At 41.3% G+C, this 71,543-nt stretch overlaps 4 protein-coding genes and 1 long non-coding RNA gene across 5 annotated transcripts; 3 read left to right on the top strand and 2 right to left on the bottom strand.

Annotated features, from left to right (window-relative positions):
* Positions 1–15,565: 15,565 nt before the first annotated feature.
* Positions 15,566–21,954, bottom strand: LOC105936568 (oocyte zinc finger protein XlCOF6). Its single transcript, XM_021324039.2, has 5 exons — positions 21,674–21,954; positions 19,785–19,899; positions 19,624–19,704; positions 19,450–19,512; positions 15,566–17,723 (listed from the first exon to the last, which is right to left on the bottom strand). The coding sequence occupies exons 1-5, from the start codon at positions 21,857–21,859 to the stop codon at positions 16,417–16,419; spliced, it is 1,752 nt and encodes a 583-aa protein (XP_021179714.2). The 5' UTR covers positions 21,860–21,954; the 3' UTR covers positions 15,566–16,416.
* An 11,273-nt stretch (positions 21,955–33,227) lies between these two features.
* LOC118563851 (heat shock protein 30-like) lies at positions 33,228–34,044 on the top strand. Its single transcript, XM_036139776.1, has one exon. The coding sequence runs from the start codon at positions 33,311–33,313 to the stop codon at positions 33,923–33,925; it is 615 nt and encodes a 204-aa protein (XP_035995669.1). The 5' UTR covers positions 33,228–33,310; the 3' UTR covers positions 33,926–34,044.
* A 2,134-nt stretch (positions 34,045–36,178) lies between these two features.
* Positions 36,179–37,030, top strand: LOC118563850 (heat shock protein 30-like). The gene has a single exon (XM_036139775.1). The coding sequence runs from the start codon at positions 36,262–36,264 to the stop codon at positions 36,874–36,876; it is 615 nt and encodes a 204-aa protein (XP_035995668.1). The 5' UTR covers positions 36,179–36,261; the 3' UTR covers positions 36,877–37,030.
* A 6,195-nt stretch (positions 37,031–43,225) lies between these two features.
* LOC118564009 (leukemia inhibitory factor receptor-like) lies at positions 43,226–65,749 on the top strand. The gene is made up of 17 exons (XM_036140699.1): positions 43,226–43,523; positions 46,565–46,716; positions 46,796–46,949; positions 47,031–47,324; positions 47,397–47,523; positions 49,821–49,957; positions 50,036–50,175; positions 50,260–50,419; positions 58,524–58,585; positions 59,483–59,705; positions 60,352–60,531; positions 60,633–60,734; positions 60,821–60,982; positions 63,586–63,714; positions 64,708–64,801; positions 64,901–64,964; positions 65,330–65,749. Exons 1-17 carry the CDS (start codon positions 43,397–43,399, stop codon positions 65,747–65,749), a joined length of 2,727 nt encoding a protein of 908 aa, XP_035996592.1. The 5' UTR covers positions 43,226–43,396.
* On the bottom strand, positions 54,489–55,508 carry LOC110368753. Its single transcript, XR_002428371.2, has 2 exons — positions 55,260–55,508; positions 54,489–54,887 (listed from the first exon to the last, which is right to left on the bottom strand). It is a non-coding gene; the product is annotated as an uncharacterized LOC110368753 (long non-coding RNA).
* Positions 65,750–71,543: the final 5,794 nt, after the last annotated feature.

Raw genomic sequence — 71,543 nt, 5'->3', positions numbered from 1 at the left:
AGAGTTTAGGTTCTGCTCTCACCCTCCTCTGGACCTCAGGTTTCAGGGACCTCATTTATTGGTTGTCCCACATGCCAATCATTCTAACGCGCTCACGTAACGCCAGTATGTGTGCTCGTTCCTTCTTAGTTTCCGTGTCCTGGCTGCGCATGCACACTCCTAGCGTTTATGTATCCGGTTAGCTTCAGTTAGCTTTGGTGTTAGCCGTTCATTGTAGCCTCGCTGTTCTCGCCATTTATTTTGAACATGGCTGAGAGTCGCAAGAAGCAAACCGCGTTCAAGTTTATGAGAAGAAGAGGAAGGCCTCAGTAGAAAGAAATAAGACCAGAGTGGATTCGGGAGATTTTTTTCATGTGGTTCCCCTGAGGAGCGGAAGAGTAGGTAAGACGGTCTTGCCCATTCACAGTTATTCAAAAACGGACTTGGGGAGACGTCTGGAAAAATTGCAGACTTTACCTTTAAATTAGTCTGAATGTAGCCTGATCGTTGATGCCACACAGTCTGGTCCGAGTCTCTGAGAAATTGAAGCTCTTCTGGGAGTTTCATGCCCAACCCCCAATCCGGTTTACAGAGAATGATCCGGAAGAGAGAACATTACCAGTGAGCGGCAGTTGGGAGGTCAGACGGCAAACAAGGGATGAATTGATGGTGCTTTGGCCTGCTAATAGAATATCTCTTTACTTCCATTAGGAAAGCAAGTGCAAATGAATGCATGTGCTGATTTCCTCTACTATTCTGCTCTGCCATCTAATCACTTCCTGGATGGACGGTTTCACAAAGAGGCGAACATGTATTCTTCATAAAGGAGACATTTCCTCCTATGACAATACAGTTGTGTTAGCTCTATTTTAAAATGTCTGTGCTTGTTTAAAAACTTACTAACATGCTAAATATCTGTTCCCTGGGCTAGAATAAAAACAACAAAAAGTAAGGTTGATTTCTCTAGTTCATCGAAAACAAAACTAGATTGTGTTTCACCACATGATGCGATTCTCAGGAACATTTCCAAGAGATGGAGACATAAAAAGAGAAATTGGAGTGGTGAAACTGAGAGACGTCCTCGCCCATGAAAAGCAGTTTTAATTGTTTCCTTGGAGACGATTGGGTGCTCTCCATTAGCTCCGGTGCTGAAATCCATACTTTTCTTAATAAAGCTGTACCCTACATCCTGACAAAATAAGATAAAGGAAGCAACAGAGTCTCCTTTACAGAAACGTCTCGTCATCATGTCAGCAGTGTTAATGTCTTCTTAGCATATTAATTGTCTATGGAAGACGACTTTAAACTACAGCTATGTGACTTTAATTGTATTCACAAAACATGTTAGAAGTGAAACTATTAAATTATTTTGGAGAAAGACCACACACAGTAATGAACCACATCACTGTAGATAAACAACTCGTTCCAGCACAGCTACATGTTGAATACTTACACCCCTTTACCTTCATTAAATCATCGTCTTTCAGTTTTCTCTCAGGGGGTCCAGGCTTGCTCAGTTATACAGAAAGACACCCTGAACTCCAGCCAAACATCTAACGCATTCTTCTCTGGTCTTCAACATCCTACCTTTCACTTTTTGCATTGTTTGAATTTAGTTTTCTGAGCAAATGAAGATTTGCTCAGGAGACACAGGATGGAAATGGTGAAGGTTTTATTTAAAAACAACATTATGGATAGTTTATAGAGTTATATTATAGAGTTATAGAGTAACTGTAACCAAGATCCTGGTGGTGGGTTGTGGATGGAGAAGGTGTCAAGTTGAGACTTTGGGTTCTAGGAGGGATCTTGTTAATGTTCATCTGCACCAGAAGAGATAGAGAGCGATGCAGGGGGAGACTTAAGATGCTGGAGCAGACTGAACTGGTCATAGGAGAGCAGACAGACAAAAACCTGAAATCCAAGGAGCTGAAGAAGACCGCCTAGAAGGTGAGTTGTCCGGAAAAGATCTGTCACAGAGGCAACGACTTAAGGGACCCGTAGTTGTTGTGGAAACCAACATTAGCTTCTAACTGGGATGTACAATGGACATGAGGAGTGAGCTGAGGTCAGCAAGAATACCTCCAATATGTTTTCCACAAAGGAAGAGTTGAGAAATCCCAGGGAGGCTTGACTCTACCAGAAAGGCTGCTGGTGAAGATTCTCAAGTCATCCAGGTCATGGTATTACAAAAAGAGTAAAAAACTAAGGAGGTGGACCTGTTTCTGTTGGATTTGCATGTTATCTAAGCCATTACAAGGCCTTTGTTGGGCAGTGGTATAAAGCTTGATGCTCCACATTACTCCAGAGTTTTTGAATTGAGAAAGCTTCCTGGATAGGAAGAGAGACGTCTTCAAACTACGGAAAACAAGTCCAGTTGCTTTGTTTTTTACTCTTTTTGGAATACCATGACCAAGGAGGATTGACTCTACCAGTAAGGCTGATCATGGGGTAACGTCTGGTCCTCCAAGAGCTCCTTAGATCCCCAGGAGTCTGATGACGACGACTGCAGGCAGGTGTGAATGATGCAGGACGCCGGCGACACTTTCCATTAGAGATCCTCTGCTCAGGAGAGTCTCACACAAACACATAAAATGACACTCGCACTCCAGGATCCCAACTCTATGTATGCACTTGGAAAATTAGTAAATGCAGAAAAATCGACACATCAGCAATAACTGTAGAAAAATAATCGGGTTACTGTGGGAACAAAACTCAGCGGCTGTCTTCTTTGTCACCTCCCTGAGGAGCAAAAGACACTTAAAGTTATTTTTGCTTCAATCGAAACTCACTTGAAAGCATCAATTTTCACCATTTTAGGTCGGATTGCAACAGTTTTGCCGTCTGAAAGCTGTTATGACCTGGTGGCGACAAACTTCAGGTCAAGGAACATTTTAAGTTGCTCTTGCACCTGATGGGAGACGGGTGAAGATTTGATTTCTGTCAGCATTTCCCACATAAACGATGTTCTTTCCACTCTTAGGTTGGCAATTCTTCTCCTTCACCAGATAAAACAGTGCAAACAGTCAGCCTCGTTACTCGGGCGCAGGATCGGTGGCGCCGCTTCACTCTCACCGGTGAACTTCCTGGTGTCCATGGCAACATCTCAGTATAATATTGATTTTACCATCCGAACACTTTGCAGATCTTGTTATGCCTTATTATTGCCAGAGCAAAATGTCTTTCTGCATTCACCGGACTGTGATTTCAGCTTAGAGCCGCGCAGTCTCCATTAAGACCAGGCCTCAACCTATTTGGACCCCCAATGAAACTCCCTAATGGTACCATTAAGGCAGCTAGATGAGTCGCACATGCGGGCCCGCTCGTATTCACACACCCTAAGCTCCTCGTTCGCACCGCGAATGGAGCGAGAAAGAGAGAGATGGAAGAAAAAGGTCTTGACTTTGAGATCCAGAGGAGAAAAACGACCTCTGCCTGTTGCAGAGCCACAGCAACAACAACAAAAAAACCAGACGTGATTAAGAAAAGGTATTTTCTATTAACTGAGTCTGTAGTCACCCAACTGTAGAGGCAGAGGGAACAACAAGTTGAACAAAGACAAAGAGAAGGAGAAACCTTATTAACAGCCGCGGAGATGGAAACATAATTAAAAACATGGAGACAAGGCTTAGGAAGTAATTTAGCAGAGGAGAGGGAAGCTGTAAAGCCTCTGCTGCTCTGAGAGAGCCGTTCAGAGGAGGATCACCCAAGACCACAAGAAAAATCTGCTTTCAGGTTTTTATTTCTGCTGTTAAACTGCACTTTCCTGCCAGTGTGCAGCAGGCTTTCTTCTGCATGTATGAGTCACAGAGAGTAGAAAAACCAGAGGTCAATCAGCATAAAAACGACCTCCCAGCACTGAATACCTTCTTTTTTATTGTATAATTGCTCCGCTTTCATTAAAGTACTTTCTTGAGCTAAAATTTAATTGATTGCCCTTTGCCCGCTGACACCATTTAAGAACAAAATATTTTTTTTACTCCTCACAGCTTAAGAAATCTCAGTCCAGCCTGAATTTATGTTGCTTAACCAGAGCTCATTTTAATTAATCCACTCGAGCTGGCTGCACTGATGGAGATACCAACAAGTGCAGGCTGAAGATTGATGATGCTCAAATGAGCAAAAGTCTGATGTCAATCATTATTTTCTTTTTAAGATTTACAAGCCAAATGGTGGAAAATCGGGTTTGTTTTGTTTCCAAACTGACGCTTCTTATAAATTGTTTTATGTTTTGAAAGATGGCCGTCTCATATCCGATCAGAAGTAAACTTTTTGGTTGAAGGAAGATAATTTTAAGACTGTCTTGTTGTGCCATTACGCATGTTTTAAGTCATTTAATGTGTAATAAATAACTCTCTGTCTGTTAAGTACTGTCTGGTGGATATCAGCACAAACAGCTGATATCAGGACAATAGTTGAAAGCAGTGATTCGAGCACTGGCGATCTTTTACCAGCAAACTCCGCACACACATGGAGTTCTACATTGGCTCGCCTGCATAAACAAGCCAGTGTGTAGCCGCTTATGTAGATAGGGGTGTCCATGTCAGGCTGTTTCTAACATCCCACTCTGAGGGAATGTTGTCAGAGGTTGTCGGTTTTGCGGCCGCAAAACTACCTCAACAAGAACACTGCAAAAAGAGAACTAAAAATAAGTAACATTTTCTTGAAATGAATGTAATTTCCCTTGATTTGAGCAGGTAAATTAGACTATTTGCCAATGAAATGAGTATTTATACTCCTAAAATAAGATAATTAGATATACAGCACTTGAAATAAGATGATGAAGATGAATTTTTCCTATTTTAAGTGCAAAAAATCTTATTCCATTGGCAAATAGTCTCATTTACTTGCTCAAATCAAGGGCAATTACATTCATTTCAAGAAAATTTTACGTATTTTTAGTTCTATTTATGCAGTGAAGTTTGTCAGATCCAGCCAAACCCGTCTTTGTGTGGACAGGGCCATCATAAGGTTCATAACAAATTATGATGCAAACTTTTAAACTCAGCTGTAACACATTTGCCCAAAGAGATTAGTTATGTGTCCCACCAGGTTAGTGAAATACAAACCATAGAACGTGCAAATAAAGAACAATACTGGATTATCACCCAGCAGCCATCTTGAATTTTAAGACCAGGGCTGGAGATAAATCTCCAAATATCCATTTCAGAAGTCAGATTTCAAATTAAATGTAAAAACTTTAAGTTGAAAATTCCAACATCTGAGTAAAGATTTAGGATGCCAGGTTGAGAAAATTCCTAAAACAGACCAAAATACTTTTTTACTTATTCTACAATTTGTAGCATTTTGAGTTGGATTTCCTTTAAACGGATGCCGTTTGGTGTAAACGTAAGTTGCTCCAGAGGAAGCTCCAGATTTTTTTTTTTTTTTGAACTGAGATCACTCTGACTGCAGTGTACAGCAAGCAACACAATGACGGCATAAAGCTACCACAAAAACCACCAATTCATACAAAATACATATGCAAATAAAGGGTAAAACTTCTAAAATATTCCTTTTAATTTTGTGAAACATTGTGAACTATATTTAAACATTTTTGCATTTACTTCAAATGCACCTGTGTGGTAGAACAAATGGATTTTAGGAAGCCTATACTTTTCCATTATATTCTTGACTTTTCAGGCAGTATGGGCTAAATTTTGTGTGACAGTGGGGTTTCAGAGTTGCTCAGTGGTTTACTATGCAGTGTTACTGTGTCTATTAAAGCTTTTCATTATCCTGGAATTAGGTTTAGCACGCTATACCCTGTGGACAGTGTATTTGTTCCTCTTTAATATTTCAAGAATCATGTTGAGAGAGTCCATTTCAATTTTTACCTGTAATATGGCCTTCCTTTAATCATTAATAATGTTTTGCTAGTTGCATGCAGAGCAGATGAAATGCCTTCCACACGATGGAGGAAATGAAAGTCAGTCGGGAATTAAGCTAAATGACAACCAGAATGTCAAACTTGATCCTTGTCCGGCTCTCATCGCTGAGCGAGCGCCTTCCTTTTCTTTCCCTTTTTCTTCTCTTCTCCTCATGTCAGTGGTGCAGCTGGGTCTTCGTTCCCCACAGGATCCATTTAGAGGCCTTGTTTTGATTTCTTCACATGAAATATCACTCCATCTTCCGAGGCCCGAGGGTGGCGTTCCCCCACTCTGACCTTTCCTTGTCAGCCAATAAAATCAAGCCTCCTTTCATCAGAAGGACCAAGAGGAAACATTAAGGCATCGTTTACTGCAGCACATTTGCTCTAAAGTCATTAATCCCAAGCAACTCGATAACTTTATCTGTTTTTATTGGTTTTATTCTTTGTATAATTGTTTCAGAAAAAAAGGAAACATCCACGAACAATGATCCTTTGCTCCCATGAATTAGCTGACAGACTTGCATGTTTGAAATTTTGCCAAAATGAAGAACCATTTAGCTTGGATGTGGGTCAAAATGTTGTGCAACTTTTGCACAAACAATAATGCAACTGATGAGAAATACCATATTCTTTGGAGGTCAAAACATTCTGTCCCTCCAGGTGGTTAGGTTTAAAAACGTCCGGTGAAAAATAGTCTTTTTAGTAAGAATAACGTCAGAAATACCCTACACAGAACAAAGGTTTCAAGTTTTCAACATCTACAGCCCATTTTTCAACGCAAGCCCTGGTATTTAAATACCTGGGACATTTTTACCTGCGTAAAAGGAATCCAGGGTAATTTGTGGGCTTTCTGTTTCCACTGCTCTGTAAAACCACGAAAGATTTACTGAAATCAACCAAATTCCTAAGTAGTGAAGAAAACTGCACTACACCTCCTGTCCAGCAGGTGGTGGTAACAGAAAACTTTAAACCCTAAATATAAAGCTTTTGACATTGTCACCTTGCTACTGTGACAGTGTGACGCACAGAACTGTGAGAAATGGAGCACAAAATGTTGCTCCGTTTTTTTTGTTGTTGCTTTTTTTTTGTTTATTTAATCGTTGAGGAACTCCAGCAGTTGTATCGTCGTCACAGGCCTTTGCGAAAGATCAGCGGATTATTTATTTCCAAAATGTACTCTCCTGCTCTCTGCTAAATTTCAATGAAAATATACATATCCCATGTTGTAGCTCAACTTTGATCTCAGCAAAACCAATTTGTTCAAATTCTGCTCATCTTTGGTTGTTGTGTTTCTATATTTCTCACCAGTCAAACGAAAATTATTGCTCACCTGTGGTTTATTGCTCAACATGATTTTCATTTTCTTTTCTAAGTAAAACTGCAAGGATGAAAGTACTCATGAGTTTTGGGTGTGGGTTCAAAAAAGTTCCCTAGTTTCTAAAAGCAAAAAGCTCTTACTAGCCTCTAATATACGTTTAAGCTTACGAGCAAGCTGTCAAACAGCTTTTCATGTAGTTAGAAATTTGTTTATACAGATCTGTTCTGATAAATAATCAGTGACAATGGTCAGAGAGCACACCCTTTGAAGAATAGAAGATTTAACTTTTAAATGCTTTTATTTTTCAGTTAATCTATAACAATTAGTTTAATTTGGTAACTTGCTTGATAAAAATGATTGAGCTAAAGATATTACTAAGCAAGTTAGCTAATTTAAAAGCAAAATACCAACTCACTAAATAGCAATGTATAGCAAATATAGCAGAAGCTAACTAGTTAAATAGCAAAAATCATGTGGTTCTTTGTTGTAGCTTTTTTTTTTTTTTGAGTGAATCAGTTAACTAGAAGATTTGCTTAAAGAGCTAGCTAACTGTAGCTTGTTTGCACCTTTGCAACACAGCTGCTATTTAATATTAAATTTTATCTAGTCATAATGTTTGTATGTTCTCAGAAACAAGTTACAGGTCAATATCTTTTTTTTTTCAGAAGAACTAGCTGCATTTAGTCATGTGTAGTGAACAGTTTGCTTTTAGCTAGAACAACAAACAAAGTATGGCCTTAGATATAAATCTGCATCCACCGCCAACTCCTGAAATTGCTATCGTTGTCCATTAACTACATTTTGGACACCCCTGGTTAGGGTTGATGTGATATTTAGTATAAAATGGTTAGTTCCAACTATAAACACATCATAAAAATGTTTCATTTGTCTGTATTTTGGGTTTTCATGTGTTTCCAAGCTGAGGATCCACAGCCTCACTGACCTCGGTTTAAATCTTCAGCCGCACACGCGTTGCATAATGCAGAGATGTAAGATATATCAAGTTATCCCGCTCGTACCTGACAGGTGAAAGTGAGCGGTAAGTGATAAAGAGATCAGCTGACTTTTTAATTAACGGCGTCTGTCCAAGGTCAGAGTCATGATGTCGGCGAGCCGTGGCCCCACACCTGATTGATCGCATTCTGCTCCCACAAACCTCGTCCTCTGTCAGGTGACACAAATCGATCCGACTTCTGTCTTACACCACCTCAGCATTCATCCGTTACCCGGCACATCTAGTCCTTCACCTTTCCATCTTTCTCTTCATGCCAATCAGCAACACATCTACTTTCATAAGAGTTTGGTTTCATTTGTCTATAAACAGAAGATTAAAGTGGAAACACCAACTTCCTCCGTATCCATTTCCTGTAATTTCCCTCTGGGATTATTAAAGTATTTCTGATTTTGATTTACAGGAGAGTCTAGAAACTTCCCATTAGAGCATTTTTCACAGCATATTTGCAGTTTTCTAATGTTGTATGGTGCAACTTTGAAGTTTGAAGCCAAATTTCCACTGAAGCTGAACCCGAAACTTCTTCCAATGGCAGTAAATGATAGAACTCTTTCAGCTGATTGCATGTTCCCGAACAACTCATCAGAGGTTTGCCGCTGAATGTCAACAGCTGACCGTCAGGGCTATGATCCCTGAAAGCATCAGCCATTAATCACAGTCAGAAAATCTCCACGGTGGACGACACCAGGGGTCATTCTGTCCATGCTCACATTTTACTCACTCATTTCCCAGATCTTTCATTCATTTTACTCCATGTATCGATCTGCTTTGATGCAGAGATGCATGCTACACATCTGTCTTATCCCAACGCTGCATCTCGTTGAGTTTGGACTTCCAGCAGAGGTCAATACAAAGAAGTCATTGGGAAGTAAAAGTAAAATCAGGCATGTTTTTTTTTTTTTACAAATAAATCCCAAAACTATGACATGCAGCTGTGATCCCTCTGATACACCGTAATAAAATATAAGATCAGTTATCGAAGATATAGTCCTCGGCGCAGCCGTCGTGGGTTTGATTCCTCACCTTCAGACATTTGCTGCTTCTTCTCCAGTTCTCTCTCTGGATGCCTGTCAATAAAGGCCGCCAGTTCCAGCTAACTCTTGATCCCTCCTCCTTTGGTCCAAACATTATTTTGGACCAGTTGACGAAAATTATGCCGCATCCACGTATTGATTTCTTCTACGCATTTACCAAGCGCTTGAATGGGTTCGTAGACACCTGGTGACATTGTGATGTAGAGCTGAAAGCCGTTGGTGGAAGAAAAGCATAAAGAGTCCCGATTTTTGTTAGCCACAAGCGATGAAGGGGACTCAGCAAACATGTGAAAGTCAGAGATGTGTAGTAACTAGTTACATTTACTTGAGTAACTTTATGAACAAAATGTACTTTTAGGAGTAGTTTTACTGCACTGTACGATTTACTTTTACTTGCTACACTTGAGTAAAGTGTCTGGCTACTCTACCTACTGTGACTGACTTCTTGAATAAAGAAGAGACTTGTTTTAATTAAAAATGCACAAGAGAGGAAGACTTCTTATTTGTACATAAACTGTTATTTTAATGTTATTTTCTATCTGCTGAGCTCATTCAGCCATTTGGAGGTCAGATGAACGTCCAGTAAATAGTAGATATTGTCATTGGAAGTACTTTGCAATGTTCTAACATACTGTGTGTGTATATATATATATATATATATATATATATATATATATATATATATATATATATATATATATATATATACATACATACACACTCACCGGCCACTTTATTAGGTACACCTGTCCAACTGCTCGTTAACACTTAATTTCTAAGCAGCCAATCACATGGCGGGAACTCAGTGCATTTAGGCATGTAGACATGGTCAAGAGAATCTCCTGCAGTTCAAACCGAGCATCAGTATGGGGAAGAAAGGTGATTTGAGTGACTTTGAACGTGGCATGATTGTTGGTGCCAGAAGGGCTGGTCTGAGTATTTCAGAAACTGCTAATCTACTGGGATTTTCACGCACAACCATCTCTAGGGTTTACAGAGAATGGTCCGAAAAAGAAAAAACATCCAGTGAGCGGCAGTTCTGTGGGCGGAAATGCCTTGTTGATGCCAGAGGTCAGAGGAGAAAGGCCAGACTGGTTCGAGCTGATAGAAGGGCAACAGTGACTCAAATAACCACCCGTTACAACCAAGGTGGGCAGAAGAGCATCTCTGAACGCACAGTACGTCGAACTTTGAGGCAGATGGGCTACAGCAGCAGAAGACCACATCGGGTACCACTCCTTTCAGCTAAGAACAGGAAACTGAGGCTACAATTTGCACAAGCTCATCGAAATTGGACAATAGAAGATTGGAAAAACGTTGCCTGGTCTGATGAGTCTCGATTTCTGCTGCGACAGTCGGATGGTAGGGTCAGAATTTGGCGTCTACAACATGAAAGCATGGATCCATCCTGCCTTGTATCAACGGTTCAGGCTGCTGGTGGTGGTGTCATGGTGTGGGGAATATTTTCTTGGCACTCTTTGGGCCCCTTGGTACCAATTGAGCATTGTTGCAACGCCACAGCCTACCTGAGTATTGTTGCTGACCATGTCCATCCCTTTATGACCACAATGTACCCAACCCATGATGGCTACTTTCAGCAGGATAATGCGCCATGTCATAAAGCTGGAATCATCTCAGACTGGTTTCTTGAACATGACAATGAGTTCGCTGTACTCAAATGGCCTCCACAGTCACCAGATCTCAATCCAATAGAGCATCTTTGGGATGTGGTGGAACGGGAGATTCGCATCATGGATGTGCAGCCGACAAATCTGCGGCAACTGTGTGATGCCATCATGTCAATATGGACCAAACTCCCTGAGGAATCCTTCCAGCACCTTGTTGAATCTATGCCACGAAGAATTGAGGCAGTTCTGAAGGCAAAAGGGGGTCCAACCCGTTACTAGCATGGGGTACCTAATAAAGTGGCCGGTGAGTGTATATATTGCTGTATTGCTTTCAAGTTTAATGTTGAAAAACATGACTTAGAAAAGTGTTTCTTTTGTCTTTAGTGTTTATTTTTTGTCTTTAAAATACCATAATTTGCATGCAACATTATATGTTTGTCAGTCCGACTGCATACTTTTTAAATATTGAATCATCAACTGTTATGATTAGTTAGCCACCTCTGGTCGTAGTCAAATGAGACCAAAAGTGAACCCTTTGGCCTACATCCAGATCCCTACCATAAAGCCTGGTTTATGCTTGACGCATCCGGGATGTGCAAAAACAAAAGTTTTCACTCTGTGCACCTAGGAAAATTCTGAACTACACCGACAGTCCAGTGCAAAAAACATTGGGGGGCGAGAAGAGCTCCTTATCACAGAGGTTTGTAAATATAGACATCTTTAGGATTCACTGTGATCTATGAATTGTTAACAATTAATTGACAGAAATCACCGTCACTCTAGGAAGAAATGGAAACAACTGTGTTTTCCACTTTTACCTGTAGTGCAGGTGTAGTAGGCCTACGCTTGGCGTAAGAGCACAACGCTGCCCTCTAGAGTCTAGGAGAATAAATGCAGCAGACGTGTCTCATTAAGCCTGGATCACAACTAACACTGCACACCGGCCTGAACACACCAACCATGTTGCATCATGTGGGAAGGCTTTTCTTCCGCGGGGACAGACAATTATGGAGGAAGATAAAGGGAAGATAGACGGAGCTAAATACTGGACAATACAGGAGGAAAACCTGCCAGAGGCGGCAGAAGGTTCACCTTTCAGCAGGACAACACTAAACATACAACCAAAGCTTCACTCGGATAAGTAACGTCAAAGCATGTTCGGTTCTCAAAATGGCCTAGTCAAAGTCCTGACCGAAATCCAGTGGAGGATCTGTGACGAGACTTGTTGCCAGACCCACTCCATCCACTCAGAGCTATTTTGCAAAGAAGAAAGAGGAAATATTTGCTCTGTGAAGGTGCAAAAACATTGGAAACACAAGGAGGTCCTACAAAGTGTCTTTACTCAGGTGAGTACAATTGCTATCAACCCTTTTAAGATTTTTATTTGTAAAACACTGAATAACTTTAAATAATTTCTTCTGCTTTACTATTATGATCCATTGTGTGTTGGTCTGCATTAAAGCTTGTGGATGTGACGTAGAAACATGTTTTTTTTTTTGTATCTCGGTTTGAATGGATTTTTATCTCAAATCCGGTGGATGATTATTTACTGTCTGTTCATTTGATTTTAGGCCATTTCCCTGTACATTTAGGTATTTAACTGTTTTTATTTAATTTAAAATAAAAGCAAACACTATGGGAAATCACGTTATAAACATCCAGCTTTAGAACATGGAATAGATGAAATCCTCGATCATATTCAGGATTATTTGTTGTTTTTCTTGACACAATCAGGTCTGGTTTTAGCGGACATTTCAAACCCCATTTCACCGTCTTAGTCCTCACAGCTGACCTAAAGGTTGCTTTAATTAACTGCTATCAGGTTATTTTTCTACCATTCATTTATAGTTTCTACTGTGTAAAGATCTCTTGTATTTTCGCTCCAAAGCATTTTCCTTTCCCCAAAATGTTCAATTCCAGGCATTTAAGTGTTTCCCAGCCTTTTAACAGCAGAATATAGTCTGGATTCCCTGCAGTGTTTTTTATTAGTAATAATAACCGCGTTAAATTGGACGAATAATAAAAGTTTGATTTATTAGCTTCTCTTAATAAACCCAAACCGTACCTAAACAGCCTGGGGAGTAATTCTGTTTTCCCTTTATTCGATGCTGAAGCAAAGTCACAGCCAGGTTTCTCGCCAGCTTTTAGTTACAGTAATTAAAATCATCCCCACCTCTGACATTTTGGGGCTTCAGTGGTCCGCCCTCCTCCATTATCCTCCCCCACAGTTAAGCAGCACAGGCAGATGCAGCCTACAGAGGCGGCAAAAGGGCCATAACTGGGAGGGAAACCTCAATCTTCCACAGATGGGGAGCAAAGTTATTTATTCAAGATTATTATTAAGATGATGACAGCTGCTTGATCTGCTGTCAGTCCTGTGTATTAATATGTTATGCGTCTCCAGGGGACTCTGGCTCTCCTCCATCGGTATTCTAGCGCCATCTAGCGGAGGATAAAATACAACAGAGCAGTTGGTTTTAACGCCTCTGACTGGATTCTGTTTTGCATCCCTCATTTTTACATGTTTTCCATCAAGCACTCGATTTTTCGTTTATAAAAAGTTTACCGTCTGCAGTCTCAAGGTTTTCTGAAAGGTTGTCTTAGAACTTCGGTTTAATTTACTCCTAATGGGCATAAACTAAAACTGTTTAATTAGCAAGGACAATAAAAGTATGTTGTGGTTTTTACTATAACTATAGAATCCATGTCGCTCACGCCTTATAATACGGAAACCTTTAAGGACCACTGAAAAAAAATAAGTCAGGCTTTAAAGAAAAGTCAGAATGCTGAGAAAAATTTTCAAAATTCAGAAAAAAAGTCATAATTCTGAGGAAAAAACTGATTTCTTTTTTCTAGTGGCCCTATTGGTTCCCTTTAGGAAGTGCAATTAAATTTTGCCAATCATTGCTTGCAGCAAAAAAAAAATTGTTTCTCAGTAAATTAGAATATTAAGGTACCCAAAAGTGGTGGGAAAAAAATCTTCTTAAAAAAATTGTTACGTCATCTTCAACACAATCAGGAAGAAGACAGCATTCCAGAATAATGTCACTGACACACTGTCGACAAAGAGGCCAAGCCACAAAAGGCCACCAATCAAGAAGCTGGTTGTTCACAGAGAGCTGCAGCCAAGGATATTAAGGGGAAGTCTAGTGGAAGGAAAACGCGGTAGAAAAATATGCAAGCAACTTACCTCCAGTCGGGATTGTGATTCAAAGCCCATTCACACAGTTTTATTAAGGACCTGGGACCCAGTTAAGCCCCGCCTCCTGAACCTGAGACAAGGTCTGATGTGTCCTTCCTGGGCAAGATAAGGACCGGACCCTTTCTCGTTGGGCCAAATCGTTATTTATATTTTCAGACCAAAGCAAATCTTTTATTTCATTTGGAAATCCAGACCCCAGAGTCTGGGGGACGAGTGGAGAGGCTCGACGTCCAAGCTGCTCGAGGTCCAGTGTGAAGTTTCCAGTGTGAAGTCATCTTCTGCTGTTGGTCCACTGTGTTTTACTCCAAAGTCAGCCACGCCATCTACCAAGACTTATTAGAGCATTTGTGCCTTCATCTGCTGGCAAACTTAATGGAGATGCTGATTTCATTTTCCAGGACAATGGTACAGACCCACACTGTCGAAAGTAGCAATACCTGCATTGATCAGAATTGGCATCACTGAGCTGTCCTGATCTAAACCCATAAAGAGTCTATATAGAATGATCTATATCATTCTATATAGAATGATATAGAATGATCAAAAAGATAAAACACCACAGCCAACAGCAGAGAAGGTAAAGGTCACTATCAAAGCCATCTGGGCTTCATGAACCTCAGAAGACCCACAAGCTGATGGTCTCCATGCCACGATGCGTTGGGAATTCAAGCAAAAGGAGCCCCAGCCAAGCACTGAGTGCATGTAGTGTACAGTAAATGGACTTTCTTTTCAGCAGGCGCTTATTTCTGTGTTACAAATCCTTTTTAGTGGTTGGATGCAGCGTTGTTCTTTTCAGAGAAACTGGATTTTGGGTTCTCTCGTATATCCATCAGCTCAAACCCTTTCACCAGGGTCGCTGGGGTAACAGGTCCAGAAAGGGAACCTGGACATTCCTCTTTCCAACTCGTTTTAGACAACCCTGAGGCGTTCCCAGGCCAGAAGAGAAATAAGAGTCCTGGGGGTCTCCTTGGAAGTGTCAAAGGGAGGCACTCAGATACCAGAACCACCTCAACTGATGAGGAGCAGCATCGGCTCGACTCGGTGGCCTCACCCAATCTCTACGGTTGAGTCTGGGCACTCCTGAAACAGCTACTGGTATAGTCTGCAACTCCTGTGGCTGCAGAAGACAAACTTCAGGCGTGGGGGGAATTCAGAGGCCATGGTTAAAGGACTTTTTGGAGGCCCTAAGTTCTGGAAAACCATTTTAGAACTCAGAAAGGTCCATCCTTGGGGGAGGACCGAAGCTACCATTGGGGACAGGAAGAGGCACTTTGAGCACCTCCTAAAGAAGGACAGCCAATCTCTGGGCCATCTGTATCCGGTGTAATGGAGAAACATGTAAACCACTGCCTGGACCAGAATGAGACACTTTAACTTTTCAATGGAGCATTAATAATAACCATAAAGAATTTAAGGGACATTTAAATCTGTGATGAAGGAAATTTGTCTTTCCTGGTGGGTTTTTTAGTTGCATATCTTCTTGAATGGGAACCCGACGACACGAAAACACATCAAGCCAAAAATCTTTCCAAACGTAGGAGGAAATCTGTTTTTAATGAACACATTAAGACATTTTATTAAATGGACAGTTTCTGTTTTTAAGGTGTTCCAAAGGCCACCAGATCCTGGCTAAAGCTAACAGATGTCAGTTATTGTCTTCTGCTAAAAAAACTTACTTTAATTAGTGTTCCTTAATCTTAAGTGTAAAAACTTGTTTGTTTGTGACTGAGGCTCCCTGCCAAAACCTCATTATTCTGGAGCCTTTAAGTTTCCCTATTAGATTTCTTTTTTAATTGCTTTTCTTAAGAAACATCAGATACAGTAAGGTGTTAATTAGCTTCAATTTTCTGCCTCCTGTAATGGCTTAGGTACCCACATTTTCTCCTCTGCATTTGGTGAAAAGTAACCACAGGAGGCAAACAAGCAAAGCTGTTAAAAAGAAAAAAAATTATTTTGACCTTCACCTTCCTATTTGACCTTGGGACCGTCACTTTTAGGTTATGTTCAAACTGAGTGAATATTTCAAAACCTATTTTGGTTTAAAATCGTGTTGAATTTAGTAAAAACAAACCAAGCATTTGATTTTTTTCCCCCCTCACTGAACCAAACTTTAAACCAAAAACAAAATTCTAAACCCCGATTTTTCTAAACTCTGTGTAGAAAAACATTTGGTGTATAAAGCTTTTGCTGTTAAAATTATTAATGATGAAGTACGGCTAGTAATAGCGCAGAGGACTGATTAGCTGGTTAGCTCTCCCGCACTGCAGGGATTTATTCACTTACCAACAAGTAAGTGAATAAAACATCTAACGAGAAACATCTTTAACCTTTTTTAGGTGTAATCACCACAGATATGTAAAGGTTGTAGGTCTTTTCATGAATCAGTTGTAGTTTTAACGGTTTTCTCAGTCGGCTCATCGTGTCTTGCCTCCTCTGGCAGGTGGCCCCTCTCGTGTTTCCTCAGCTGGCTTTTCAGGACGAATCCTTTCCCGCAGACTTTGCATCCAAACGTCTTCCCCACGTGGAGTTGTCTGTGCTGCTTGAGGCCGGCGAGCTGAGCGAACTTCCTGCCGCAGACGTCGCACCCAAACGTCTTCGTGCTGCAGTGAATCAGGGTGTGATTCTTGAGGTTGCTGGGGCTGTTGAACGCCTTCCCGCAGTCGCTGCAGGTGTACGGTTTCTTCCCGGCGTGGATGTTCATGTGGAGTTTGAGTTTGCACGCCGAGGCGAAGGTTTTGCCGCACGTGCCGCAGACCGGCGTCTCTCTGGGCTTCTTCCCCGTGTGGACCCTCATGTGGTTCTGCAGCGCGCTGGCGTGCCCGCAGCGTTTGCCGCAGGTCTCGCAGACGTGGTCTTTCTCGCCCGTGTGCTTGAGCATGTGGTGCTTCAGCGCGCTCTGGTGGCTCAGCGCCTTCCCGCAGACGTCGCAGCTGAGGAGTTTCTTTCTGCCGTGGTTGTTCGGGGCGTTGGCGTTGCAACGGGCCGACTCGTCGCAGCAGTTTTCCCCCTGAAAGTGGATGACTCTGTGGGTGGCCAGAGACGAGAACGAGATGAACCTCTCGCCGCACATTTCACAAACAAAGTCCCTGTTCCCAGAGTGGAGTAACTCATGATCGGCCAAACTGCGTCGGCACTGAAACGTCTCTGGGCAGACGGGGCAGACAAACATCCTCTGCAGAGCGGCGCACTTGTGTCGCTGGAACAGAAACATAGTTGTGAACTGGGCCTCGCACAGCGGGCACGTGTGCGTGAATGTTTTCAGCTTCGTCTGGGTGTGGCTCCGCATGTGTCTGTCAAAGGTATACTTGTAGGCAAAGTGGATCCCGCAGTCCGCACAGCCGTAGAGCTTTTCCCCCGTGTGTTTCCTTGTGTGGGGGATGAGAGCGCGGAGGGTTGCGAAACGCTTCCCGCAGTGAGAACAACTGTGAGGTTTGGTGTGGTTCAGGTTGTGCCTCTCCATTAAGCACTTCTTCGCAAAGGTTTTCTCGCACGAAGGGCACTGAAACGATTTTGCTTTTTTTATGGAGGTTTCCGAGGGTTTGGGATCCGCCTGGACGCTGTTTACCTCTGCGACGCCGGAAGCCAACCCAGGAGTCGGGTTGAGCGGAACGGCATCAGGAGTAGGTGAAGGTTCAGATTTTACTTCCTCACATGACGCTTCAGGTGGCGAGCAGACCATGACTGAAACCAAACAAGTAAAACACAAAGATAAGCAACACCAGATACAGGATTTTTCAGACTGTAAGTCACATTAATTTTTCATTGTTTGGCCGATCCTGTGACTTATATATCAAATTTAAATGGTAATTCATACTGACTAACATGAACCAAGTAGTAAACATTACCATCTATAGCCACAAGAGGGAGCTCTAGGCCTGTGAAAACTATATGCTGCTCTTGCGCCACTTAAAAATTTATTTAAACGTTAACTTACAGACAACAAAGACAGAACACATGTACATATGTTGTTTTGCTGTTTCTGCATTCATACAGGGGAGCGTTGCATGGTGCAGCTTTAAGGACCCAGACCGCGACAGAGACCTGGTATTAGGCTGTCAAAGAAGCTAATAACGGCTAGCGCTAGCTTACAGGTCTGTTGTTACAACTTTGCTGATGGACGTCAACTTTATGTTGCTCTGAAACATCCGTGTTGTACGGTTAGCTTAGCACATAGCAACGTTAAGCTCACGATCCAATTTAGGCGTAATTAGACCAATTTGTACAAAAAAAAAAAAATTGCTCATTTGTAATTTTTATTTATTTGTATTACTCATAAAATAAGATGAAATAATTAAGTGAAAGTTCTACAGAATGTGTAATTTGTTTTTACCTAATTACTCGATTGATAAAATACTCATTTACTAAAACGAACGTTTTAGCCCTACAGTGTTTGTCTTTGATCTGGCTCCATTCATCTTCTCAGCAGCTCTGCCATAATTTACTGGCCTCCCCACATCATGATGCTGCCACCACTGTGTCATGATAGGCCTGCATATGCACACTAAGGCTGGGTGATAAAGCTTAAAAATAAAATCTCTAACTTTGTTTTCACCGATTAATCCATTTTCTTCCCTTTTGTTCATAAAAACAAATTGCTGAAATTATTTTTAAAAAGCTAACTTTTATTTAAATTATCTAATTGGGAGTTGACCTAAATTCAAAGTGCAACTTATTACGAGCTTTAAAATATGTTTATAAAACAAGATGGCTGGCCCTGCAACAGTAAATAATGAAAATATAAAGAAATGTTGGCTTCACACCAATTTAAGAAAACAAGTAAAAGAATTAATTAAAGTGTATTTTCTTTGGGTAAAAAAAGGTTTCATCTTTGGAGTATTCTGACAATATGATTTCCTAAACATATATTCAATATCGCATGCTATTACCAAAACAATTTGGGACTGATTTAGTGCAAAGTTTCATGGAAGCCAAGGAGAATGCATTGGCAAAAATAAATAATCCCAATTTCCCCAAGTTAAATCTTTAGGAGTTGCAAATTCAAATGAGCCGATCAAATCGATTCATCACCCAGTTCTAATGCATACCACAAATTTCTGAGTTTTATTCATGCACTTTATGCTAAATAGTATGGAATTTTTCTCCAACTTATTTTAATACACTTTGTTCTGTCAAATACAGAAAAGTCCAAACAGAATGCATAGAAGATGATTGTTGTAATGTGGCAAAATGTGAAAAGGTGTCATAATTTTAACTGATTGTCTCTTTGTGGAGAATCAACCTGCATTTGATCTTTCAGACGCAGAATGAACAAAATTACCAAAACTGAATCTGTAAAATACGTCTCAACATAAATAATTAAACATTCTCTCTTCGTTGAGATTTGCCGTTCTTCTTGAACTCACTGACAATTCTGGTCAGAACCAGAAGGAGAAAACGGATAAATTACCAGGTTCTGTCTCTGATTCAGACGCAGCCGCCGCTTCTCCTGGCTCCTCGCTCTGCGGCTCTTCTACAAAGAAAGGAGCCTTAATGAACGGGCACATCTGTAGGTTTAGACATCTGTTAACAGTTCTTTAAATGAGAGGAGGTTTGCTTCTAGGTAAATATCTCTAAGTGCTACCTCTGCAGTATAAATGGTCGATGTGGTTGGTCACCGCAGGCTGGAGTCCCTTCCTTACGCTGCGTTTCCTGGCTGCCGGTTCTGTCGTTTCACAACAGAAATCTGGTTTAATATCTGAACTCAAACAATCCAAAACCTGCTCCAGCTGTGGGACGACCGACTTGTTGCGTGCCGGGAGGTTTTCCCGTCCTCCGGACACATGGACGCTTTCACCATGGAGGTGGTTTTCTGCAGGACGTCGCTGATGCAAACTTTCATGAGCGACACGAACTGATCCTGGAAGTTAACAAACACACATCATTCATTATTTGACATTTCTTAGTTTTTATGTTTTTAATGTTGGCTCTTAGTTTCTATTCTCCCATGTTCTATTTTGTTTCTACATTTTATTCCTACTTGCTTTTATTCTGTTTTATTTTCTTATATTTTAATCATGTGAAGCACTTTGCATTGTCTCTGTACTGAAATATGCTGTAGAAATAAATTTGCCTTGGCTAGTTTTTATTCCACTGTTACTCAGAAACCTCAGACCCTCGAGTTAGCGGTCACTTTCTGAACAACTTCATCGTCTGTCGCATAGCTGGGGACATTACAGCACCTCAGTCAGTTTGGGGTGTGGACCTCCTGAGTTGTGGGCCACTGGAACACCTTGATTAATTTTCCTTTTTTCAGCCATTCTGTTTTAGGTTTGGCTGCAGTGTTTGGGTCCGGTCCGAGCTTCGGGTGCCGGACCGACACTGGCTTTAGAAGAGTCTTCTATCCATTAAGGTGATCACAACATCTCCTCTGCAAGCTAGGCATACAATTACCTTAACGACTCCCCATTACTAAGGGTTGGACCTGGTTCGGTTTAATCTGCATGTTATCTAAGCCACACAAGGCCATTGCAATAGTATAAAAACTTAGAACTCCAAACTACTCCAGACATTTTAACTGAGAAAGCTTTCTGGATGGGAAGCGAAACGTCTTCAAACTTCAGAAAAAAGTCCAGTTGTTTTGTTTTTTTACTTTTTTTGGAATTAGTGACACTTTGTTTCTATCTATCTATTGATCGATATTAATCGTTATTGAATTCTTGTCCAGTGCTACTCAGAGCCAGGCCTTCTTGTCCAACATCAGTGTCTGACCTTACAAACGAGCTCCTAGGAGGACACCCCAGAGCCTTGTGGACCACCTTCACTCAAGATTTGAAGTTGTTGTATGTGCAAATGAAGGCCCAGCATCGTATTGAACCCTATGGTTTAAGAATGGGATGTCTCTGTAGTCCATATTCGAGTCAAGGCAGGAAAGTGAATTAGGGCCGGACGATAGTTCAATAACGATATATATTGATTGAAAGACGTGTCGTGCAATATGGAAAAAAAGAGTCAATAAAAAGTTCAATAGAACAGTTTTTCTTCCTTTTGCGTTCTAGCCAATCATGTAAGTTAATAATAGCCATTACATCCTCCCAACCAATCACAAATGGAGACCCAGTAGCTCCGTCACTAAGCTCCGCCCCCTTTAAAGAGTCCAGAGAACACGTGTTCTTTTTACTTTTTTTTTAAAAAAAAACTTGCAGTTTTGGTTAAAAGTTGGTTGAATAAAGGGATGAGTTTGAATTCAGTGTTTTTGTGTTCTTTATCTAAAAATAAGTCGATAAGAAACAACATAAAATGGACAGGGCTGCACTTAATGTATATGTTTAGAATTTGTTGATCGATCAATATTATTTCTATTTTATCGATACGCTTTTTCCCCTATATTGTCCAGCCCTAAAGTGAATACATTTGGCAATATGGTTTATTATTTACAACTTTTTTTTATTTTCTCTCTTTTTCTTTTCTTGTTTAAAATAAATAAACGACCCAGGTTGCTTCTCAAAGCTCATTGCTGTTGTCTTTCCATCCCGGCGTTGGGATAACAAACGCATGTGTGCTCTGGAGCAGCTAAAAGCCACAGAAATCTACTTTAATAGCAGCGGAAACACTGACATTCGGCCAGTTATTATATTTGTTATAAAATTAAAAAATATAACGTGTTGTTGTCCTGCCGACGGCCGCCTCTTTACCGTTATGCGACCGACAGCTTGCCCCCCGTCCTCTCCGTTCTCCCCGCCGGCTGGGAGCTCCTGAGCGGACACCCCGGTCCTCCAGCAGTCGGTCAGGAGGAGCCTGCGGACCTCCGTCACCGCCGCCTCCACCAGAGCCTCCATGAGAGCGTGGACGTGCGTCTCAAACCTCTCCAGACTGAACATGCTCAGGAATTTCTAACAGTTTGATTTAAACACATCCAAAAAGTTTAGTTTGTTTGAGAAGGGGTTCTTCTTCTTCTTCTACTACTGCGTCTTCTTCTTCTGCTGCTGCTCGTCATAGACATCACAGACATGTATACGTAGACACCGCGTCGTCGGGTGAGAGGCGTGCCGACAGAGCGGCCATCTTAGGTCAGACCAAGCTGCGCTCAGACAGAATACATGTCAATTCAGGAAAATGTACTTTATGTTTTCAGACACTCTGGATCCGGTGAATTCTCAACCGATTTCCAGATAAATCAACTGACTGAAAACGTCACCCCTTTAGGGGCTACATGGGACCAATTGATTGAATGAAATGATTGTCTAACTTAATAAATTATTTCGATTTTGTATTGAAAGTAAGCAAACTTCCAGAGCTCCGTCCCAGGAAGCCCGACTTTTACTCCCCTTATGGGTGCGCAAATAAAAGGACACTAGGAACCAGATCCTGGGCAATTACCTTCCATAAGGAAGATTTTATGATAGATAATCCTCATGCTTTACAATTACAGTTTTACAGTTTTTTAAACACAGTATGTGCTAATGGGTAGCAGGGATGGAAGTAGAGAAAAGTACATTGAACACGAAAAACAAACAAAATGGTCCTAAATTACTGGATAGACATGATTTATTTCGGGGGGGGGGGGGGGGGGGGGGGGGGGGGGTATTATACAGTATTTTCGGTTTTGCTATGATTTTGTAATGTATTTGATTCTAAGATGCGTTATTAGGTTTTTTGTTGATTTTTTCCCCCCAGATCGCAGTTTGTATTATATAATTTTTAAATGCTGTTATGAGCACCTTTGCTTTCACTTGTCTGTATATAGTTTTGCTCCTATGTAGATAAGTGCTGTTGTCTGTAGATCGGTGTCTGTATATATATATATATATATATATATATATATATATATATTGGAAGAAAGAGAGAGAGATTTATGTGTGTATAATTTGTGTGTATATTAGATTAATATGTAACTGCAAAATATGTAAGTGCTTGTACATTTTTCACCCAGTTTGAATTCAGTTTAAATACTTTTGGTTCTGAATAAATATGTGTAATCTGTCTGAAAGGTCACGGGCATTGTGAACATCTGATTAAAATGAGATCTGAGCTGCCTCCTATTCATTTTGACAGCAGATGTCTGATCTGTGGTCTGACCCAAGATGGCCGCCCTGCAGGCACGTCAGCCTAGCGGCCGGCAGCGTCCAATGGGGCGTCTACGTATATGATGTCTATGATAGACATTACAAGAATAGAAGCCTCATTCCGTGCGGCTGGAGCGCTTTCTGCGTCGCCGCCATCTTGGATGGGTCTCCCCTACTCAAGGCTGGCATAGGAGTTGACGGGAATAAACGCATAGGGAGCTGCTTTGACCGGATTTTCTGAATCTTACGGTTACAATAACTGGGGATAACTACTGACAGAACATCAAATCACCATTTTAGACTGAGACTGGTTCTGAAGAGGGTTTTCTTGGCGAGAACGATGCAGAAAACCAACAGAGTGACCATAATTTTATGCTTTTTAACATTTTGATCGCCGTATATCACCAACCAAGGCTGAATGACGTTGCCAAATTAAGTACTCTGGAGTTACGGAGTGCCAACACATACAAGAAGCTGTGCAAAACAGTTATTTAAGGGTCTTAAGCTCCAGATCAGTTGCAAGCAGGGTAGTGTAAGACACTAAAATGACAAGGACATTTTAAACACTTTTCCAGGCCTTTACAAAACTATGTGTGCATGTGTGCATGCACAACACGCAGAAATATGAAGAATGTATTGTTGGTGTGTAGAGAAGGCTCAGGATTGTACGTGTGGGAGAGAGTGAAATAAATTTAAATGAACAATCCAAATTGTTTATTTATTAAAATATACAATACGTTTATTTATACATTTATCAATATGTAATATCACACGTCTCTTTGTTTAAGAGCATAAAGCAGTATTTCATTATGAATCGCAAATTTATTTACATTTTTAACAATATGCCATAACTTATGTCTCTCTCTGTAAATAGCATAAAACAAAGTATTTCAGTATGAAATCACATATTTATGTATGAATATGCAATATATATCCGTTAAAGACCATACATTTAATAAATACGTTGTTTAAACAACATATTTCACCATGAAAACATGTTTCATGTTTGACAGCGTCCTGTATCATAACCACATCTCTTTTGTTTGTAACAAACCAAGCCGTGAGAATATCGGGTAAAAATCCATGGTAGCTTCCTCAATACAAATAAATGCACTAGGGTCGCGTGAGAAACCCATCCAAGATGGCGGCCACGCTGAGACCTCCAGGAGGCAGCGTCGGCAGCGCCAGTCCATGGCGTCTACTTATCTAATGTCTATGTTGTTTGTGTCTTCAGCTGAATTGTTCACATGTGGACTGCTGCCATCTGCAGGACATAAGGGAGTACTGCTTGGCATCCCAGGAAAAAAAACTTTATTCCTTCAAAATATTAATTAGAGTGCAAATAATTGCAGAACGATATAATGAGTAATATCATAAAGACCATAGCAGACTTCTGTGTGGGTACTCCGCAGTTTTAAGTTCAGTTGGGCTGTAATAGGAAAATTATAGTTCTTCATTATTTAATTAGAAAACTAATAAAATAAAAATAATGCAATAAATAATAAAATACATGAGAAAGATTAAGATTAAGTGGAGAATGTTATCATTGGCAAGATATATTTTATTTTACTACAGTTATACATATAAGGAGTGACAACTGTTTAGATTTTGTACAAATTGTCGTAGGCTCTAGATACATCCATTGATTACATATTATAATAGATAAAAAAAAATAGACAAAACATGTGAAATTAAAATCTAAGTAAATATTTTTTTAAAGTACATTGTACCACTTTTGGCGCTCCACAGCTCATGTGTCTAAATAGGAAAAGGCTCTAAATGTTTGTCTGGTTGCAGTTCTTATCTTAAATTATAACTTCTACGGTTATTTTTTTACAAACATTATTTTTTTCATAAAGGAGGGATTTATTAACAATTTGTGTCACCCAAAGCATAAAATGAAGTCATAAGGTAAGTTTATTTATATAGAATTTCAACGTGCCATAGCAGAAATTATTTAATAGTGTGAATAAGGTAGAGGTAAAATAATAATATGGCGCTGGTCCTACCGTTCATACGCCAGCTTGGAAACTCCCCTTTGTTTCCATCTCCGCCCTTCCCCCACCGCTCTGTCCTTCAGCAGTCTGACTCTCAGACCTCGAGTAGATGAGGATACATCTAGAGCCAGATCTGCAGCTCCTGGATCCGGGGTTGAGGATCTGCACAGATCTCTGGACCCGCAGAGAGGGATTTAGATCCACGGCAGAATGAGAACGAGGCAAGTCCTGCAGCTGTCAGCCTTGTTGATGGGACTCCGCTGCCTCGCTGTTCCTGCGGCTAAAATTCCCACGTCCCAGTTGGAGATGCTCGCTCTGGGCCTGGCTCACCTTCTGGAGGGGGCGGAGGACGACGTCCGGTCTCTGGAACGACAAGGAGACCTGGTGGTTAAAGAGTTACATGTGGCCACAAAGAATCTGGAAAGCCTTCGGAGGCAGAGTTCACAGGCAGCACGGACTCACAGGCAGGTGAGGAAGAATCGTGTTTTTCAGTCCAAACTGTCCAAACTTTATGAGAACAACAATGAGAAAACTAAATATCTGTATCAGTCCTATCGACGCTGAGCAGTTTCCTTTCCCAGCTGAAGATTAACGTCCCCACAGCATGATTCTGCCACCACCATGTTTTCCCATGGGGATGCTGTGTTCAGGGTGTGGTAATTTTATAGCCTTTTACAAGCTAATTTCTGGTGTTCTTTCACCTCCTTCTTCCACCTGTTAGCCGTGCCTCCTACATGGTGGATGGCCAACTCTTCCAAAAAGGTCATGTGGAGTATACTGCTGACAGTAGTCCTGTCAACAGATCCACCCACCAGAGCTGTGGATCTCTGCAGCTCCTCCACAGTTTCCACTAGCATGTTCGCCAAACTTGTCAGTTTCCAAAGTCAATCCCGCATGTTTCAGGTGTTGTCCTGATTCAGCACAGCCGAAGTAAGCCTGTGCAGACCGTGATGACAGAGTGAGAAGGAGAATCATTCATTTGAATCGGATGTGTTCAGATCTACATGTAGGAGAGCGATCCGCAGAGGACTGGAATTGAACATGGCTGATTTAGGAGAATCAACATAGATTTGTGGTTTTGTTCTGGTCTTTCCAACAGGTCAGATTTGACTACAACTTTACATATGATCTATTCTGAACACTGCAAAAACGGAACTAAAAATAACAAAAATCTTCTTGAAATCAGTTAATTTATCCTTGATTTGAGCAGGTATATAAGATGATCTGCCAATGGAATAAGATTTATGCACTTAAAATAGGAACAACTCATCTCCATCACCTTATTTCAAGTGCAGTATATCTAATTATCTTATTTCAGGGGTCAAAATACTCTTAATCTTATTTACCTGCTCAAATCAAGGACAAACGCACTCATTTCAAGAAATTTTTACTTATTTGTAAATCTGTTTTTGCAGTGAAGGCAGCTGGTTTCGCTGGATTGCATTTAGGGTCATCAGAGTAAAGGCGACTGAATACGAATGCACACCTCCCAAAGGAAATGATGAAAGGCACGGTAAAAATGAGATGTTCTGCAGGTGAGGAAAGACCTGCAGATACAGACTGCCAGTGACGACAGGCTGTCGAGGGCCATCAGAGATCTGCAGAAGGAGGTAGAAGATCTGGACTCGGAGCAGGAATCCATACAGCTCCAGATGAACCGGATAATCCAGAGTTTAAGAAGTCTGAAAGAGCCAAGATCTAAACCAGATGCCACCGCTGTAAAGGTCAGCATGAAGCGATCACTTAGATTGTGTGGGAGACGTTTAAGCACACGAACACCATAAGGTGAAGAATAAACACCTTCATTGACAGTAGATTGTTGTGATTGTTGCCATGTTTTAGGTTCTGATTGATAACCAGGCCAGAAGGCTCGTCAGACTCACCGCTGAGGTTTCAGCACAAGACAGAATCATCAACAGGCGCCTGCGGCAGGTTGAGCACCTGGAGAAATCCCTGTCACCAGGTTAATGTCTTTACTCAAAGCACTGATTGGTCGGGTTGTGGTTTGGTGTTTTAAGTCCAGGGAACATAAGATTCAGTTTGATTTGTCCGGAAGTCTGAATCAAAACGAATTTCTCCTTGATGTTCTGTCGTGACTTTACCCACAATGCTTTATTGAGTAACTCCGTCTCTGTTTTATGTTAACCGACCGTCATATGTCAGCATCAACTTGTTAGTTTTATCTCCACACCTTCAAAATTTGACCTTTTTAACATGTTCTTGCATTTGTTTTACTGAAAATCACCACATCTGCCAGTTAAATTAAAATTCACGTTCTTACTAACAAGGTTAATCTAAACTGTGTTTGCACATTAGCATCCCATTCTGTTCTCGCTAGACTGGCATCTGCTTAATTTTGAACAAATTTTGACCTTGTTTCTATTTCCATCATATTATTATGGCGCCTCCTAGTGGTACTACTGCCAATTGCAGAAATACACCGCTCCCAGTCAGAAACAACCAATCAGAGCCAGGAGAAATGTCTGACTGAACCAGTCTTGTGTACACATTGCCTATTTAGCAATAGTGAGCAATAAGATCATGCTAAAGGAGTTAAGCACACTTCAAAGTTAATTGTTAACCTGGCGAAAAATAGTTTTTTTTTTGGTTTGTTATTTTAGAATTAGAAGTTTGACCAGTTTTCATTCTATTGTTCCAAAATTTTCTACGTCGCAAATCTCTCTTTTTGTGTTATTTCTCCATAAAAAGCAAACCTAGCATGCAATCACATAATTATCAAAAAAACATCTCTAAAAAGGCCCAAAAACCTGCTTATTTCTGATCTGTCTTTAAATGTTTGTCTCAGGTGCCTGAGCAGCAGCGAGCAACGACTACACCAGATGAGCCCAGCTGCATCAACAAAGTGACTGAAGCTCACCAGCTGCTGAAGGAACGATTTCTGAAATCAACCACAGGATGGCCGTCACAAAAAAAAGAAACAAGTCTCCAAATCTGAGAGGTTCACATGGACTTTACCCCGCACATCTGTGTAACTGAGCGTTCTTCTGAAGATTTCACATCAGAAAATAAACAATAAACATGAAAAACATAGCGAGTAGTTCTTACCGCACTGTTAAGTTTTAACCTTTTACATGTTTGGGTATGTCTTCAAGTATCCTCTCTGAACTAATGGACATAATTAGGATGTGAAAGGGAGAAATTCTTTTAATTTTAATCATTTTTACGTCAAAGTGTTGAAGCTTTCCCTGCAGTCTGGGATCTGAACACTTCCTCTGCTAATGCAAACAAACACATCTGCTCTTTGTCTTCCAAATATTTAGGTCAAAACTTATTAAAGCACCGAGTCCTTGGTGAGATGTGGCTCTGTGTGTGAAAGTTTAGAGAAGAAAAAAACAATCCATATCGTCACCTTCAGTCTTTATGTTTTGGCTCAAAGTTTCACAATATTGTGGTTAAAGATGGAGGTGAAACATCCAGAGAAGACTGTTGGAAAAAAGAAGTAAAGTGAACAGATTGTTAACACGTCCAGCTGAGGACGAGTTTCAGAAACTGTCAAGTTTTGTTGAGGAACCTGAACTAAAAACACTAGAGTCTAAAATCTAAACCATGGCTAATATAGGAGAGTTTTGAAGGGATTCAAGTTTTGTTTCATGATGTTTTTATATTTATGTTTAAAAAGAAGTAAAAAACTACAGTTATTTGAGGGGATTTTTGAATTTGATTTGAATAGCAAAATACTTCTGAAATCTAGCTTTACAATAAAATCATGAGCGAAAAAGCATGAAATCGGTTTTAATATGCAGATGACTTGTTATGTTGTGGTCATAATTTGCTCTGTAATGTTCTTCAACCTGCAACGCTGCAAAAAACAAAAGTGGGATTGTATTATCTATACAAAAAACACTTTAAAGCTCTTAAATACATTTTTGTTCTGTAATTGGAGGCTCTGAGTGCAGAAGATGTTAATGAAGTTTCTCCATAGACATCATTGTGTTCTGTTTGGGTCATGTTTTTCAAGCCGTTCAGTTTTCCCTATTGTCTGTTACGTTTGTTTGTCTTTAAATCTGTGATGTACCTAACTTCAGCTCATAGTGTCTGGTTCAGATTTACATAACTTATACTCTACCCAGAACGAGGCAACTCCCAAAAGTTGTGTAAATGCAAGAATATAATTTATTTAAAATGGTTTTGTTTAGATTTTATTTTAAATGGCAAGTTTTAAATAAAATGTATTAAATTATTTATACCCTTCTCAATAATCAGATGGAAAATCTGTCTTGGTGTTAAGATAAACAACCTGTTATTATGCTGTTGAGCTTTTACATGTTTCTATCTGTATTATGAACCTTTTTCTTTGGTGATGAGCTTTTAGTCTTTGAGGTTGAAGGCGCTGGTTGGCATCGCCCGAAATTTTAGCTCCCTCCACGGATTCTCTAACAGACATTACTCAATTTAGGACAAGTTTTTTGTAAAATTTAAATACATAAATTACACCATTAATGGTGCAACCAAGAACAAAACCTAAAGCTTTACAGGCCTTGTTTGCCTAATTTAAGTTCAGAGTTCATCATTAGAAACAGAAACTGGGTAAAAATGGCCTTCAGGAGAAACTTCTAAGTCCAAAACCACGGCTGACCAAACCCGACTCAGAGACCCATCTCACATTTGTAAAAAAATAAAATAAAAATAAAAATAAATTGTAATTATTCCCAAGACTTTTGGGAAGATCCAAAAATGATGGAGCTTTTCAGCTTTCCCACCAATCCTTTAAAGAAAGCTTGTTTTACTGTTAGATTTTTTTCTGGCCGCCACAATCCAGCCAACCGAGCAAAGCTTTGTTGAATGAACACAGAAAAAAAATATTGCCTTTCCATCTAAACAACATGAAACTGTGGTTGAAAGGTGAAATGTGAAAGTACGTCCACCTGTTGATGTTGAAATGTGGTCAAAGGGGTTGAACTTGATCAAACTGGCCAACAAAAGATAACTTCAAATGTTTACTTGGGCAAAATGTAGACAGGATCTATGAGTGAAAGAGATTTTTAAGAGACAAAAAGAGATTGTTTGTTTAACTCAGATATAATCTGGGTTAAAACAAAGAAAAGACGACATAAATAGCCATAAAAAAGATCCCTACAGATGTCTAATTTCTGGAATAGATAACCAGTGACCATTGGGGAGGGTTGAAACGGTGATGAACTGGTCAGGTTTACCATGACCTGGAGAAATGTCCTCATTACTGCAGATGAGGCCTGTGATCCATTTATCCATCTCCTGTGTCATTCTGCCATCACTCATAAAGAAGACAGGGGAAAACCGCTGAGCTTGAGTAGTCGACTTTAACCTGAGACTTTAAGGGTACCTTAAAGACATTGCTTTGCCGGTACCCTGCAAATCCTTGGAAATTACCTTCAAAAGGTGCCATGTAAGTTCCTGAAAATAGATTTTTTGAAATTGGTGCAAAGGTTCTTGAAAAGTAACCTGTAAAGTCCTGGAGGTATCTTCTAAGTTTCTGTTACGACCCTTGTAAGCTGCTAATTAGTGCCAATGAGGTTCTGCGAGCAAAGTAACCAGCTGTATTTTGATCTTATCTGAAACTGATACTTCCTGGATACTTTTCTGATGCATAAATGGTGACCGTAGTTAGACTGTACCTTGTAAACGTATAAAGAAGTTTCCAGAAAGTTCAGTGAAAATACCAGGTGAATCATTGCTAATAAACTTGTAAGTTCCTAGAAGTTACTTCACATATTCCAACGAATTGTTTTCTTTATTCACGCAATGTTGCTTGGGTTTTTCACCATTTCTTTACAGGAGTGCAACAAATTCATCGGTGACTAATTTCAACTCTTCTTTCTTCTGTGTGATTTTTGTCTGTTTTTCCCTGAACCTTGAACTAGAAGCTCTGTGTCCTCAAAACAGGCTCATAGCCACATTTCACAAAAGTTTTAGTCCCTCGAGGGTTGAGCTGATGGCTAAATGGCCTTTGCTCGTAGTTTTGACAGTCGAGCAGCAGGAAATCATCCCCATACAAACCTCCAACGAGCGGTCCTTTCGGCCTTAGTGTGCATGAAGGAGCGAGGTTGTATAAGGATATTTTTTGATAGTTACTATTTAGTTGTTTCAATTATGTAGCAGCAGTGCCCCCTGGAGGGTGAAGGAGAACACAGACAGGCTCAAAAGTTCCCTTTTACATTCACACTCAGACTTTTACATCATAGGAAGTAAATATGTACGTTTTATGAAGTTAATAGTAGTTAATCTACTTTTTTTATCTGAATTGTTTTTGGCTTGCCTTTTTTAAGGCAAAAGCTGTTTTGATGTTTGCCGTGAAGGACGAACAAGATCAATCTGAGCAGCTGTTGTCCACATTTCTGAGGACAGTTGTTGGATTCTCAGTGTCCAAGGTTTTAGCAATTTCCTGTTCTGGAGTACACAGGTGTTTGTGTTTTCCACAATATCAAGGCGGAGAGATGCCAGCAATGAACTTTACTGTGGCCGAGAAGTATAAAGCAGGCACAGAAATGCGCTGCAAACACAACACTGAGGCTACAACACAAAATGGAAGAAATTAGAAAGACAAAGTGCAAACACAAATTTTGCTGACACACAAACTACACGCAAAGGCAAAATGCTGCAAGTAGCAAAAACCGCTGCAAGTAAGGAAAAGCTGCAAAGTAATGCCGCATACCGGATATCTGGTTCGTTAACAGGATATTAACTTGGCTGGAAAAGTTTCAAATTCACCAAAAACAATAATTAGTTGATTCATTTTTTGAATTATTGAACAATTTTTCCTAATAATTGTTGGGATGAAACTTAAATGTTGAAAGAAAAAAAAAAAACATCCGATAAAATTTTACAACTAATAAATTTTAGGGAAAAATAAATAGATAAAAGTCTGTGGGTCAATAGGATTTTTGGTCCATTTACATCTGTGAAACTTTTTCTATTTTATTTATTTTTTTATTTTAAATCGGGATTTAATAATAAAAAAATAATAACTGCTCATGTGAAGCCTCTGTGTGGTCAACCAATCTCCCCTGGACCCCTGAAGGTTTGCTGGGGTTTCTGGTCCCGGGAGGACCGGGCTGGTTTCTGTCCAGAACATCCACCAGGGGCTGGGTTGAACCGAGACCTGGATCACCCTGTTAGATGCTGAAGGTAATCTACCTGACTGGTAATCTCGGTGTAATGAACAACAGAGAATTTTAACTGATCCACTTTTAGCTTCTGCATCCTTCAGCTTGGACCAAAAAGATTGCTCAGAGAAATATAAATGGTGGACTAGTGAGCAAAGCAGAATATTAAATCTGTCTTATTTTGAACTGAAACAAAGTTCCTGTTGATAAAAATCAAAACTTGTAAATTGTTAATATTGTGTTTTGTTTAATCAGCTTCAGCAAATTTACCATTTAGGTACAGGTACAAATTATATCACTAATATTACTTCATTATGATGAGGTAAAAAAAAAAAAAAAAACACTGAAATATGTTTGGTATTAGGTTTTAAATGTAATAAAAAAAAAGTATTAAATACTAACTATATGGCTGCTGAGGTCTGACTTGTAATCATTTGACCTGAATCACTTAACCTGCTCATATAACAAATAGCATAAAAACAACTGCTCAAACTTATGCGCATTTTGAACAATATATTTTATAAATTAGTTTCTGTTTGAAGGCTAAAGAAAAGCATAGATTCATTATTGTTAGCAGGCAATCTATAGCACTTATTATGAATATGCCCTATTTCCTTTAAAACACAGTGAAATAAGTCCTCAGACATTGTCTTATATAACTTGTCTTTTTAAGGAGGAAAAAGAAGTTTAACCCTTCAGATCAAACCGTCAAAGGTAAAGTTTAAATTAGCTGAGATACAATTAGTAGAAACATTCTGTTAAATATAGTGCATTAATAAAAAGTATATTTTCATTCATAAACTTGTTCGTAATAAACTTTAAACTAATATTTGTTTAACAGTGTCAAACATTGTGTTTTATACAACATAAAGTATTTTTTAGTTATTCACCAAAAAACGACATTAGAAAACTTGATGAAATAAATGACGTTGGCAAAGAGCAACATGTGGAAGAGCAGATAAATTGTGTGAAAGAGCTCCACCCAGTGGAGTTCTGTGGTAATTACCAGAACCTTCCTGAAGCCTCTGGAGCTCCGCCTGTTAGAATATAAAGCTGGGACGGTCCCACTGACTGACAGAAAGCTCTACAAGCAGCAGAGGAGTGAAGAGACGCCTGAACAGAGATTCATCTGAAGACAAGAAGACTCCAGACTAAACAGGAGGAACATGCTGTGCTCTCATGGATTCCCGTCTGCCCTCAGTCCATTCATGGACTTCTCCTGGCCTGTACGCAGTCTGTGGCCAGAGGTCAGGCCTCTGTTCTACCAGCAGGATCTCCTGCAAAGAAACCTGCAAGACCTGCGCAGCAGTCTTCAGCTGATGGACAAAGTTCAACGGCAGATCCTGGAGGACACGGAGCCTTTCAGGAGCAGCGTGGCTCTGCAGCCAGTCTCCTACCAGCTGGACAAAGAGGGAGAGCACTTTGGCCTAACCCTGGACACTCAAGGCTTTGCTCCAGAAGAGCTGTCAGTCAGGCAGGTGGGCAGGAAGCTGAGAGTCAGCGGCAAGACAGAGAAGAAACAAGAGGACGGCAAAGGCTCCTACTCTTACAGACTGCAGCAGTTCAGACAGGAGTTTGATCTGCCTGAAGGGGTGAAGCATGAAGACGTCAGCTGCAGCCTTTCTCCAGATGGAAAGCTCCACATCCAGGCAGCCAAAGTTGCTGCTGTTGAGGCGGCCGACAGAGAGCTGACTATCAGGAGGAGCTCAGAGGAGGAAACACATCAGAGTGTGTGTTCACAAGCAGAAGACAGCCGAGCAGAGACAGACCACAGATCATAGGACAGACCTGCAGACATGGACTCACATACATGTTGATGTGCCAATGGAGGATTTTGATCTTTCTAACAGTGGTTGTAAGGATCAATGGCAACTTTGTACTTTAATGTATCTATATATGGAAATATTTGTAAAATAAATGGATAATTGAAAGACAGTTTTCTACATGTGCTTTTATTCTGACATCTTGCTAAACACACCTTAAAGGTATTAAGTGTTTCACCATCAGAAAATTGGTTAAATACTTTGTTCCACCAAAAACTCGACACATGGAACCCCAATAATTGCATAGTTAAAAAAGTAAATGTCACATATTTGCAAATAGATTATAAATGATACCTAGAAACCACGAGTACTCAAGTATTTGCATTAATGGCTAACATGCTAGAATTTAAGTTTGTGTGCATCATGTTTTCACTGATCCTCCTTTGGATGTTGCAACAGCTTCATTGGAGTAAATCTGTGGTAAACTCAATTAATTAACCCGGATCTAGAAAGTCACACCCAGAGCATTTCAGAATGCAAACCAATCATGAAGTCCAAGGAATCATCTGCAGACCTCAGAGACAGGATTGTCTACAGATCAAACTCTGGAGGGAAATTAACCACAGATTCCTGCTTAGAAGCACCAGGTGGGCATAATAGCCTCTATCATCTCTAAGTGGAAGAAGCAGGGAACCCCCAGGACTCCTCCTAGAGCTGGCTGGCCTTCTTAACCGAGTGACTGGGAAAGAAGGGACTTAGTCAGGGATGTGACCAAGAATCTGACGGCCACTCTGTCAGAGCTCCAGTGTTGCTCTGTGGAGAGAGGAGAACCTTCTAAAAGGATATCGATCTCTGCAGCAATCCACCAATCAGGCCTGTAGGGTAGACTGACCTGATGGAAGCAACTCCTTAGTAACAGGGACATGACAGTCTGCCTTGAGTTTGAGCCAGAAATCACCCATAACACTTTCAGACTATAAGAAATTAAATGTCCCTAGTCTGATGGAATAGAGTAAACATTTTAGCATGGATTCAAAGCGTCATATTCTGAAGAAACCCAACATTGTTCATCACATGGAAAATACCATCCCTACAGTGAAGCATTGTAGTGGCAGTGTTATGCTGTAGAGATACTTTTCAAGTGGCAAGAATTAAAAAACTATTCAGAAAAGAGGGAAATATAAATTCCTCAATTTTCACAGAGATCCTGGATGAAAACATGCTCCAGAACGCTCTTGACCTCAGACAGACACAACGGTTCATCTTTCTGCAGGACAATGACAAACAGAAAATTACTACACATAATGTTTTATTTCTTGCTATAACAAAGAATATCAATAAACAATGGATAGATTTCATGGGGAAAAAGTCTTTAAGACAGCTCTAGCATAAAACTATAAGAGAACCGACTGTAAATATGGAAGTATTGGTCAAATGTCTGTGAAACATGCCTGAAACACATTAGCATTATATCAGCAATAATTGTTCATTATTATAAAAAAATTAATAAACATTTTCGCTAATCAAACCTTTGAGCCTTATTAACAGTATAATATCTTAATTAGTTTCTGGTATGGTTTGAATGCTAAACACAGGATATTATTTAGTGTTTTTCAGCAGGCAATGTACAAGCACCTATTATAAATATGCCCCATTTTCAATAAAAACCAAGAGAAATAAATCCTTAGATACTTTCTTATAAAGGTTGTCTTGCACTGGAAGAAAAAGAGGATTAACCGTTTGGTTTAAACTTTCATTTAAAAAGTTTATACTACACAAGATACATTTTTATTGGATTTTCAGCACGTCATATACTCTCCAGGTACCTTCCAATTAACTTTTATAAGACAAAACATCTCAAACAATATACCCCGACACAGAATCATGACAAGATACATTTACTAAAAACATTCTATGAAATCTACTACATTATAATAAGTATGATTTCATTCAGAAAGCTTTTTTAGATATATGTTTTTGCCATAATGTTCTCAAAAACCTTAAGCAATATTGGTTTAACAGGCTGAAACATTGTGTGTTTTATAAAACAAATTATTTTTAGCTCTCCACCAAAAAACGACATTAGAAAACTTGAAATAAATGATGTATAAACGATGTTGGCAATGAGCAACACGTGGAAGAGCAGATAAATTGTGTGAAACAGCTCCACCCAGTGGAGTTCTGTGGTAATTACCAGAACCTTCCTGAAGCCTCTGGAGCTCCGCCTGTTAGAATATAAAGCTGGGACGGTCCCACTGACTGACAGAAAGCTCTACAAGCAGCAGAGGAGTGAAGAGACGCCTGAACAGAGATTCATCTGAAGACAAGAAGACTCCAGACTAAACAGGAGGAACATGCTGTGCTCTCATGGATTCCCGTCTGCCCTCAGTCCATTCATGGACTTCTCCTGGCCTGTACGCAGTCTGTGGCCAGAGGTCAGGCCTCTGTTCTACCAGCAGGATCTCCTGCAAAGAAACCTGCAAGACCTGCGCAGCAGTCTTCAGCTGATGGACAAAGTTCAACGGCAGATCCTGGAGGACACGGAGCCTTTCAGGAGCAGCGTGGCTCTGCAGCCAGTCTCCTACCAGCTGGACAAAGAGGGAGAGCACTTTGGCCTAACCCTGGACACTCAAGGCTTTGCTCCAGAAGAGCTGTCAGTCAGGCAGGTGGGCAGGAAGCTGAGAGTCAGCGGCAAGACAGAGAAGAAACAAGAGGACGGCAAAGGCTCCTACTCTTACAGACTGCAGCAGTTCAGACAGGAGTTTGATCTGCCTGAAGGGGTGAAGCATGAAGACGTCAGCTGCAGCCTTTCTCCAGATGGAAAGCTCCACATCCAGGCAGCCAAAGTTGCTGCTGTTGAGGCGGCCGACAGAGAGCTGACTATCAGGAGGAGCTCAGAGGAGGAAACACATCAGAGTGTGTGTTCACAAGCAGAAGACAGCCGAGCAGAGACAGACCACAGATCATAGGACAGACCTGCAGACATGGACTCACATACATGTTGATGTGCCAATGGAGGATTTTGATCTTTCTAACAGTGGTTGTAAGGATCAATGGCAACTTTGTACTTTAATGTATTTGTATATGGAAATATTTGTACAATAAATGGATAATTGAAAGACAGTTTTCTACATGTGCTTTTATTTTGACATCTTGTTAAACACACCTTAAAGCTATTAAGTGTTTCACCATTAGAAAATTGGTTAAATACTTTGTTCCACAAAAAACTCGACACATGGAACCCCAATAATTGCATAGTTAAAAAAGTAAATTTCACATATTTGCAAATATATTATAAATGATACCTTGAAACCACGAGTACTCAAGTATTTGCATTAATGGCAAACATGCTCAAATTTAAGTTTGTGTGCATCATGTTTTCACTGATCCTCCTTTGGATGTTGCAACAGCTTCATTGGAGTAAATCTGTGGTAAATTCAATTAATTAACCTGAATTTGGAAAGTCACACCCAGAGCATTTCACAATGCAAACCAATCATGAAGTCAAAGGAATCATCTGCAGACCTCAGAGACAGGATTGTCTACAGATCAAACTCTGGGGGAAAATTAACCACAGATTCCTGCTTAGAAGCACCAGGTGGGCATAATGGCCTCTATCATCTCTAAGTGGAAGAAGCAGGGAACCCCCAGGACTCCTCCTAGAGCTGGCTGGCCTTCTTAACCGAGTGACTGGGAAAGAAGGGCCTTAGTCAGGGATGTGACCAAGAATCTGACGGCCACTCTGTCAGAGCTCTAGTGTTGCTCTGTGGAGAGAGGAGAACCTTCTAAAAGGATATCGATCTCTGCAGCAATCCACCAATCAGGCCTGTAGGGTAGACTGACCTGATGGAAGCAACTCCTTAGTAAGAGGGACATGACAGTCTGCCTTGAGTTTGAGCCAGAAATCACCCATAACACTTTCAGATTATGAGAAATTAAATGTCCCTAGTCTGATGGAACAGAACAAACATTTTGGCATGGATTCAAAGCGCCATATTCTGAAGAAACCAAACAGTGTTATGCTGTAGGGATACTTTTCAAGTGGCAAGAATTGAAAAACTATTCAAAAAAAGAGGGAAAGATAAATTCAGCAATTTTTACAGAGATCCTGGATGTAAACATGCTCCAGAATGCCCTTGACCTCAGACAGACTAAACGGTTTATCTTTCAGCAGGACAATGATAAACAAAAAAATACTACACTGTCATAGTTTGGGTTTTGTTTCTTTTTGTTGGGTTTTTTTTTATTTGGATTTTTGATACCTTTTTCGAAGACCGTCTCTGGAATCTGCCCTTGGGGGGGGGGGGTCTATCATAGTTTGGGTTTTGTTTCGTTTTACTTTTGGACTAATTGAGACTGTTTCTTATGTAGGCTGTCACACCTTTGCCATTAACCAATCAGTTCAGTCCACATCCAGCCACCAACCTTCTTTAGATTCAATTCAATTCAATTCAATCTTATTTATATAGCACCAATTCATGAAACATGTCATCTCAAGGCACTTTACAAAGTCAAATTCAATCATATTATACAGATTGGGTCAGATTATACAGATTAATCAAAAATGTCCTATATAAGGGAACCCAGTTGATTGCATCAAAGTATTCATTCCTGGAGAAGTGTAGAGCCACAGGGAAAGTCCATGGCTTTGCAGCAATCCCTCATACTGAGCAAGCTTTGTCAAAAAGGAAAGTTTTAAGATTAGTCTTAAAAGTAGACGGGGTGTCTGCCTCACGGATCAAAACTGGGAGTTGGTTCCACAGGAGAGGAGCCTCATAGCTAAAGGATCTGCCTCCCATTCTACTTTTAAAGACTCTAGGAACCCCCAGCAGACCTGCAGTCTGAGAGCGAAGTGCTCTGTTAGGAACATACGGGGTAATCAGAGCTCTGATATATGATGGAGCTTGATTATTAAGGGCTTTATACGTTAGAAGAAGAATTTTAAATTCTATTCTTGATTTAACAGGAAGCCAATGAAGGGAAGCTAAAATTGGAGAAATATGATCCCTCTTGTTGATTTTCATCAGAACTCTTGCTGCAGCATTTTGGATCAGCTGAAGACTTTGAACTGCATTTTGTGGACTTCCTGATAGTAAAGAATTACAATAGTCCAGCCTTGAAGTAACAAATGCATGGACTAGTTTTTCATCATCACCCCTGGACAGAATGTTTCTAATTGTGGCGATATTCCGGAGGTGAAAAAAGGAAACTCTGGAAACCTGTTTAATATGGGATTTAAATGACATGTCTTGGTCAAAAGTCATCCAGCTTTTGATGTCACCAAGACATGACTGCAGTCGAAGTAACTGATTGGATTCATCAGGATTTATGGATAAATATAGCTGAGTATCATCAGCATAACAGTGGAAATTAATCCCATGCTGTCTGATAATTTTGCCAATCGGAAGCAGATATATATATATATATATATATATATATATATATATATATATATATATATATATATATATATATATATATATATATATATATCGTAAAGAGAATTGGTCCAAGGACTGAACCCTGTGGTACTCCAGGGACTGAAACTCTTCAAGTAGGTCATTACATTGTGAATGTTCACGAAGTTCATTAGCCACTACTTTCTCAAGAATTTTAGATAAGAAAAGAAGATTAGATATAGGTCTGTGATTTACTTCTTGATCAAGAGAAGGTTTCTTAAGTAAAGGTTTAATAACAGCTAATTTAAAAGCCTGTTGTACATATCCATTTACCAAGGATAGATTAATCATGTCTAAAATAGAGCCACTGATCAAAGGGAATATATCCTTAAACAACTTGGTTGGGATTGGGTCTAACATACAGGTAGAACAGGGATGGGCAACTTCCATGATAAAGAAGGCCAAATTTTTTTCAGCACGACCATTGGAGGGCCACATGACCACGCACTTCAAATAATTGGATATGAAAGACGCTACAAATTATTCTCAACAAGAACAAATTTTAGATGAATTTATATCTGTATGTTTACTGCACCAACATATAACTATTTTCTGCATATAAATGCATTTCAATATGTCCTTAAGCAAAAGACAAACCGTTTGCTTTAAAAAAAATAGCAAAAAAGGAATTTAAACTCCTCCATATCAATGCATTCAGGAGCATGGGACATTTCAAATTTACAAGGAAAGAGGTATAAAACGGAACAGAACTTAACTCAAACAATAATGTGTCTATCCAGAAACAGCGTGGGCTTTCTTACAATACTGAACGCTCTATAATTGTATTTCTGTTATTTTTTGATTATGCACATCTGTTAGCTTTCTATTCTGAAAAATCTAATGTCCCACCCTCCTGAATGCACCATAGCTTTCTGATGCTCACGAACGCATCACACTGGTCTGTGAACGCTGTGTCTGCATGTTTGATCTTCCGCTTAAGACAAAGCTTTGCAGTTTCACAACTCACGTCGGCTCTCACGGTTTATTGTTGTGTGTGTGAATGAGAAGAGACCACAACAAATAAATCACCCGTACCTCTAGGGAACGCAAAAACCTTTGTGAGGGAACGCAAAAAAAAAAGAATTCCCCATGTCCTTACTTCTTCCCATTTTGTCTGAAAAATGTGACTTTCTCGGTCAAGTTTTCCCTTTATGCCACTGCTAGTGGCCATGGCTCTTGACTTTCTTCGTCGCTGTTGCAAAGCGGCCCGTGCCCGCTATTGTTTGGGTACGGCAAACCCTCTATCGGTCAAACATATAATTACAAGTTTTTATTTTTATTTTTTTATTATTAAATTATTATTTATTATTCGCGGGCCGCACTGAGTTATGACGAGGGCCGTGTGCAGCCCCCGGGCCGCCAGTTGCCCATCCCTGAGGTAGAAGGTTTAGATGAAGCTAAAATTTTAGATAGCTCAGAAAGCTCTACTGCTTCTAAACAGTTCAGGCACCGCGCAGGTTCTAAAGATTCCTCCAATGCTGCCTCACTTACTGAGGACGAGGTAATCATGTTTGGGAGGATGCCAATTATTTTGTTTTTATTGGAATCAGTTTTATTTATGAAGAATCCCATAAAGTCATTACTGCTAAGAGCTAAGGGAATGAATGGATCAACGGAGCTGTGACTCTGAGTAAGTTTGGCAACTGTACTGAACAGAAATCTAGGATTATTTTTATTCTCCTCAATTAATGATGAAAAGTAGGCTGCTCTAACTCTGCGAAGGGTCTTGTTATACAACAATAGACTGTCCCTCTAGATTAGGTAGGATCTACAGCCTTCTGGAAGCTAAAATCTCATGAAACCCTCTTTTAGGGGTGGAGAACTCAGTTAGATTAAACTCAAATGTTATTAAAAAATGATCAGATAGGACAGGGTTGTGAGAAAATACTGTTAATTCTTCACAATCAATGCCATATGTCAGCACAAGGTCTAAAGTATGGAGCTAAGAGTGCGCATTTTGCACATTTTGAGCAAAACCAATTGAATCTAGGATAGTTTTAAAGGCTACACTAAGGTTATCACATTCTGTGTCAATATGAATGTTGAAATCCCCCACTATAATAACCTTGTCAGTGTTTATCACCAAATCAGATAAGAAATCTGTAAGGGCCCGGTGGACGATACAAAACAACAAACAGAAGAGGTTTTATTGCTTTGCAGTTTGGATGAGGGAAACTGAGGGTTAAATGTTCAAAAGAACTGTAATTATTAGTTGGCCTGAGACTAATTAATAAATCAGACTGAAAGATGGTTGCCACTCCTCCTCTTCTTCCCGCAGATCTGGGAATGTGGAAATTTAAATAATTAGAGGGAGTTGACTCATTTATAACGTAGTCCTCTTGTAGCCAGGTTTCTGTGAGACAAAATAAATCAATCTAATTATCAGAAATCAATTGATTAACTAACAAAGTCTTTGGAGGGAGAGACCTTATATTTAATAGACCACATTTAATAGTTTTACTTTTTTGGTTCAAGATGAGCTGTATTGATTTTTATTAGATTTTTTATGATTTGTTCCTTTTAGATAAGTTTTTGATCTGTTAAGTTTTGGCCGTGGGAAAGACACCGTCTCAATAGGATAATGGGTGGGTAACAGTACAGAAGCTGCAGAGAGGTGTGTTAAACTACGGCTCTGCTTCCTGGTCTGGACCCTGGGTTGTCAGCATTTAGGAGAACTAATAAATCCGGCCAGGTTCCTAGAAAGAAGAGCTGCACCATCCAAAGTGGGATGGATGCCATCTCCGGATCAGACCAGGTTTTCCCCAGAAAGTTCTTCAGTTATCAATGTAGCCCACGTCGTTTTCAGGACACCACCTAGACAACCAGCGGTTGAATGATGACATGCGGCTAAACATGTCATCACTGGTCAGATCAGGCAGGGGACCAGAAAAAATTACGGAGTGCGACATTGTTTTAGCAAACTTACACACCGAAGCAACACCAACTTTAGTGACCTCCGATCGGTGTGACCGGGTGTCATTACCGCCAGGGTGAATAACAATCTTACTGTATTTACGCTTATCCTTATTCAACAGTTTCAGGTAGGATTTGATGTCACCCATTCTGGCCCGTGGCAGTCATTTGACTATGGTCCCTGGTGTCTTTAGTGCTACGTTTCTGACTATTGAGCTGCCAATCACCAGGGTCAGCTTCTCAGCGGGTGTGTTGCTGAGTGGGGAAAATTTATTAGAAACGCAGAGTGGTTGGTGGTGACCTGGTGGCTGAAATCTAGAGCTATGCTTCCTACGAACCGTCACCCAGCCAGCCTGGAAGCGGATGGAAGAGTCGGCATTTTGATCAGCCAGCACAGGTGGCTGATCAAAATGGCAACTTTCTATTTTTAATTAGGACAAAATTATTATACATATGTTAAAATAGGGTGATTGGTGGCCTAGTGGTTAGAGCAGTGTGCTTGCACTCTGAGAGGGTTGCAAGTACACAGTTCAATCCCCATAGCCTGCACTCTAGGTCTGTGAGCAAGACCCTTAATTCCCGATTGCTCCCCAGGTTTCGCACAGTGGCAGCCCACTGTATCCCAAGGGGATGGGTTAAGATGCAGAAGTGAATTTCGCCATTGTGAGATCAATAAAGTTAAATTATTATTATTATTATTAAAATCCTAAAATTATAAAATGTTAGGTAAAACACAAAGTGATCACAGTTTGCTTTCCATGGAATAAAATATTCTGCTTGTGGTTTTGTTTCTGCACCTATTAAACCAGCTATTGTTTATGCTGAAGTCATTTCCAGGCAACTCGGCGCTCTTGTTGCATGTCTGATCTGGCCACTCTGACTAACAGTTACTGGAATGCAGCCGCTCCATTTCCTGTGAGGAGGTCCTCATGGATTTCACAATCACTGTGAACTCCTGCATTTGCACAGTACGTTCGGTTGGCTGCGTCTGCAGGGAGGGCTGTTTCTGGGAGTAACCCAACACTCCGACATCATTCAGTTTGACTCAAAGCTCCAGGATCACTCTGAGTGATCCGGACCTCTTTATTTTCTTTTAATTACATCTAAAACAGAGTGGATGGTTGGCAGTTTAAATAATCACAACGTGTGGGAGCAGATAAGGAGAAGGAGGATGAAAATGATTGTGACCTGGCTTTTCTTGTTGCTTCTGTTCAGTCTGAGTGAACAAGACGGACAGCAAACAGGTGAGTTCTCCGTCCTCTTCTCCTATCTCTGGGTTTACTTCTAACAGTATACTATTTCTGCACAAAACCAGCTTTAATGTTTTTGCATGAAAGGAAGAAAATCTAGCAGGTTTCACTGAAAGGCTCAGAGTGCAGGAAACGAAGAACCAGCTAAGAGTTTTAAAATGGGTCAGCCATGTTGGAAGTAGTTATGAACTGATGTCAGTTTTTCTAAATCCTTAAAAGTGAATCAGAAACATGCAGACCAGCTTTGAACATTCTCATTCTTCATTTGTAGAGCATCTCCTGCTCACTTAGATTGGACCGAGAACATCTGGGAGAATCAGTCCTGTCACAGATTTTCAGTAGGATACAGATCTGGGACTTTGACTAGGCCATTCTAACCCATGAATCTGCTTTGATCTAAACCATCCCATAATATCTCTGGCTGCATGTTCAGGGTGGTTGTCCTGCTGGAAGGTGAACCTCCACCTCAGTCTCAGGTCTTCTGCAGCCTCTAACGGGTCTCCTTCCATTGTTGTCCTGGATTTAGCTCCATCCATCTCCCCATCAGTTTGATGCTGCCAGCATGTTTCTCTGCGGGAATAGTGTGTTCAGGATGATGAGCAGTTTGTGTCTCGTTTGTTGACCAGAAAGGTCAGTTCTGGTCTCCTCTGATCAGAGCAACTTCCTGTTTACAGTTTCTTCTACACAGCTCATAGCAAACTTAATAGAACTTCCTGTGACTTTCTTCTTTCCACTCTTCCATAAAACTCAAGGAGGGCACAACTAATAGTTTGTTTTTACACCTGAGCTGTGGATCTCTGCAGCTGATCCAGAGTTACCATGGGCCTGTTGACTGTTTCTCCAGCTGATGCTATCAGAACTCAGTTCAATTAAATTTTATTTATACAGCCTCAATTCACAACATGTGTGATCTCAAGGCTCTTTCTAAAGTCAGACTCCATCAGATCCTCCAGGTTGGTCAGAAAGTTTCCTCTGTAATGAAACCCAGCAGGTTGCATCAAGTCTCTCCAAGCAGCATTCACTCCTCCTGAAAGAGCGTAGAGCCACAGTGGACAGTCGTCTGCATTGTTGATGGCTTTGCAGCAATCCCTCATACTGAGCATGCATGAAGCGACAGTGGAGAGGAAAACTCCCCTTTAACAGGGAGGAGAACCTCCAGCAGAACCAGAACCAGGCTCAGTGTGAACGCTCATCTGCCTCCACCCACTGGGGCTTAGAGAAGACAGAGCAGAGACACAGAAAGCACAGAAGCACACATTGAACCAGGAGTACTTTCTATGTTAGATGGTAATATAGGATGATCTGCCTCCCCTGATGATGTCACAGCTAACAGCACACCAGACCAGGTGTACCTTCTATGGAGATAAAAATGACAGAGAACAAGAAGTTAAGACGAAATAACAACAAACAATGCAGATTGGAGAGCAGTAGGAGAACTCAGCAGAGTGAGAAAAATAGACCCTGATGTCCTCCAGCAGTCTAAGCCTATAGCAGCATAACTATAGAGATAGCTCAGGGTAACATGAGCCACTCTGACTAGAAGCTTTGTCAAAAAGGAAAGTTTTAAGATTAGTCAGACAAGGAGTCTGCCTCATGAACCAAAACTGGGAGTTGATTCAAAAACGGAGAGCGAGGGTCTGGCGGGCGATACAAAACAACAAACAGAAGGGCATTTTTTTGCTTTTCAGTTTGAATGAGGGAAACTAAGGGTTAAAATGTTCTATGGAATTGTAGTTATTAATTTGCCTGGGACTAATTAATAAATCAGACTGAATCAGCCTTAATCTCCAAGTTGGTTCATACACTCAGATATTCGACTTTAGTTCTGCCTTGTTCTGAATGAGGACATTTTAGTAGAAATATTCAAAAAAGAAATATTTTTTCCTAAATATATTTATTCACAATACTGTCAAAAGTATTCGCTCCCCCATCCTAATACAGGAAATCTGGTGTTCCACCACTTCCATGGTCACAGGTGTATCCAATCCAGATGCTAAAGAGCAGGGTGAGGAGAGATAATAAACTTTCTGTACAGTAAATTGCTACAGACCTCCAAACTTCATGTTGCCTTCAGGTTAACATGGAATAAACAGATTAAATTAAACAGAAATGGACTCCAGTTACTGATTAGAAGGAAACTAATCGCTGCCCGTCACACCAACGCGCACACCCAAGGGATTTGACCTGAATCACTTTCTCATGAACTGACTAATCCAGCTATAGAGGCAACTGCAGTAAAGAGAGGAAAACTCTTTTTACACGTCAGTCAATTAGGGCATGCATGGGAAGTAGAATAAGAAGTATTTAACATCAGAACTTGCACCATGCACCTTTAACCTGGTGTGAAACCAAATGCACACCAGACCATTTGAGTTGTGAAGCATTTTGAAAGTCAAGTGTCCTTTTCCTTCCACTACTTTGTGTTGGTCCTCCACACACTTTGATGACAGGCTCCTGATCCATGTTCTTCATCCAAGAAGGTAAAGTTACTGGATACACAAACAGAGATTTTAGAGCTCCCACAAATGGGCTTAAAGCGGAGTCGACCCAACTTTCCATCAGTATTTTTCTGAAAACATTTGGACATCCATCCAGGAGTCCTTGTCAGTGTTTGTTTTTGCTTGTTTTCTTGGATAGCTGAGAATTTGCACAGCTCTGCCTTCGTCCGAGTCGGCTAATGGACAGAAATTTTCTTCACATTTCATTGTCTTCTAAAGCCTCAGTCAGTGACATTAGAGCCGCAATGAATGCTGGGAGGTGTAGTCTATCAGTACTGAGATGGCCCAACAAAAGGTTCTCATTCTTTAGGACATGATCCCTATCTGATGTAGGTGAGGGTTGAAACGTAGAAGGTCCAGCAAATCTGAAACGTCACCTTCCAGATCTACGTCCGAGTCAAACGTTCAAATTCAATATCAAGATTCAAAAATATAAACTAATTTTCCTTTAATGATGCTTCACTAATGATACTGCCTGTCATTTCCCTCCCTTGATCAAAACAAGGAGCTCAGCAACAATGACTATCTCTTTCCCAGGTGTTTCACGATGCGGACCTCAGAACCTATCCGTCTGGGGTTTGGGTCAGACGCTCCTGGCAGAGTGGGAAGACGACGCATCATGCTTGGCTCTGAATGACCCGATCACCTACAATATGACAGTTCTCATTGAAAACAAAGAAGTTTATTCTGTGAGTTCATTGTCGTGGTTTATGACTAACAATCCCACTTGCCGACTCTGCCGCTGACATGATTGTGGAAATATTTCAGGATAAAGTCTCTGTGATGCCGGACGACTTTGGATCGACTCATTCCTGGAACTGGACGTCTTATTTGCCGTTGGAGTGTGCTTCTCACACCTTCAGGCTGAGATCCCTAGTCCAAAACCAGATGAGCCAGCTGGAACAAGAGAAGACTCTTCCTGGTAAATAGCAACCTCAGCTTACACCAAACCCTTCAGTCCTACATAATGCTGTGTTTTAACGCTCTTTTGGTTCTTCTGGAGGTCAAACCGGCTCTGGTGGGGACAGAGTCTTCCCTCAGGATGCGGTGTTTGATGTTGGCAGCACCGCCACCTTCTGCTGTGTCGTCCCAGATGGTGAAAAGTTTGATAAGATGCTTCTGGATGGACCCACAGGCAGAAACATGAGCGCCACCAAAATCAGTGAGCAGAGATACGCCCTGACTTTGCAGCTGGGTGCATCTCTGCTCACTGGTCCCCAGGATCCTGGTGTGAATGTCAAATGTAAGACCAAACAACCATCAAAGGGACCGTACGGATCTTCGTTTCATGTTGGCTGTAAGTTCTCTGTGAAATTCTGGTTCCATGAAATTCTTCTTACTAGTGAGTAAACTCAGCTTTCTGACTCAGACCCACCTGATGTTAGAGATCTTTGGTGTGAAACTCGGGATCTGGAGTCAGTGGAATGCCTCTGGAGGGAAGGAAGAGGCACAATGGTGGAATTATTGAGTCCGACAAAGTATCAGCTGGATGGAAGGTAAAAGGAAATGATCCAAATATATTTGTGTAGAAACCAAGAAAGAACCAGGCCCAGGCCTGGGCCACGCTTTTTACATTCTATTTAATTTGATAGTAAATATGATAACAAACCCATTTTTAACTTTTACTTCGGAAAATCTGAAAGATTTGTTTAATTAAAATGGGCATATGTTTTGTAAAGCAGGTAAAAACAATTCACAAGATATATATATATTTTTATTTTTATTATTATTATTTTTTTTTATTGTTATTGTTATGCCCTCGAGTACTTTTGACTTGAGAATTTCAGGCCACGAGCCAAAAAGTTTGGACACCCCTGACCTAGACAAGAACGCTTTCTCCAAAAGGACGTGTAAATGTAACTTAGTATAAAAATGTTTGTCTCTCAGGTTGTGAAGCAAACCAATGTTTCTCTTTCACACACACAACAGCAGCCGCTTCTGTTGATCAGCTGAAGTCTTATTGGGTCGTTTATCGTTGACATTGACTAAAACCTTTTCATAGTGAAACTTGATTAACCAATGATTTTTAATCATTGATGATGTCGTGTTCAACAGGGTCTAGACCAGGGGTGTCAAACATACGGCCCGCGGGCCGGATCCGGCCCGCCGAACAATTTAGTCCGGCCCTGTGGCTAAATGCATTATCATTATTTAAAAAAAAAAAAAATACATTTTTTTTTTTTTTTTTTTTTCCCAGTGTCCTGTCTGGCAATTTGGCAATAAGAATTTTTGTCTTAATGCCAAAAAGAGCTCATCAGATTTGACTTTCACAAGTGGAGCAGTACTGCTTTTGCCATAGTGCTCCGCTTGATTTATGAATGTGAATAGTTTTATTATGATTCATGCAGGTAATATCTCAAATTATATGGACACTACAATGGGAGAGTAGGAGAGGAAAGGAAGAACAAGAAGAAAAAAGAAAAGGTGAAAGAAAGAGGAGATAAAAGGAAGAGAATGATAAAACAATTATTGAAAACAACATGTACTTCGCTTAATTGAAAATATGCAGTTCCTATATTGTCCACGAGGACAATATAGGAACTGTATATTCCTATATGCATATGGCTGTGTTTTAATTAGCAGATTAAGCTTCAGGTGTGGAAAAATTTAAATAATTTCTTAATTTTTATCTCTTTGATGTATTTTGTCATGTAGGACAGGGTTTTTAAGTTCCAAAAAATGTGAATAAATGTTTTTCAATATTGTATAATCACTGTGATCAGTTCTTATGCATAATGCACAAGTAAATGTTTAACTGAGTAAAAGTTTTGTTGAAATTGTACATACTTTTCTTAAAAACGCTGAGGTTATTCATAATATATTGTGTAAAAGTGAAATGAATTTAATATAAAAATCAACAACAAGTCCACTTTTATTAGTTCTATTTAATCTTGCAATGAGTTTACTCGTGTGGCCCTCTTGAGATCAGATTAAGCTGAATGCGGCCCCTAAACCAAAATGAGTTTGACACCCCTGGTCTAGACATTTCAAAATTAATCAACTAAAAAACGAATGCATGGAAACAGCGTTTTATTACAAGGTACAATTTAGTTTTCCTAAAACCGGCCAAATTTTAATAATCGCCTAAAGCAATTTTTTTCATATCCAATGTGTTAAAAAGAAGCTCATATGGATGGAAACCCACCCAGTCTGGCAGCATTGTCTCACGCTCATTGCATGAATAAATAATTGGCATGCTAGAAGGTTTGTCTAAATATCTACCCGGATAAAATGCTGGTATGTTAATCCACACACCATAGCAGTTTAGCAAGGATGTCTATATGACAATGAGCAAATTAGCATTTAGCATGTAATTAGCATTGTTCTCTGCTAACATGTTAGCATGACAATCAAAATAGCACGTTAGCAAGTTGGCATGGAAATCTAACCTGACAAATCATGTTGTCACAATAACGTGAAACAGCAAATAGTCCGAAAAAACAGCAACAAATCTGCAAGAGAATATCTGGGGGAAAAAAGAAGAAATAAAACAACAGACACTGCCATTCTCAATGTTGGGACATTTAGAGAAACCTCAGTAAACTAAAGCCTTAGAAGAGCTCCCCAACTCCTCTGCAATGTTTAAAACTAATAGTCGGACTAAAAAAATCCCTGCTGAGAGACATTGCTGCTGATGGTGGTTCTATGGATCATGGTGATGGCTCAGGATTTCCCCTCTATAATTTGTTTGAGGAGGTGTTGTTAAATAAATTATGATTGTGTAATATTTCATATGCTGCTCTCCTTGTTCATGTTTTGCAGGTATGATCAAAGCCTATTTTTTGTCTTGCAGTAAATGTGACTCTGAAAATAAAGGAAGATGCTCTAAAAAGCTAAAGGTCGAAGTTGGTGAGAAGAACTGGACTCTAACAGCTTGGAACCGCCTTGGAAAGGTGGAGATCCAAGACACTGCAGATCTGACCAAGAGAGGTACTTTTTACAGCCTTTTGGAAGCTATAACCACCTGACTTAACTGAATTCAGCTGTCACAGTTTCTCTTTGTTTCAGTTCACATGTTGGCTCCACATGAGCTAACAGTTGCTGATGTAAACGCCAGGACTGCCATACTTAGCTGGAGGTGGACTGTGCAGCGGTACGATAACCTGAGTCTGACGTGCCAGACCAACATCACAGACACAGAGGGGCATGTACGTCTTCAGTGAGGATAAAAAGGAACAGGAGACATCCCTTTGTAAAAAATCTTAAACTTAAACTCTCTTTTGTCCACTTAGTTTCCCCAGATTGAACACGGTGTCGGGCTGAAAGTTGCCATTTTAACTGATCTGAGACCAAACTGGGAATATCAAGTGAAGGTCCGGTGCAGAGCAGCTGAACATTTCTGGAAATGGGGCACATGGAGCAAAACCGTGACCCTTCGCACGTTGGGTGATGGTGGGTATCTGACGCAGAGCACACCAACACCTTCGATCCGAACATTCGTCTACTTTAGGTACTTTTCTTAAGGTCATTTTAAGATCTCCTCAGCAGACGTTAGATGTATTCAAGACAATCTCTAGTCTGGCACTGACTGTCACAATACCTTATTTTTTCTCTTTTTGAAAGCTGAAACACTTATTTCGAACATATAAGGAAAAATCTTATCTCAAGTTTAAAAAGGAGTAGGAAGAAGCCGTTGCTTATTAATCCTGCATTTCTGTCTAAAATATAGAATCCATGTAAAGTTCCCCATTACACATATTTGCATCTAATTTGTCCTCCTTGTCACAATTTCAACACTTTTATAATCTATCATTACAATTATGTTCAAGTAATAAATCTTTTTATGACTTAGTCCTAGCTATGCCATTTTAACCATTGTCAATGTATGTTAAAATGTTTTCTACATGGATTTATGCCATGGCAGTGGTGGTCTAGTGGTTAGAGAGCCACTTGCAGAATCAAAACTGCCCCTACTACAGTGCTTGAGGCGTCCACTTCGACAACAAACTGTCTATCCTGGTCGGGGGATATTAGTACAGAAGCAGAGGTGAACAGATGCTTGAGTTTCTTAAAGTGCTTGGTCATTCCAAAAGTACTTGACCTTAGAAGAAGTGTGTCAGGCTCAGGTGGAGAGTGGAGGAGATGGATTCCTCAGTGGAGCGGTTCCGCCGGTAGGCAAACTGGAGCGGGTCGAGTGTTGGTGGGAAACTGGAGACGATGTGTTCTTTTACCAACCTTTCAAAGCACTTCATCATGATGGGAGTCAGTGCAACAAGCAGATAGTCATTGAAACAGGTGGCTTGAGGTTTGTTTGGCACCGGAATGATGGAGGCAGATTTAAAGCATGCTGGCACTGTGGCTTGGTCCAGCGAGGTGTTAAAAATGTCTGTGAGGAGACCAGCCAGCTGACCTGCACACTCCTTGAACACCCGCCCAGGTATGTTGTCAGGACCTGAGGCCTTCCACGGGTTGACTCTCCTCAGAGTCTTCCACACGTCGGCTGTGTCAAGGCAGAGGACCTCCTCTTCCTGATGGGGAGCAGCTTTCACTGCTGGAGTGCTGTTCAGTGCCTCAGATCTCCCAAAGAAGTTCTTTAGTTGGTTAAGGAAGTCAGCATCAACTTCACCCACTGGGGGGGAGGGCGTGTTGTAGTCAGTGATCGCCTGTATGCCTTTCCACATGCTCCTGGTGTTGCTGGCGTCGTGGAAAACCTCTTGGATTTTCTTGTGTAGTTCCGCTTCGCTAGCCTGATGGCACGGTTGAGGTTGGCCCTTGCTGTCCTCAGAGCCTCCTTGTCACCAGACTTGAAAGCGGAGTTCCGTGCTTTTAGCGCTTGATGGACCTCCTCAGTAATCCAGGGTTGTTGGTTGGCACGGGTGATGATGGTCTTGGTGGTGCTGATGTCCTCAATGAATTTGCTGATGTAGGCTGACACAGTCTTGGTCATACTCATCAATGTTGATCTTGTGCTCATATGTTGCTGCAGCTTTGAACATGTTCCAGTCAGAGCACTCAAAACAGTCCTGGAGCGCCTTCATGGCCCCCTCATGGTCTGAAGAGCCCAGGTGGGGGTGGGGGCTGCTCTGAATGCGCCTTTTTTTCTGTAAACTAAGTCTAGAGTGTTCTCTCCCCAAGTTGCTAAATCTACATGTTGGTAGAAATGAGGGAGAACAGTTTTTATATTTGCCTGGTTAAAATCCCCAGCAATGATGAAACCCCCCTCTGTGTGTGCAGATTGCAGCAGAGATAGTCTGATAGAGAACACCCATAGCCTCTTTTGTGTTTGCGCTGGGAGGCACGTAAACCGCGGTGATGATAACAACAATAAACTCTCTGGGCAGGTAAAAAGGTCTGCAGCTAATAACCAGGAGCTCAATGTCCGGAGAGCAAAAGCTTGTGACTATTCTAGCATTTTTACACCAGTTGTTGTTGTTGATGTAAACGCCTCCCTGAGTCTTACCGCTGAGTTGTTTACTTCTGTTGGCGCAGAAAGTATCTAGCCCCTCCAGGCTAACGGCGTTGTCTGGGATTGATAAGGTAAGCCATGTCTCCATCAGGATGAGAGTGCAGCAGTCTCTAAACTCCCTCTTTGCAGAGAGCTCGAGTTGTAAATGGTCTATTTTGTTGTCCAGTGAGTGGACGTTAGAGAGCAAGATGGATGGAAGCGGCGATCTAAAGGGTTAGCCTTTAGCTTAGCTGCTAAACCTCTGCAACAGCTGCTTTTCTTCGGCCGGCTGCACCGCTTCTGCTTGGCCCTCCTTCGGCGTGAGCTGCTCATCAAGTCCGCCGCCTCGCAGGCCCCCGGGACTGGCACCTGGAATACTCTGAAGCCGCGTAAACAATGAAGCGTAGTAGTGATTACAAGTCCAACAACACTACATGACCGTAACTCCAGCAGGCGCTGGCGGTCATGTACTGATCGGCTGGGTAGATGAGTAGTTTGTAGCGGGTTTGGCGGCATTTTTTAATGATAATGTCCACGAGTCGGTCGGAGCTGTATGCCCAAGCCGGTGCCAGGAGGCGCCGCTGGAATCCTAAACACATCCATGAGCGCTTCCTCATTCCAGCGGCTATCAGTGGCCAACAGATGAAATTCAATATATTCAGAAACTGAAATATCCCATTGTTTTAAGGACAGGAGCCCCCTGGTGGCCTCCCTACAGGGTAATACTGGGCTGAATAATCGAACTAGCTCCCGTGAGAAGGCATGATGGGAGTGACAGATGCTGGAGTTATTCTGCCACTCGGAAGTCCCCCATAATTTAGCCTTGCCTGCTAACAGAGAGATCACATATGCAATCTTAGAGCGATTAGTGAGATAGGCCGATGGCTGTAACTCAAAATGAATCTCACACTGCATGAGAAACAACCCACACTGGGTGGGGCTGCCCCTGAAGAGTTTGGGCGGAGAAAGTCGTGGCTCCGGACTAGCTGACGTAGTAGTGCGTCGAGTGGTGACTGGGGCTAACGAATGTGGAAGTGGCAGAGCGGGTGAAGTCTGGTTATGTAAATGAGTAAGGATTTCACAAATGCCAGCTTCTAATTTTGAAATGGATTCTTCCACGCCTGCACACCACTGTTTGTCTGGTGATGGGTCCATCTTTTAGTTACCACACCAACTATTCGGGATTACAGAGGTAACGGTCACTAACCTTCTCACCCACTCACTGGTGGAAACAGTGAGGGCAGGCTCCGTCTCCTTGGTCGGTACGCAAACGATCCTTGATCTGATCAGGGAAGCCCTGAGGTGAGCTCCGGCTGGTACTCGGTGGTCAGGGGACAGGCAGAATGTCAGAACCATGATAACGATGACAAGCAGGAGGTCTAGGGGGAATTTCCAGAATTTGTAGTCCGAGGTGAGGTCCAGTGTCAGAGCCGGGTGATCCAAGATGCAGAAAGAATCTAGGGGGAAATCCAAGGCAGAGTCAGGGCACAGGTCCACGTCCGGTAACAGACAGGCAATCCGGTCAGACAGGGGAAAGGCAGGCTCAGAGAAACAGAAGGCAGAACAGGTTAGGAAATAGGCAGGCAGGAAGTCAGGAACAGAGCGCTGGAATAAGTCTCACCATTGGCCCAAAATAATCTGGCACTAGTGCCTGGTCTGAGAGCAGGTTATAAAGTGACAGGAGCAGATGGATCTGATGAGTGATGATGACAGTTGGGCAGAGCTGCACAGGTGTGTCAGGTGATGAATCAGACCAGCATTACTGACAAGATTATGACACTGTTGTTATCTTATTGCTATCATTCTGATTAGATTATTTGTTCATCTTGATTCACATGTTGTTTTTTTATTATATTTGACTTCTTTATGTTTTTTTCTCCGTCCCCTGTAAATTATTCTCCTTCTCCATCAGCTCTGGGCTCTATTGCTCCCTTCTGTGTTGTCCTGTGTAGCATATTTGTAAATATAGTATAGTACATTTTAAATCAATGCAAGTGGTTAGTGACCAATCGGGTCAATAGGCTTTTTGGATCAGAAACTAGATAAGACTCATGAAGGAGCAGACAGACTAGAAGGTTGCAGTTGCGAGTGCCTTTGTATTTATAGTGTAGACAATTATATACATATTTACAACAGTGAAACATTCAAATGGCCATATAAAATGCGCAAAAGAAAAAAACAAAATAAACAGAAAAAACATTAATCAATTCTACAATTAATGAACCCACACCCTTCAGTTCATTCACCCCAAGCTGGGGTTGGTTAAAGGTCCCAAGCAAGTTCTTTTAAAGTGCTTGGTGCAGTTCAGGTCCTAACTGACTCAAGTCAGATCAGGGTAGAACAGAACTGTTCGCTGGCTGCAAGGAGCCTCCTACCAGTCTGGCAGGAGATCAACAAGTCTTCACGCACGCATGCCAAAGTGCAAATCTTTCTTGGGCTCTAGGCCTGGATCTTCAGCTCGCCATCAAACCTGGCCTGAATAATAAAACAGGACCATTTTCTCAATATATAAATCAAGCATTCTAGTGTGCACACACAAATTCAATAAATGGCACTCTTTGCACTATAAATAATTCTAATTTTCAGTCAATATGCATTTTCAATAAATATAAAGTTCAATATAAATTACATCCATGAAATCCTATAAATACGCACTATATAAATTAGTTGACATGAAATGTAAAGAAAACCTAATATAAACAAGTGCTCAACAAACATTTAAGGCACCCAATTGTTTACATGTGGTTTGTATAAATCTAAAATGGTCGTCCGTTTGTTTAGCTGCTAAATTACCGAGTATACAAACAATGACATCAATGACACTAAGCCACACACAGAAACACTCACCAATTCCAAAGTTTATGTCTCACAACAGGTTTTTCTCCCCATCCTATCCTGGCAAAGTAGTTAGCTCCTGCAGCTCTGCTTCTCCCAACATGTCCTTACTTTCCTACTTCCTTACTCCAGCTAATATACCTAGCTGATAGGCTGTGGAAGTACATGTGACCTTGATACTTGACAGTGATTGGCTATGAAGTAGTGAGGGGATGGAAGTTGAATTTTACACAGGCTTGATCACTGAGATTTACACCCGGGTTACACCTGCCTTTCTCAATCAATCAATCAATCAATAAATCAATCTTTGTTGTCAACTACAATTTGCATTGTAATCGAAATTATAGTTCCAGTACAACCATCCATCACATACATCACAAACATTTCGGGGGAACGATTTGACTGAGGTCTTGGGTTGCCAAAGAACACAGCCGTTTGGTGCAGCCGTTAGGTGCATTCTTCCAAACCGCCTGACGCAGTTTCTATAGGGCGCTGCCTTTGAACTTTGTGGAAAGATAGGAGCCACATTTGGGGAGGGAGAGGAAATAAATGCATATTTAGTTTGAGATATCAAAAAACAGCAGCACGAGAAAAGCACATATGACTGTCAGGATTTGTTCTGATGAACCTGAACACCACCACACACACACAGAGTTTCGTTTTAAGAGTTTTATTTTATTAGTTGTGGAGGAGGTGACCAGAGACTGTACCAGGCTGGAGCAGACGAGAGATGGTGAAGATGACTGAGGTTGGAGACGCGGCAGAGCTGGAGCAGGCAGTATACTGGGACCGGCAGACTGAGGTAGGGATCTCAGGCAGGCAGACGTAGGAAACTCTGTCTGGCAGACATATGAAGCTCTGTCTGGCAGATGTGAGTAGCACTGGCAGGACGAGGTTTGAGTGAAGATGATATGGTGGGGAAGAGCTGACTGAGGAGAGCTTTTAAAGAGAGGTTTGCAGGTGGATGATTAGAGCATGACAGGTGTAGGTGATTAGTGGAAAGCGCAGATGGGGCTGTATGGGAGGAGGAAGGTGCTGGAAAATGTTTATGGTGCAGCAGGTAAAAACTGCACCCTGACAATGACGAGACAACATTTATGCAGAGGGTTTACATTGGAGATTTGTCGGATGTAAGTTTATGTAGATTATGTGCGTCAGTTGTGTGTGAGTGAATGTTTGTTCAGTTTGTCCATGAACTCTGTCCAGAAGGCCATTGTCCTTGATATGATGGAAAGTTTATCAACCGGCGCCACTGTTCTGAATGCATCCATAGATGTCCGCAGGGGAGGAGGGAGCAGGGGGAGTTGTTCTGGACCCTCTTGCCATAACATCCAGGGGAGTTTTAGATAAGGGGAAGCCTAGTCCAAATGCACTTTTTGTTTTGTGAAGCAAGCTGCACACATTTTCCTCAGCTTGGAGTCCTTTGTCGCTGGCTCCACGTGGCGAATCCAATATTCCAAATCTGTTGGGTTTTTTTCCGCATTTCACATCCAGATTTATCCCATCTATCCTCTGAGTTCAACCACTGCAGCTAGCCTGCGTTCCATCACATCCAGCTTGCGGCTCTAACGGTTCTGCTCGTTCACAGCCTTAGTGATCACGTCAAATGCGACCGGCAGCCTGATCAGGGCCATATTTGCCTCCGACATCCTCTGAAGTTGCTGATACAACAAAAATCCTCCAAATCCAAGAAATCCGACCATCATGAATTCAAACATGTATACGTCTTCAACATCCTCGACTGACAAAATCGAAAGACACCATTTTCCACCTGTTCCAATAATCTAGGGTGTATCCAACGAAGTGTACCTCCAACCGGAATCCGAACGTAGGCAGACAAAGGAAAGAGAGAGAGAGAGAAGGGAAGGAAAACTAATTTTGGCTGAACGGCGCAGCAAGCTTCACAGCAAAAAGCACTTATGATGCATGCACACTGGAGAAAATATTCAGCTCAGTTAAACAAACTCCCTTTTGGAGCAATTACGCATTAAACTTTTTCCTAATTGGTTCTACCCAGGCACAAAATATCACCTTATGGGTGAAAAAAAGGACCAAAAGAAATCCTTTACTTGGTGTTGCTCTGGTAAGGAGAACAGTGCTGGGGCATTGATCAGCGTCCGTGTCTTCCTGGCGGAACCTCGGGTAGACTTGGCACAGTTCGGAGAGGAGCATAAACAACAAGTTTTCTGGGCACTTCTCCGACGATTTGTTTGGCCAAAACAACGACCGGAGTCTGTGTCGATCTCTGGAAGATAGTGGCTTCCAGTGGGATCAAAAATTTATTTAACTTAATGTTAAAACCTAGACCTCCCCATTTAGAGATATTGATTTGGCAAAAAGTCGAACCAGCGAGGAAATGAATCATGTGCCACGTGGGGAAAATCCAGCATGAGGGACAGCTGCGTGTGTCTTCCCAATTGGCAAACTGCCAGAAAAGAAGGCAGAGCATGGTGCGTCTTCGTCTTACTGTCGTTTCAATGGCAACCAGATAAGGTTCCCATGGGGTGGTTCCCATAGACGTGTTGCATGCTGGGAGCTGCAGTCTGTCAAGTCATAATGGCATAAAACTCCGTTATGCTGCCTTCGACATGGTCTTTTGCTCCCTGCCACCCTGATTCCTTTGGGCCTGTTATGCTTTTGGCGAATGGAAATCTCTTTTTTATATGTTCTACGCATCTATGCCTCTTTAACCACTCCCATGACATTCCTCTTTACTTTTTCATTACTTTTAATGTCTTGGATTAGAAATAAGTTTTCAAACTTTAAACTGGGCTGTGAGTTCACTAGCCTTGGGCTACCGTGAGACTAAGCTCTCGAGAAATCCTTTGTTTTCACAGTATTGTGCTAATTCCTTTCCGTTGCTATGAAATGATTGATATCTAACGTGTAGATTGACTTATTAGTGCAGTGGTTTGGGAAGATTGCTCAGTAGAATAATTTTCCTGCATCAAAAGATTCATTTTCATATTATATCATTAAAATTTGTTCATTTATTACAAGACAGATTTTAGGATTTGTGACCTAGAAGTTAGGGAGCCGAGCACTCTGGGTTGCTGAGCAAAACACTTGACTGCAGTTTTCTCTCTGTGGCACCACGCTGCTCCCCAAGGAATGGGTTAAACCCAGAGACACAGTTCCTCTCTGTGGGACTATAAAGGGGAATACTTATTTTAAATCATGACAATAGGTTATTTTACCACAGATATACTGAATAATCAGCTAAATTAACTCTTAAATGATTCTGAAAACTGAATGTTTAACCTGTTTCCCCCACAGTTCCAGATCCTCTCGACGTGTGGATGGAGGAGAAGGGAAACCAGACGCTGATCGTTTGGAAGGTGAGTCTGCAGCTTAGGATCATTTAGGTGTGAAGCTCTCCTAAAGCGTGGACATCTCCAAACTTCAGACCCTCAAGAAAGCTTTTTCACAGTCCTTGTTGTTACCAAACGCAATCATCCAGACTGTAAGACTGGAGGATTTTTATTCTGCTCTACAAACATGCTGAGCCTTGTTTTTCCTTTTTGAAAAAATCTAAAATCCACAAATCAAAATATTTACTACTTTTATCATTTTATTTCTCACCTTTAAAACACTGAGTGTCTTTGTGGACATCCTTGGACAGCTCATATGTTTCCTACTAATTATCACAAATCCCAAACTGAGCCCTGATAATTGCTCCCTCCCTGGGAAAGAAGGAGATCAGCCTTTCTCTATCGGAGAGGTTCCAACCTGCCTGTCAGCCCAAGCTCATTAAATCTCCACCTTCTCATCTGAACAGCGATTTCTGGTCATTATGAAATCCTTGGGTGATGTCCTCTGGTGAAGCTCTCCATTAATCATAACTGCAACATTTCACAGCTGCGTTTATGAAGTGTGGTCAGAGTTCTAAACAATAACTGACTTCCCAGAGTTACTGAATAAGGAGACGGTGGTGATGAAGTTCCAGCACTTTTATTGAGAAACAGAGCAGAGATCACATAGCTGGAAAATAATCACACCCCACAGTCCCGCTGCAGTCTGCGTCTGCCTGTCTCTGCCCCTCCTCGCTTTCGGCTCTCCCTAATACTCCATAGTAGCCTTGGCATGAGACAAAACAAAGATAGTCTATCCTAGACAATCATCATCAGTAACCCGTGCTCACATGTCCGAGTGGCGTGTGGACATAATAATATTCATATCACATGAAGCGACCTTTCTCCCCTTTGTGGTAAGCTGAAGTCCTGCTGTTTCTGCAGAGGCCTCTGGACCACCAGAGCCACGGAGAAATCATGCAATACCAGGTGACCTGGGCCAGAACCAGCGAATCAAACCGACTGAACAAAACCAACGTGCCTCCTAGCGCCCACCGTCACGCTCTCCGTTTGGACACAGGAGAACAATACGTCATCAAGGTTACAGCGAAGAACAAAAATGGCAGCTCATCGCCATCGGCCATCACCCTCCCTGTCATCAGTCCAGGTACGATGGGAACTGCCAGGGTGGGGTACCAGGCTTCAGATGATGTCAGTAGACGTGGTTGTGTATGTTTTTTTAAGTTAACTTTCAGACAATGACTCTGAGACGTAGAATAAGAGCAAAGAGATGGGAGGAAATGGGAGTCCGTGTGAGCCATGCTGCGGTCATCAGAGTCATGGTAAAAACACTCAGGAAGACTTTGCTCAGTAAAGTTATTTTTACAATCATTATTTAGATCCTCTCTTTCAGTTTTATTTTTATTTATTTCTCTTTCACTGATCTACACATCCTAGATAGCCTTTAAAAAGGGTTTTAAACAATGGTTCTCTGGGTGTTAAGAAGGTCAAAGTTTACTTTTCATGCACTTGTGTGGATTCTTTCCACTGATCTCTATTTATTCACTGGATTGCTGATTTGCTGTTGGTAGTACACGTCACTGTACTGTACACACACACACACACACACACACACACATCAATCCAGTGAATAAATAGAGATCAGTGATTCTTTCACACAAGTGTATGTTCATATCATTGCTCATCTTTCGGGGATTCTCCACCTTCTTTCGGGAGCCGGGTCAAGCTTTGGGCTATTCGCTGTCGTTTACTCAGACTTCTCCAAATCTAACCTTTAGATTCTGTATTTCCAGACAAAACCAGCATGAAAGTTTCCCGGCTCATTGGAAGCGAAGGAGGCTTCAACCTGTCCTGGTCTAGCCGTCCAGAGGCGAGCTGTGGCTACATTGTGGACTGGGTTCCTGCAAACAGGACTGAGCCTGTGGACTGGAGAAAACTGCCTCCCAATCAGACCAGCGTCAGGATAGAATCAAGTGAGATTCTGTCTACGGTCAAGTTATGTCCACAGCTGTGTCCAACCAGTGTCGCTGCGTGTTTCGCTCTCGGTTTACATGTCCTCCTTGTTTATCCTCAGAGAACTTCAAAGATGGGCTGAGATACCAGTTATCAATCTACGCCTGCACCCAGACATCTGCGCTGCTTCTGGAGAGGATGGAGGGCTACGTCACGGAGACACGTGAGGCTGCAGTCATCTGCGGTGTGATGGCAGAACGGCCAGCAGGCTTTGTTCATCCATGCGTTGCCTTCCTTCCTCTGTTGCAGGAATAAAAGACAACCTGTTCACCTCGCTGAAGTACAAACAGCAGGGCTCCCATGTGGAGATATCCTGGGATCCTGTTTCTCTGAGAGAGCAGTCTGCTTTTATCCATGGATACGTGCTGTACTGGTGGGAAACAAGCGGGCAAAACTTCAGCGTGACCACAAGTAATGTTACCCTGTGTAGGGGCCCTGGGTTGTGCCTCGACTCTGCAGCAACGGAGGCGATCACTCCTTAGGCTTCAGGGTCCTTAGAGGCGTTTCAAACATCTGTGAATGCTCATGTTGTGCAATTACACACTGTTTAAAAGTTATTTAATGTTTAATTAATAACTTTCTGTCTGTTAGGTATTGTCCAATAAATATCAGCTCTAGAGCTGATATTTACTGGACAATAGTTGAAAGGGATGATTCGAGCACTGGCGTTCTTTTAACAGCAAACTCTGCACACATATAGAATAAATGAGTGACAACTTCTCTTTAAGTTCAAGAATTTATTAACCGACATCAAATGAACATCTGGGGCTGCACAGTGGCGCAGTGGGTAGCGCTGGTGCCTTGCAGCAAGAAGGTTCTGGGTTCAAATCCAACCCTGGGCCTTTCTGCATGGAGTTTGCATGTTCTCCCTGTGCATGCAAAGGTTCTCTCAGGGTACTCCGGCTTCCTCCCACAGTCCAAAAACATGACTGTTAGGTTAATTTTCCAAAATATCCTTAGGTGTGAGTGTGTGTGCGTGAATGGTTGTCCTGTCTATCTTTGTGTTGCCCTGCGACAGACTGGCGACCTGTCCAGGGTGAACCCCGCCTCTCGCCCAGTGAATGCTGGAGATAGACACCAGCAACCCCCGTGACCCCATGAGGGATAAAGCGGTTCGGAAGATGGATGGATGGAAAATGAACATCCAGAGAACATCGCTATATAATGCTGTTTATCTGAATTAACACAATATTTCAATCAACAAATCCTCTTTACGAGGCTAGTGAAACTTTACTAAGCAAAATGAAGAAAAGGAAAAGAAACAAAAGACAAAATAAAGTGGTTAATCATCATTGTCGTTGTCATCAGAATAATTCAGTGAATCCTGGTTCACTGCGGATCTGAGCTAAAGAACCAAAGTTCATCTTAAAGAACATAGAATGAGCTTAAATTATTTTAACTAATTCAGAACAACATTTGGTATGTGTTTCAACCCACAGTGCAAATACTGAGTTAAACAAAACATTATTTAATAAAATACCATTTTAAAGAAAGATTTTCTCAGTAAAATCATTAACTTTAAGGACGGTGATTTTATTAATGTGATCATGCCTCCGGGAGGCTAGCGGTCGCTGTAGCGATCGGTTGCTAAAATCAGCTAATCCTTAAGGCTTTTTTCTGTTTTTCAAGAAAGTAGGCTGACAGGAAGGGGGTGGAAGAGGGGGAGAAACTTGCAGCTAAGGACCACAGGCTGGAGTTTGAACCCGGATCGACCGCGTCGAGGACTAAAGCCTCCGTACATGGGTCGCAACTCGCGCTACACGCTGTGCCACGCTGTGCTACACGCTGTGCCACGCTGTGCCACCAGCTTTAGGCTAATCCTAAAGATAAACAAAACACCTTTAAATTGACATTAATATTCCATATTAATGTGGTGACAATGCTCGTAGCGTTATCGAACGATGGTGTAGTGAAACGAAACAAGCCTTATTTTTAACATGAATCATAGTTGCATAACTGGGAAGAGTGAATGTTACCGGAAGCTAATAGCATTATGCTAGCGGACATTTGGCGCTAATTCTAAATTCAGAATAAGTGGATCGGATAACATAAAGGTTAATATCCCATCAATGTATGAAACCCTTGTTAAGATAATGTTTGTTATAACCATGAAAACACACTCGAATTACATCAGCAATGGCCTGATTCGAAGAAGCTAGCGGGAACTACGTCGGTTAGCTCCATTTGTTTAAAAACACCATGTAACACATTATGTAAACCTTCCAAATAAACCATTTAACGTATCCTGTTTGTTTCTCGGCCAAACCTGTCAGTGCCTCGTGTGAGTTCGGTTCACTTTGGCCATCCAAGGGAGAGCAGCGGTCCAGGAAAACGTTGGTTATTTCAACAGTGGGCTAGGGGCTATGAGAGCGATTGTCTGTGGGAGCAAAGCTTTATAGCGCTGATGGCACCCTGCTGAGGGGGCAAATACTTGGTGCCTGTGAAAGTACCATCCATCCATCGTCTTCCGCTTATTCAGGGTCGCGCCGCGGTGTTAGCAGCTTCAGTAAGGAGGCCTAGACGTCCATCTCCCCAGCGACCTGGACCAGCTCCTCCTTATTTTTCTAAAAGTCTAAAAATGTCACAGGTGATATTCTCATATGTGTGCAGTGCAAGCTGTGTTTACGATCGCCCGCTCACGGGACACCATGAATGTTGTGCAATTACACACTGTTTATAAGTTATTTATCCGAAATAACTCTCTGTCTCTCTGTCTGTTAGGTATTGTCCGGTTAATATTAGCTCTAGAGCTGATATCAGGAGAATAGTTTAAAGGGATGATTCGAGCACTGGCATTCTGTTAACAGCAAACTCTGCACACACATAGAATAAATGAGTGGCAACTTCTCTCCAAGTTCAAGAATTTATTAACAAGAATTTATTAACAATCTGATTTTTGTTTTTCTTATTGCTGGGTAGCACAACACTCATAAAGTCAGAAAAAGATTTCCATCGGAAACCCAGTTTTAGAAACCTGAGTTTTTAACTGGAGCTTTTCCTGCGTTTTGGTTTAGACAATCCGGAGGACACCAGCCTGACAGCCAAGAACCTGCAGACCGGCTCCTACACCTTCAAAGTGGCGGCCCGGACGGATGTCGGAGAATGTGGCGACACAACTCTCATAGCCACATTAAATTTCCAGAGTATGTAGCTTCCTTCCTTCCTTCCTTCTTTCATAACAAAGAGCGGTTCAGATCTGGGGAGCCTTCTGACCAAAAGGTCCAACAGTTCACCGTTCTGATCCGTAAGAAACGCCGTCCTGTCGCCTGATGCTCCATTGTGCTGGAAAATCTGTTTGATCGTCAAACTGTTCCTGGATTGTTGGAAAAGGTTGCTCTCGGTTAACCCTGGGATCCCATTCTTCGTCTGCGGCAGTAACCTTGGAGCTGCACTGGGGTAGGGAGACCACTCTGCTGGAGGAGGAGCAAGCTCACGCATTGATGGCATCAGAAACACTTCACTGTGAAATTTAAGTTCGCTCTCAGCTTCCCTTCCTCAGACGTCTCCAACAACCAGGAGGAGGATTTATCAGAGGAATTAGCTTCGGTCTTTCTGCAGAGCTTCATTCTGTCCTGCACGGTTGTCTCGGTCAGAAGTGGCTTCTTCGCTGCCCTTCTCGTCTTAAACCCACCTCCTGCTGATGCCGAACAAGTTCTACACTGGTGGCAGCCGGATTCTGTGGTGACCTTCTTGGACCTGGAAGTTCTTGAGGATCCGGCTACGCTGTCCTCTGTGAGGCGACGATCCTGCAGGTTTCCTGTGGCTGCAACCACTGCAAGCAGGACTTCAGCTCATCTGCTCCTCTTCTACAGGCGTCAGCGGTCTGTGTCCCGGTCTGATCATGTGACTGCAGTGGCATGACGTTAGCTCAACAGTCTGGGCCAAAACACAGCAAAAATGAAGTTTCTGTGATGAATTAATTGATACCTGAATAGAAAAAAATTAAAAAGAGAAAAGTTATAATGAGTTGGGATTAATTTATGCATCGGTCATAAGCAAAGCAGAGGTCATAATTTCCCAAATCTGACGTTGAAATAAAAGATCATCAGGTTCTGTGTTTTAACTGTGAGCGTTTATTTGTTCTGAGGCGACCTGAAGGCATTTAGTCACATTTCTGAACCCTTTTTCTTCTCCAGGCGACAGCTTCATCATGATCTTCATCTTTTCTCTGTGCGCGGTGTCTGCCCTCCTCTTGATCATCACCGTCCTCTGTTACCACCACTGGACATGGTGAGCGACCCAACCCGACCCGACCCGCCTCATTTCTAAGGAACATCTCTCTAACTTTGCTTTGATTTGCTTCTTTTTTGTGTTTTTCCGATCCAACAGCATCAAGCAGAAACTTTACCCTGAGATCCCCAAACCAGAAATGCCTGACTGGTTCGCCTCACCCGTACGTTCTCACAGACAGAAAGCATTCACACACCGTTGACGTCTGTGCATTTTGTGGCCTTACCACCACCAACCCAAGTGTGCTTTATTAGGATTTCATGTGACAGTCAAATAGAAAGTAGTGAATAATTGTAAAAAGAAAGGGAAACGATTTGTGATTTTTAAAGAACTTTGGCAAAACAAATCTGAAAAGTGCGGCATGCATTTATCTTCTGTGAAAAAGCCCTGGCTCAGAGAGATTAGTGGTGGTAAAGCGACAAAATGTGATGGAGTGATTAGATCTGCTTGGAAGACGCTGTGGTCTGTCATTGTTGTCCAGTCTGAAGATAACTTAGAGTCTATGAATCATCCTCTGGTATCTTCCAGGTTAAAAGAGTTCCTCCCTATCTGCAAACGGACCTCAGCCACAACGCGGAGGAGCACACAGACATCCCACAGCTGCATTATAAAAGCGGAGAACCACTGAACAACAACACCCAGGACAGCACGGCTCTCATTTCTCCACAGACTCCCCACAGCTACCAGAACCAGCCAGCTGAGAAATACTGGGCCTCGCCGGCTCTGAACTCGTCCGGTCCAAACGTCCCGTCTCAGTCGCTGTTTGCCAACCCGACGTACAACCCGATGATGACAGGGGAGGACTGCACCCCCAGCTCCGACCCGAAGCTTCAGATGAGGAACGGATACCAGCCTCAGAGTCTGGACGAGTTCTTTCGTCTGTGCCAAATGGACCAGGATCCTGTCTCCTTTGTTTCAGGGTACATCATGCCACCGCAGCCCTCTTAGTTATAATAAGAGGCATAAAGAATAACCCGTAGGGACATGTAGTCCTCTCTGAATATATATATATATATATATATATATATATATATATATATATATATATATATATATATATATATATATATATATATATATATATTGTTGTGCAAATATACACTGTTTAAAGTTATTTAATGTTTCATAAATAACTCTCTGTCTGTTAAGTATTGTCTGGTGATGATCAGCTCTCAAGCTGATATCAGTACAATGGTTGAAAGGGATGAATTCGAGCACTAGCGATCTTTTAACAGCAAACTCTGCACACACATAGAATGAAGGAGTGACAGCTTCTTTTCAAGTTCAAGAATTTAATAAAAGAAATAAAATGAACATCCAGAGGACATCACTATGTAATGCTGTTTATCTGAATAAACACTATATTTCGATCAATAAATCCTCTCTACTAGGCTAGTGAAACTTAACTAAACTACTAAGCAAAATGAAGATAAAAAGAAACTAAGCTAAGGAACTATTTACATGCAAAACAGAACAAAAGACAAAACAAAAGTGCCATCCATCCATTCATCCATCCATTTTCCAAACCGCTTTATCCCTCATGGGGTCGCGGGGGTTGCTGGTGCCTATCTCCAGCGTTCACTGGGCGAGAGGCGGGGTACACCCTGGACAGGTCGCCAGTCTGTCGCAGGGCAGCACAGAGAGACAAACAGGACAAACAACCATTCACACACACACTCACACCTAAGGACAATTTAGGGAAGCCAATTAACCTAACAGTCATGTTTTTGGACTGTGGGAGGAAGCCGGAGTACCCGGAGAGAACCCACACATGCACAGGGAGAACATGCAAACTCCATGCAGAAAGACCCAGGGGTGTACTGGAACCCAGGACCTTCTTGCTGCAAGGCAACAGTGCTACCCACTGCGCCACTGTGCAGCCAAAAACAAAAACAAAAGTGGTTGATCATAATCAGAATAATTCAGTGAATCCCGTTTACTGCAGATCTGATTCAAAAAGCATGAAACGGAGTTAAATTAGCTTAACTAATTTAGGAAAACCTTTGGTATGTGTTTCAATCCATTCACAATGTGAATCCTGAGTTAAACAAAACATTATTTGATGAAGCAATATTTTGTTTAGGTTAAAGAACCAACTTAAAGAAGGTGAATTGGGGTTAAATTAGCTTGACTAATTCAGAACAACATTTGACATGTGTTTCAACCCATTCACAATGCAAATCCCAAGTTAACCAGAACATTATTTTGAGTAAATAACATTTTAAAGACTGATTTGCTCAGTAAAATCATTTACTTTTAGGATTGCTTGCCTTTGTTTATGCGATTCTACCTCTGGGTGCTAGTGGTCGCTGTACCGATCGGTCGCTAAGTCAGTTAAAGCCTAAAGTTATATTAATGCAGGAAAAAGGCTCATAGCTCTATTTAACGACGATGGAGCAAAACAACAAGCGTTATGCTTTAGGACAAGCTCTTTTGAATGTCCGTAAATCGGAAGCTACCAGAAGCTAATAGCATTTCGGCTAACGGATTTTCGGCGCTAACAAATAAAAGCTTCGGTTTTATTTTAGTCATAATGAGTGGGCCGGATAACGTAAACATTAATGTCCCATCAATGTATGAAACCCTTGTGGAGATAACCTTTGTTATAACAATAAAAACACACTTGACAATGACATAGAACTGAATGCTGGCAATGACACTGCATGAAAAGTGAGATTTTCGTCACTATGCGGCACTGTAGATTGTCGTGGAAGTTCAGGTTAACGGCTGTTCACGGCAATTTGCAGGCAACACCGAAAACTGCCGTGAATTGTCAGAAATTGACGTGGGCCTACCTTGGGAGTTGTCCCCCCATGACCCCCCTCCTCCTAATTCTAGGGGAGGCTTTAACATGTAAATGAAAATGCTGTGAGCTAAACAAATGTAAATCAGGGTTGCAGGGGGAGTTTTACCCCAAGTGACATTTTTCTAAAAGGTAAGAAAATCTCTGGTACAAATAGATCAGGCTCAGTATAACCTAAATATAGACTTTTACATTTTACCTTGAATTGATTTATTTAATTAAAGTATGCTAGATTACTGTGTATGCCATTAGCAATGGCAAATGTTATGTAAAAAAAATACACAAAATAATTTATTTCAAAAATTTGTTTTAATCAGAATCAGTTGGTAAAATGTGAATCAGAATCAGCAAGGTAAAATGTGCATTCCATGCAAACATTAGAATCAGAATGAGAGGTCTGCAGAGATCACAGTCTCCTAGAGCTCAACTACTGTGCATAGTGGCATGACTACAGTGACCTTTTCTTTGGTCTTACTTAAATGCACAGAGGATGTATTAACTACACATCTCCCAGCAATGCGCTCAACTGGCAGAAATGATGCTGGGTATGACGTGTCTGTTCCCTGCAAGCCCCAAACTTCTATTGGCTTTCGTTCTGCTGACACCAAAACACTGTGCTTCACATAAAGCATATCAGCTGTGTCATTGCATGACAAAGTCCCAACCATTTGTCTTCCTAAAATACTGGCAAATTCTGCACCATATTCACATGTCCATGGCATATGAAGCTGTTGGCTCTGCTGAAATTGCCTCATAATCTGGACTTCAATTGTCCTATTGTTGTGATTAAACTTTCCCAGTATTCCATTAAAACGCTCAAATGAAAGCAGGGTTAACATGGGGTGCAAGTTTGGAATCGCATAAAAATGTGTATGTGTCACTAATTAGGTCAAGAATAGATTATGGGAGTGTGGTATATGGTTCAGCGGCTAAAAGTAGGTTAAAACAAATTGACGTTATTCAAGGTAGAGCATTGAGAATTTGTTTAGGGGCAGTTAAATCAACTCCAGTATGTGCTTTACAAATAGAATCAGGAGAAATGCCATTATGTATCAGAAGGCAACAGATAATGGTTAATTACTGGATAAATTTAAAAGGACATAATGAAGATCATCCAGTTAAGAAAGTATTAGAAAGTTGTTGGGAAAGACGAAAGGGTCAATTTAATAGTTTTGGATGGATTGGGGATGATAGAGCAAAAACATTTAATGTATATAACAAAGAATTCAGTCCAACAGTATTGTGGCCTTTGAGACCTACATGGATATGGAAATATATTAACATAGATAGATCATTATTAAATATTAAGACAAGACATATAATAGATATCTGCCAAGAATTTTACAATCAAATACAGATTAAATATAATGATTATTTGCAAATTTATACTGATGGTTCGAAAAATCCAAAAAATGAAGCAACTAGTGTAGCTGTAGTGATTCCTGAATTAAAAATTAATATTTCAAAAAGAACATCTAATTATTTTAGTATATATGCGGTAGAATTATGTGCTATATTATTAGCTTTAGAATGGGTGGAGGATACAAATATAAATAAAATAATAATTTGTAGTGATTCATTATCTGCATTATTAAGTATAGAAAAGGGATGTACAAAGATTTTTCGTTTTTTTTTTTTATTCTGGGATCATAAGGATTTGAAGGATATATATTAGGATCCAATAGATGGCAGTAATGCAACAACTATGGATGCAAGCTGTCGTTAAATCCTAAAGAAGAAGAAGAAGAAGAAGAAGAAGAAGAAGAAGAAGAAGACTTTTGACTTTTAACAAAACTTTAATTACAAAAGGCCAAACAATTAAACAATTGAGTTAAAACCAAATGTCATTTACATAAAATTCTTACATAAGAAGCTTGTTAAATTGAAGTTCTTTTCCTTCAGACACTTCACATAAAATCTTTTTAAAACCCCACAACTGCATAAAATCCTCCATGTTCTGCGTGACTCTGTGGAAGTGAAACTCCAGCCTAATTCTAGCTTTAACGTTGCACTTCCACAGAGCCACAGCATCAAGGTGAGGTCCTCCCTGCAGTCTGTCTCTACGGGACAAATAAATAGCCATCTTTGCCTCACTGATTAAGAAGTTTAAAAGTCTGGCCTTTGCCTTATTATTTTTATTTTGGCACACTCCTCCAATAAATAAAGAAGTAGTAAAAACAGTGCCAAAAAGACTAAAAACATTTGTTAAAAGGCTAAAAATGGTCTTTAGTCTGTTACAGTCCATAAAAACATGAAAAACGTTCTCAGACAGACTGCAGAAAGGACACTCATTTAAAACAGCCCGATTAATAACGGATAAAAAAGAGTTTGTGGCGATGGCACCGTGTAAAATCCTCCATTGGAGATCACCAGTTCTCTTTTTAATTGGAGGCTTATATAAAGTCCTCCACTGGGGTGCTCTACCAGCAAGTCTATCAGTCCATACACAGACTGCGCGGTTCTCGAAGTGTCTTCGATTTATGGCTTTGGAGCAAACTCTATAAACAGTTTTCTGATCCATAGTGGATAAAACCATCTTCTGTGGGTCCAGGCTGGAGAGCAGAGGTCCACTTCTCTCCGGGAACCCAGGATCCAGGATCAGGCCAGGAAAGGAGTCCATCGGGTCTGGCTGGCTCTGTCTCTCACAGTAAGCACGGAGGAGGCTCCTCTCCTTGGCCGACATCTTTCCCCTCAGGAGGTCCAGGAAGCGCCGCACCAGCCTGGCAGACCGTACCCCCATCACGGAACCCATGGCCTCGACGTTGGAGAGGGACGGTCCTGCAGTCTCCACCAGCTGTTTCACGGTTGTTATCTTTGACCGGCGCAGCGCCTCCGACAGCCCTGGTCCAGCGCCGTCACACACGTCCAGCCTGGACCCACAGATTAAAGGCTCCTGTAAAAGCCAGTGCAGAGAGTTAGTCGTTTGGGATGGCTTTAAATTGAACAGGGTACATGATTTAAAAACACCCTGATAAAACCTCGGTAATCCCCTTAACTTTAAAAGATTTAAATCAGTTAAAAACAGAGCCGCATCCAGCCCCAGGTTATTTACACCTCTAAAAATGCAGCTGGCCACGTCCCTCCACACTAAGTCAGAGGGCCCTGCCAGGTATTTCTGTACAAAACGTAATCTAAAAGCCACTGTTCTCCCGGCTAAGTGGACAAGGCCCTGGCCCCCCTCTTCTCTGGGTAAAAACAACACAGACTGTGGCACCCAATGAAACCCGTTCCAAAAAAAGTTGACCATTTTTGCTTGTATGTTGGCCAACAAACCAGACGGTGGGTCTAAACAGGAAAGTTTGTGCCACAGCTGAGATGCTACAAGGTTATTTAAAACCAAAACCCTTCCCCTGTATGACATGTGGGAGTGTAGCCATCTCCACTTTTCTAATTTACATTCTATTTTCTGTTCCATGTTTTCCCAGTTCTTTTTTTCAATGTTTTCATTGCCTAAAAACAGACCGAGATATTTAAAACCATCTTTTTTCCATAAAAGTCCCTGAGGGAGAACCGGGAGCCCTTCACGCCATTCGCCCACTGCCAGGGCTTCACTTTTTCCCCAGTTCACCCTCGCAGAAGATAAAACAGAGAACTTAGTTGTTATCTCGTTCAGTACGTCGACATCTTGCTGGTTTTTAGTAAAAACAACAACGTCATCAGCATAGGCAGATAAAACCACTCTACTATTAAAACCAGGTAAAACCAAACCATGAACAGTAGAACGTATCTTTTGAAGCAGGGGTTCCAGGGAGAGCGCGTAGAGCATCCCGGACATGGCGCAGCCTTGGCGAACACCTCTACGCACCCTAAAAGGAGCACACAGACCACCGTTAATCTTTAGCATACTCTCAATGCCACTGTACATCACCTGGATCTTGGCGATCAGACCAGCGGCGAACCCAAACCTCTCCATAGTTTTCCACAGGAAGCCGTGTTCGA

This window comes from Fundulus heteroclitus, chromosome 8 (assembly GCF_011125445.2).
Source record: "Fundulus heteroclitus isolate FHET01 chromosome 8, MU-UCD_Fhet_4.1, whole genome shotgun sequence".
NCBI lineage: Eukaryota > Metazoa > Chordata > Actinopteri > Cyprinodontiformes > Fundulidae > Fundulus > Fundulus heteroclitus.
This window is presented reverse-complemented; position numbering and strand designations above follow the sequence as displayed.

Excerpts from the sequence above, each read along its gene's own strand:
- LOC118564009 (XM_036140699.1), top strand. The coding sequence starts at position 43,397 with ATGGTTGGCAGTTTAAATAATCACAACGTGTGGGAGCAGATAAGGAGA. Across the intron at positions 46,950-47,030 it reads ACAAGAGAAGACTCTTCCTG|GTCAAACCGGCTCTGGTGGG; the intron begins GTAAATAGCAAC and ends GTTCTTCTGGAG. Across the intron at positions 63,715-64,707 it reads AGCCACATTAAATTTCCAGA|GCGACAGCTTCATCATGATC; the intron begins GTATGTAGCTTC and ends TTTCTTCTCCAG.
- LOC118563851 (XM_036139776.1), top strand. The coding sequence starts at position 33,311 with ATGCTGTGCTCTCATGGATTCCCGTCTGCCCTCAGTCCATTCATGGAC.
- LOC118563850 (XM_036139775.1), top strand. The coding sequence starts at position 36,262 with ATGCTGTGCTCTCATGGATTCCCGTCTGCCCTCAGTCCATTCATGGAC.
- LOC105936568 (XM_021324039.2), bottom strand. The coding sequence starts at position 21,859 with ATGTTCAGTCTGGAGAGGTTTGAGACGCACGTCCACGCTCTCATGGAG. Across the intron at positions 19,705-19,784 it reads AACCTCCCGGCACGCAACAA|AACCGGCAGCCAGGAAACGC; the intron begins GTCGGTCGTCCC and ends GTGAAACGACAG. Across the intron at positions 17,724-19,449 it reads TGAATCAGAGACAGAACCTG|TCATGGTCTGCTCGCCACCT; the intron begins GTAATTTATCCG and ends GTTTGGTTTCAG.